The sequence below is a fragment of the Metopolophium dirhodum genome, chromosome 7, assembly GCF_019925205.1.
Source record: "Metopolophium dirhodum isolate CAU chromosome 7, ASM1992520v1, whole genome shotgun sequence".
Taxonomy (NCBI): domain Eukaryota; kingdom Metazoa; phylum Arthropoda; class Insecta; order Hemiptera; family Aphididae; genus Metopolophium; species Metopolophium dirhodum.
Window position 1 is genome coordinate 7,241,529 of NC_083566.1, and position 51,662 is coordinate 7,293,190.

Genomic DNA, 51,662 nt, shown 5'->3' on the forward strand with positions numbered 1-51,662 from the left:
TTCAGCCAATCAGAGAAAATTTTTCACACTTCTCGACACGACACTGTGTAAGTGTGAACCCCCCTTAAAATTGTACGTGGTACTATGGTAGGTACCTAGTTACCTACCCAGTTCGGTAGGTATATTGACTTAAGTACAAGTAAAACAAGTACAAGTACAAGTTATGTAGTTATGTATAACATAATAATATATACTATGGTGGCGTCGCAAATTATTGCGAAAACATTCCCATCAAGTAGTGGATTCAAAAATGAAAAAAAAGGTAGGTATACCTATTGACTTACCTATAAGTTAATAACAACAAGTTATAATATATTAAATAATTGTATAATAATTACCTTCCATAGTACATTAGTACCTATATAATAAACTCAATTTGTTTATAGCAAAATTTAATTCAATCTACCATATTAATAATTAGAAAAATAAATTACTTATAAGAATATAAATAAATAATAAAATATTTTTAGGTTAGGAATATGGGCTTGCACTGCTTGTAGACCGTTTCCGCTCAAAACCGTTTTTTTCGCATATGCAATTTTTTATGATTTAAATCCATTTCAGAAACCTGTAGGTACTCAATGAAGAGTTACACCAACAGCAGAACAGAACTTGCCAGTTTTTTTAGCTGATGTGTTAATATAATTTGTATTTACATTTGTTCTTTAAATCATTATTTAAATAAAATAATATTTTTCTTATTTTTCGAATGTACTTGTATCTATATTTTGTATTTAGATAATTGTTTTTAAAGTAAGCAACTTGTTAGTGTATCCAGGTAAGTACTAACTACTAAGTATTTGGTATTTACCTACTATAAGTAATAGTTTTATAAATTAAATTCTAGTGCTCAATTATAATTATAAATTATATGAAAAATGACATAACCCGCATTGAGTTAGCAAATGTCAAGGTAGTATAATATTGCCATATTGGCTTACCTATGTTTGCAATAAACACAATTTAAAAATATATTAAATTGTGTTATCTATACGTGTAAACATGTAATGTGTGATGTGTGATAGGTATACCCATACCTATACAATAATAATTCAATATATTATACCTATTTATATTATGAAACTTAACAAACATCATTCAGTTCAAACGGTTTTGTTATTATTATTATTATTATTATCATTATCATTAGCAAATATACCAATGATAATTATTCAATGTTCGAAAATTAGTATTGTGATAACATTATTCATTTGTATGATATCAATGAGAGTGAATAATGAAATATATTATGCACCTATTGTATTCGTGTGTGAATAGATGGACGAATTATAAAACTCAGTTGATAGGCCTATACCTATACCTAGCTACCTATTAAACAATTAGGTCAACTATAAAACAACAGCTAGCAAGCTTGATTGCAATACGCTAAGTGTACCTATTTAACAATACATGTGTGATAAAGCAATTGCCAACATAGGTCTAATAGGTGATATAAAAATCGAAAGTCCTTCGAAAAATTATAAACAGGAAACGGCCTTGAAAAACAATATTATTATGGTAGGTGCGTGTGGTCCAAATCGTAGACGGGTGAAATTGGACGAACAGCATGTGTTCGCCATTGTAAATATTTATAATCGAGTTGTTATACTCACCACATCATAATTTAAACAACACAAACTCTGCGGAAAAACATAAAATATTCCTTTAGATTTATATGTACGCGTTGAACGTAGGTACAATTATTTATCATTGTTATTGTAACTTTTATTACATTTGCTTTACGCCGCAGAGTATCATATAATATCCAAGAGGACCTAAAGCTATCTGACTAATGTAAATATACGTTTTTAACCATTTTCATTTGGCAACTATCAAGGTTCATTGACTTGGATAAGTCTTAACTTTAAAGAATAAATATTTATGTACAATTTGACGCAAATAGAAACAAAGCAAGTTACATTTTGATTACTAAGCATTGAGATAATTTATCAAAGAATTACGTAGGTTTATGACCTATATAATATGTTTGCGAATAATAAAGTAATTTAATTTTATAAATGTTTCGTGAAATTAGATAATTAAGTTGAAAAGCATAGATATTTTAAACCAAACAAATATATCTGAACCGACCAAATTATGAGGGGAAAAAACAATTACATTTTTCAATTTTATTTTCTTAAATTACGTAGGTATTAGGTAATTACGTAGAGATGTATAATTTGCTTATATATGAAATAAAAAGAATTATTCCAGTATTGATTTGAATAACTCATATTGTCATAATCACAGACTAGAAAATTCTTCTTCAAAAATGATTAAGTATTTTCACTTTTTAAAATTTCAATAATTGGATAATCAGATAATATTATTATGGTTTTTATTAAATATTTAAATGCTTACAATAAGTCAACATATATAGTGATTAATGGATACAGTTCAGATGGTGTGCATTGCATCAGGTAAACACTAGTGAATATCGCTAAATAATGTGAAGACTATTTTTCTTAGTATCTAATTAAATTTATTGTAATAATATGTATAAAATAATCCATATTTTAAATATTTATTTTTGTTTGTACAATAATAAATGGCTTAAAGCTTGTTATATTAAATATTTTTAGACATCTACAAAACATTTTGTTAAATGACAGTTAAAATTGTATAAATAGAAAATGTACACTTAATTCTAATTAAAGTGATTTAACCATCAAATTTGTTATAATATTATAATATTATCATACTCGCATATTGGTAAAAAATAAAATCATTTTTTAGATTCTGAGTAGAACGATAATTGTATTGATTTTCAATGATGTGTGTTTTTTTTTTCAGTTTGTATAGGTACATAGTCGAAATAATCCATCGATTTTGTTCGATGGGAAAGTGAATATTATTGGTGCATTGGGGGGAGGTCAAATTTAAAATGTCCAATAGTTTTCAAAAGCGCTGGGAAAAACAACATAAAAATTAAGGTAACACAGGAATTTTTACACAAAATCGATTTTGGTTTTTGGTGTAACTCTACAAAAAATTAACGTATATACATTACATTTTCACTGGTCGTTTATATTTGCATTTTCTACACACGGTAAAATTTAAGAAATATTTTGATTTGTTTTGAACTGTTTAGGAACATTTTCTGTTTCCAATTTTATTAGTCTTTTTTCTATGAATGTCAGTATTACTTATATTATGTATTTTGAACAATTATTTAAAAAACTCAAATTCTCATTGTTAAATAAATACCTACTTAGGTATGACGAATACCGGTAAAAGGGAGATATTGCAGTAAGGTAATATATTATCAAATGATGCAATACGAATATATAACAACGAATTATATTTCTGACATATCAAAATTCAGATAAAGATTTTCGGGACACCACAATACACTTTATAAGAACCATGGCGTCTAGACTGCACTCTCCTACCCTTTAGTCCAACTAAAATATACGACATTCAAAGTAAAATACTAAAATTTATAACTCCACGTATGCATCCATGGTAACTAGTAAATATATCAAATTAATGAGGAGTTGTCCATACGTCCCGGGGTTTGGTCAGGACTGGAAGTAGGTAACGGTTTTGAATATATTATAATATAGATTCACAAACGTTCAGTGGAGCCCATTATATTTTCGAAGAAATAAACAACAATACAATACAATTAATCAACAAAACATAATTTGTTTGACTTTTTATTTAATTTTTTTTTATAGTTTCCTTACTATTCTCAGTTTTTAAAAACTAGGTACTTAAAAAAGTTTTCTTAGTAGTTTCACTTACTTATTCTGAACACAATTACTTTTTTTCAGCTAAATGCCTAAATATATTAACTATTTTAAATACAGCTGTATAACTATATCCTATACCAGATACCTACTATAATATTATATAGTATAGGATTTAATGATGCCTATATGCCTAATGAAATCATTATAATATAATATAACTAAGATTAAATGAAAAAAAAAACTTAAATCAGAAGTTGTTACTGCCGTGGTTCTAATCCTGGGATTGTTCTCTTGAATTTCTGGGAGGCAACCATTGAAGATCCAAAGTTTACACTATACAAATTATTTCATTCCAATAAATATTATTTCCAAAGTTGAATTCCATAAAATCTAAATCTAATAAATAAATATAAAATAAAGTACTAACTACTAACACTGCAATAAATTAGCCATTATATATACCTCATATAGTGTTTGGTACAACTTGAAAAAAACTAACCAGGTAGGTAATAGGTGAAAAACAAACAGACAAAAATATTACCTATACTCGAATAACAGGTAAGTACCTAACTTACCAATATAATTGTCTATGGTTAAAAATATCTCTAATAACTACTGTTATTATACTTTTATACAATCTCAATGCGAGGTATTTCAAACGCTGACGAACGATGATTAACACCAAAACGTGTGCGTGTTTGTAACCACTGTTGTAGGTACTTAATATAATAATAATAGTAACCTATTACTAATATTTACATTGTTTTATAGTCGACGTGTAGCACTGTAGCTAAAACATGTTATCCGCAATCCGCGTGTGCATAGCTAAAACGTATTTAAATGTATTATTATTGAAACGCGTGCGTTGTGAAATTTGTAAAATTTAGTCGGTACATATCTATAGTCTATACTTAACACTATTCAGTATTCACACTAATCATTAGTACCTTTATAGGTATATAATGGAGATGCTAAGTAGTTCCAGATCTACCGCGTGGTCATGAGACTTCCGTGGTCACCTTGGTATGTACGGCATATTAAAATATGGTCGTGCTTTCGTCAAGTCTCAAGATGATGATACAATAACTATTAATACAATAGGTACCTGCATGGATATAGTGGGCTAAGGGGCCTATAGCCTCCCTCCTTGGAAATTTTATACAGGTATTATATATTTCTTTATATTATAATAAATAGTTTATACGTCTTAAAATAACATCAATTTAACATATAAATGAAAATTTTAATATTTTTATATCAAACTTGAAATCTTAGGAGGTATACTTAGATATACCTACCTAATATAATATATACTTAGCTATATGTAATATTGTAATGTTATCTAGTAATATCTACATAATAGAATAATCTATTATGTAAAAGTAGATTTGTATTGTTTCTGGAAAGATGTAGCTTCAAATTTCAGTTTACTAGATCCACGTCTGAGTGGTATACCTCGTATAATATAATTTATAAACTTGACTTATATAAGTACATACTCGTACGCATAACTGTATACCTATGTATAGTGTATACGAATGGCTATATAGGTTCCTATATTGCATTTATTTTAATTATTTTCATAATAATATAAGTATATTGTAGGTACATTATATTCTCACCGCGTGATTGTGGGTGATGTCTAAGGGGGAGGGGGTGGGGGAACTTGGGCGAGTGCGTTTTTAATAGACGAATCGAGACGGAAAAGTGTGCGTTTAGTTGCATAACGTCTTTTGGAAATGACGCGCTGCCGCTCGTCGTCGAAGAGTCTCCTACGGCCGTCGCAGGTACCCGAACCGGTCGCTGCCGCCGCCGTCTTGTATTCACTGCTGCTTCTTCTTGTGCACGTCCCATCAACCAGGTCCTTCAGCATTTCATGGTAAGTGGTAACTAAAATTAGTACGTCTTTTTTTATATAATACACAAAAAGTGAAAATAAATTTAAAATTATTTCAAAACGATTAAATTGTATATATAGTTAAACTTTCATATTACGAAGTCTCATGTGTGCAACAAAAAAAATTCGTATTAAAAAAAAATTCGTTAAATAGAATTAAATACATTTTGTTCTGAATTGATTGGAGAACATATTTTTAAGCAGAACATATTTTTGTTAAATGGAAGTTTTACTGTATTATAAATGTATAACCAAGTCCCCGACAGCTAGCATATAAGAAACAACAATAAATAATAAATAATATTTTTGGAAAACATTGGTGTTGAAATAGGTGGAAATTACCTAATAGATGTTCACGTGTAATACAATTTTATAAATTGTATTTACGTGTACTTAAGTCTTTGAAAGTGCATATTATTAAATGGTTACATAGATACCATCCGCGTTAAGTTATTTTTCAATTGAATAAAACAGTTTAAAAATTATAATTTATCATACAAACATTTTATAAAATTATAAATATACCTATTTAACGTACCATTTTATTTAGGGAAGTTGGAACACTATAATATAATATAATAATTCATGCAAGTAATTTATACAACAATATCAATAAAAAAAACAATTAACTTATGAATAATATATAAAAAATTTGTAGCAAATAATAATTTCTATTTGAACTATAGGTCTATACCAAGTACAATATAATGTTTATTAAATCTATTTTACAGACCTCCAAAACGATTTCATTTAAAAACTAGATTATTTATATCGAAATTCTATTGATTTTATCGTGGATATATTAGTTAACATCATTACTAATAGTTCAAGTCATAAGAAATCAAATTTGTTGTAGGTATATTTTAGTAGGTGGATAATAAAAATGTAAGATATATTATTCATAATGTTAGGTTCAATTGAAAAAAAAATAAAAAATGTAAATACTTACGATAAACATTTTAGTTATTAATTAATTACTCTTACCGGCTAAGATACTCCTAATTGTCATATTTACGATGCAACCAGATAAACCATAAACCATAAACTATACTATGGTATATTCGTATATTATATTATATTATATTAATATATATAACCTAATTTTGGAAATGGTCATTAAGATTAAAATAGTTTCTATCTATACTATTATACCTACCTATAATTTACAATACTTCGAGTAATTAAAGTAGAAGGTATGCAAATATTAAATAATAATGAAAAAGATTAAGGTTACATTTTTTTAGGGTTACATCATCCTTATCCCTTAAATATTATAGATTATAATATAAAAATAAAAGTTATAGTTCTTGTAAATTTCAACCAAAATATGTTGTTATCAAATGAACAATACTACAAACATTGTTGTACCTAATATTTTATTGTTAATTATTTAAATTTTGATGCGTTCATGATTTTCATATTTAATTTTATGTTTAATTATTTATTTTAGTAGTAGCTTGAAGATGAACAACGTTCGAAACTAGTTTTATTTTTATATGAAAATAAATATTTGATGTAAAAAATACTGTGATACTTTTTATAGTTTTTCTGCTTTTCTTCTATAACTAATTATTCTTATTTAATGTAATAAATTGATTAACTACCTATACCTATAAGTAATAAACTGATTATTACTTAAGTGTATTTATGAAAACTTTTTCAGCTACATACCATTGTTTAATTACAGTATTGATAATTTTATAAAATAAATAAAGCGCGTACATGTATGTGTATGTATATTGTATAACGTACCTATATTTTAATTATACAATTTGTAAATTTGTTAATTTCAAATATTTGGTACTTAGGTAAATATCTAATTAAACGATGTATAATTTTTTCCCCAAGATTGCTAAGAATAACTAGGTATAGAAAATTTTCGTATAGCGGACTAAGGAGTAAGGACTGGGTATTCGCCAGAACCCATAACAGTATATTAAAAATTCGGATGTTTTGGCAGAATTTGTATATTTTCATAATATTATAAATACATAGAAATGATCACGGTAATAATATACTTGTTAAATGATAAAGCCTGGCAAGTGTCAACATTACAATTTATATCGCGCGTAAGATTGATAACACGATAAAAATATTAGGCTTTATTTAAACGGAACTGGGTCAGTTTAATGGGCTGCGAACAACATTATTAACTTACTATTATAATATTATGTGTAGTAATGTCACGAAAGAACAAAATACTATTCGGACTATGCCAATGCATACTCAGGGACTAGGTAGGTATCCGCGGTAAGACGGGTGGTGTGTAACTAAATAGTAATAATAACTAATATATAACTACTAAATATTCGAAACTATAAATTACACGCAATATAAAATATAACATTCGTTGCCACCACAAATTTGTATTTGCAATTATTAACATATCATGTTTATGTACCTACGCTCCATAGTCTTTATACTTCACTTTCACCGTTTAATGTATACAAGTTGTAAAATTTTGTTTTCGTTTTATACAATAATATCACAAGGTTGTGAGATAATATGCATGTATATACGTCGTGCAGAGTACAAGTTCGGGGAAAATCACAAAATCACAAAATTATGTAAAAGAGTCACAAGAACCGCGCAAGTGCAGCCATAGCCCCTAAAAACAAATGATCGAAATACGCGCCAAGTATAAAAATATGGAATATATAATTTTATATTTGTGGTCAGTACTCTTACTCTATGACATTACGACCTGACCTCATCAAGTTCATGAACACAATAAGATGCGTGAGAGTCGGAATTCGCGATGTACAATTTCCTGCTAATTACTTAAAATCGTGTACACTTTCACTGGGAGCGCCGCCGCACCACCGTGTAGAATTCTCATGTTTCTTCTTCAATACCACGTCTACCGTCTACGATTGCATTTCTATTAATTGTCAGAATTCATTCACGAAGTTAAATAATTAAAGACGAAAACGTTATTCCGTTTTATATGAAATTAATAACTACGTTTATCGCTGACTTTACATGCATAGATACCTAAATTACGTTAAGTGGCAAAAATGTATGAGATTAAAATTGTACAATATAATATTCAAATCGTACGGTTGATTATAATGTCTATTATTAAATTTTACTCAAATAATCATATGACTCAATTAGTATATATTTTTTTGTTTCCCAATAATTGAGGACTCAATTGGTATCTATATTTTTCGATTGTATATACCCGGGCACTCAGGACTCAAATAGTATATTATTTTTTTCCTGTCCAAGTATAGGGACTCAATTAGTATGCACCAGACTAAAATACTATAGCATTCCTTTAATTAAGAGGACCTCCTACCGACCACCCACGTAAAACCTGAGTGTGTTTCAAACAATTCTGGGGGGCTTCAGTCTAATCTGACCTAACCTAACCCGGGGTACGACGTCCTCTTGATAATAAAAACAATGTCAAACTCATAATACTATTAAAGTTTTAAATCTATAATAGGTAGGATCATCATCCATCATATAATACTGGTAAAGTGGTAACACACAATACTGTTCAAAGACGCAAAGTACAGAAATGCATCGTGAGCTTACAGATTATATTTTGATACTAAATGTATAATAAAAATATTTTAAAGAAAAAATGTTAGTATGTTTTATTTAAAAATAAAAAAAAAATTAAGTAACCATAATATTATAAATTAATATAATAACATTTTATGGTGAGTGGTGGCCATATCATAGTTTGGTAAATATTGTTTAATTTAATTTACATAACCCTTACATCTCATGCGGAACAATAATTTAACGCGTCTATGGTTTATTATTTTTTTTTTCTCTTGTAGGTTTAGGTAACATTAAACGTTAGTATTGCAGTGTTTGTTTTTTTAATACGGAAATCTTATTAAATAACTTTTATAATTATTTACTATATTACAACATTATTTGTTATAAAATATTGTGTAATTAAGTAAAATATTTACATTACAAGGAAAATAGTATACAGCGTATAGTTTTAACTTTTCGTATATATAAATAATAAGACTGTAATGATCTATTATCGAATAATATTCTTCAAATGTTTAATATAAAAATAAATAATTCAAAATATTTAGAACTATTTTAAAATAAATATCGATAATATCAATGAGTTGTTTGTTAAATACACAATAGCAATATTCAACGTACATTATATTATTACATTTTGAGTAATGTTTTAAAAATGGTATAACAACCAATTGAATACATTTCAATAACTTATTAACGACATAGTTTATATTATCCTCACTTTTTGGATCTAAAAAATATTATTTCTGTTTAAATTATATTGTTCACCTTGAATACTGACACAGCACGTGTACAATATCTCTATGACATATTAATGAATACTGTATTCATATAACAGGTAATTGGTATTCCATAGTGATAAATATTATATTTTATATCATTTTATTTAAAAAAATACAATATGTTAGCTTAATTCGCTTTAATTCATAAGTTGAAAAATTGTATTTCAGTAATTCGATCCTATTTCATAAAATACATTTATTTTATATTTATAGTCATTATAAACAATGTAAAAATTATTCCATATAAAAAGAAATAAAATTAAATGGTTACAAATTTATTTTCATACAAAACATGGATCGGTTCTACCAGTATTATTTTACCTAATTATGTTAATCAATAAATTGGATGAAATAGGTTGTTAGAATAGTAGTAAAATTGAAAACTGGACGAAAAGATTATATTTGACGTTACATTTTCTTCCTTTCTAAATATGTTGTTGAAATTATTATATTACCTACTTCATTTATTTTTGAATAAATGATTACATTCTTACGTTTGACTATTTGAATAGAATAAATTAACAATTACTTTTAACATAACTTTTGATTAAATCTCAAAACCAAAAAATTGCATCATCATTGAAACTTATTATAAAAACCATAACATTTTCCCTAACATAAGTACCTAAGTATATCTATCTATAAAAAATAAAATGACACACTATTTGATAATAAGTTAATAGTAGGTACAAAAAATATTGTTATCAGCCAATAGATATTAGGTACACCTTGTTAAACCGATATTGACAATTATTGTATGATTATAATTTGCAATTGTTTATATATTTCATGACTTGATTAAATAATATCAGATGTAGGTAGGTAGTTACTATAATTTTTGTGGAAATGGAATACTTCAGGTAATATTAGCAATAATTTTACCACTTGTAGGTACTTTTTGTAGAATCAATAATCATCGTATTTATTAACATTTTAAAACAATAGTTGAAAAATTAAAATAAAGTTCACTCAAAGCCTGTCATATTCGAGAGAGTTAGTAGATACGATATTACGAGAGCTAACAAGTCATTATCATTACCCACCAAAATTCGCGCGGGTTAGTATATGGATACCAATCCATAGTCCATTATATCCATAATATATTATATAAACCGTATAACTAACCTGAAATATTAAAAACGCTGTTTATTCTTAATCCGTTCAATCAGTGCAGACGCGGTTTCTGTATTTCGTTAACTGGATTATATAGCGTAATATAAATCCACGGTTACGGTACCTGCGTGAACGAGGATTTAGAAATGCAAATAAAATTTCGAATATTTTAACATAATAACATTATGTATATCTAAATATATGTGTGTGTGTGCATACATAGGTTGTTCGACGATAGCACGTACAGGGGAATCCTGTATCCCAAGTACGACGATGACTACACATCGACGACGTACGAAGCGGACGAGTACAACGACGTGCAGTTAGATGAGTTCCGCGTGTACTGGAACGTGCCCACGTTCCAGTGTCACAAGTATGGGTACAAATTCGACGAAGTGGCCGAATGGGGCATACAGCAGAACGCCGACGACAACTTCCGAGGTGACAAGATCAGTTTGCTCTACGACCCGGGACTGTTTCCAGCCCTGATGCAAGGCGGTGGTTCCCGGGGCGAGCACGTCATCAGGAACGGCGGTGTACCTCACGAGGGCAACCTCACCAAACACCTGGAATTATTCACCAGAGACCTAGTCACCAAGCTAGTGCCGGACCCAAGTTTCTCGGGTGAGTAATCACTGAGCAAACAATAAACAATAAGTAATAACACAAGGTCATATAGTACAATATATTTATATAGGTACGTCGTAGGTACGTGTCCATTATAATATTATCTGTGCATGCAGCATGCAACTGCAGTATTATTATGAAAAACGGAAATTTCACATAATATATATACCTATGTAACCATTAAGGACCATTAAACATTTTTCAAATTTGTTCGAAATTAATTATATAATACGATTTGTGGCAATAAAAGTAATTATATTAATATAACATGCTTATAAATAACGATAACAATACACGCCTAACTATCATTATAATTACACATACGAAGATATTTAAATAATAGGTATTACAAGATAATATCCTTATTAACACATTACTACAAATTACAAAACAACGAATTAAAACAATAATAATAATAATAATAATAACAATACGTGGTTTCCTAACCAGATATAACATTAAATAAATAGTTAAGTATAAATGTATTATAATAGGTACATTTATAAAATAATAGTTTTATGATTTTTTACTGTATTAAGCAAATGATACTGATGTTTAGGGTTAGCTATTATTGATTTTGAACATTGGCGTCCTATGTATGAAGAAAATTTTGGATCATTATCACCATATAAAGATTATTCCATGGAAATTGAGAAATATAATCATCCGTATTGGCAAAAAGAAGATCTCCAAAAAGAGGTATATATTTTTGTATCCTTAATAAAAAAATTCCGATGTCTATATCTATCAATATTGTGTCTTAGTAATAATTATATTCAAAATTTATTAGATGACAACTCCATCACTGTAGAGTAAAATACATATTTTTTTCAACACTGTTGATAAAAAAAATAAAATGTTGAAACGTTTGGCAAATTTAATTAAAAGTAACGCCCTAATACAAATATTATAATTAAAAACTAAATTATCAAATTAGATTGTGAATTAAAATTTAATTGTGTGTTACAGATTTACAAATCTATTAGTATGTTGATGGAAACAATGAATTTGTAGGTTTAGTAAGGTTCAAAGTAATTTGACGTTAAAATTTAAGGTTTTGATCAATATTTCTTTCTTTAATCATTATTTTTCTAGTAATTGATTTATACAATTTGGCTGATAATGTTTGCATCACATTTTCTGCCATCTTTGTTAAAAAATTACATACTAAATATTCTACATTTTTTAAGTTGTTGAATAAAAAAGTTATTGAATTAAAAACAATTAATAATCAGATTATCTTAGATTCTTCGCTCTGGATGAATGTATTGGTTTTACAATAAAATTATGATGTGTGTGTGGTTTTTGTGTTTTTTTATTTATTTTTGTATCTTTCATTAGCTTTTGAAGCAGAAAAGATGCTTCAATCTTAAACTTTAAGTGTGGTTCTGAATCAAATTGAATTAAATTGGTTCTTTGTGGGGCATACAATAATTAGAAAATCCCTAGTGCCTTACTTTTCAAAATCGTGGTACATTCCAAATCTAATAAGCAACAGAGCGACTTCCCTGTTATATACATAAAAAAAATATCAACAAAGAACGCATTTGTTGTCTCCGTCTTATATCGTGTATCATATTATTACAGTTTAAAAAAGCTCATCACTCGCTTAAAATCAAAACATAGAAAAACACCATATCAAACCATGACAAATGTTGTTTCCATTAATTTCAATTCAGATAAATGCAATCTAATATTACAACTAACGAAGCTATAAACAATAATTAAACGTACATTTCTTATGTTACACACTTGTAAGACGGAGTAAACAACACACGCGGGTGAGACGTTTTCTTAAGGAATTTTACATTTTTTTATTATGTCTATGGACTCATCTAGTAACACTATGCGTTTTAAGAGACTTGCTCAACATTGGGTGTTTCCGTAAATAAACTAAACATAATAATATGGCACGAAAATATTAATTAATAGCTTATACCTAACTCACTTTCGGTCGTATACACTTTTAAGTTTTAATCAATCAACGTCTTTAACGTGAAAGTCTTCACTCTCCTTTTTTATAATCTGTCTAGTGCATACCCACTTATATTTCATATAAATGTATGCTACCTCAGTCCATGTGCTTAAAATATTTTTTAGGCTTCGAGAAAATTTGAAAAAGCAGCAATACAGTTCCTAAAACGAACTCTACAAGTTGCTAAGTCATTAAGGCCAAATGCATATTGGGGATACTATGGATATCCATTTTGTTTCAACTATACGCCAAAGAACGATCAAGCAAAATGTTCATCAAATGTGATGAAAAATAATGAAAAGTAATGTACCTACAACATTATACAAAGGACATAATATTAATTTAATAAAAAAATGGTACCTACGATAAATCGTATAAATCCATTAAATTATTGATAAACCTATCGTTTTGAACCATCGGTCGGATAATCTTGATAATTGATACGTAATATCATATAATATAATAAATTTCAACGCATATCCAATTATAACAGAAAACTTTCCTACCTATACCAATTTTAAATTCAATTTTTAGAGATAAATGTGTATCATTTCTGGAGTTTTTTACAGCAACAGAAACCTAAAGGCAATACTTAATGAAATTCGCATAGTTAGTTGTGAATACGATATTGGTCATAATTCAATCTAAAATCTATAAATATATTTTTATAAGTATGTAGAGAAGAAACAAGTTTTTAAAAATAGATAAAACTTTTAAACAAATAATATTTTTTAGTACCTATATACATGTATAGTACTTATAATAGGTACTAAGATATTATATATTTATAAAGCCATCTTAGTGTATAACCATTTTATTCACAATTAATAAACTCAGTATATTCAGGCCAGATTCCAGGGTTTATTTGTTTAAATAATTGAGACATTTAAATCATTTGAAAGTTAACGTAAACGAAATGAAACGTGCACAATGAAATCGAACTGACGCAAGCAGCGATATTAATTTGCAACGTGAAATAAAAAATAGGCTCTATAATCAAAGCCATACTGTATAGAGATGTGGCGGAGTGCATCTACGTATAAAATATAATATCTACTCCGTGCTCGTAAGACGCGAATCGTTATTTAGTGATTAGTAAACAATAACGGAGTTTGTAAGGAACATAATATATAGAAACATACATAGGTATAGTGAATGGACCGGGAAATATTGAGGATAAGGAAGAAAGACGATCTGTGGCAGATACACTATAAGTATACCGAATCCTATAAAATTCATGATTAATAAAATAGGTTATGATTAAATGGTTAAAACATGTAGGCCGGATGTCCAGGACAGCCATAGTACAATATATTGAATTGAAAAACAGTTAGTATAAAACCGTGGTAGTTATGGTATGACACAGTGGTTAGAGAAATTTGACATGAGTATAAATGTACCGTAGTGCATCAGGCACCACCATTGATAGGAAACAGCGAAGGAGATTAGTTGTAGACATTTAAAACTATTACTAGGCTTTAACCTAAAAAGGAAAATTAGAGAATTTTACTAAATTGTACAAACGGCTTACAGTAATTTTTCTCCGTCACCCGGCATAAAAAATAAACCTGAAATATTTTATTTTATTTTCGTGCAGTTGATTTTATAATAATTAATAAATACATTAATTGTTACAATAAAATTACAAAAATAATTAAATTAACCGATGACTAAAGTGAAACAGTTCAATGCACACATTATAACCACCATAATTGTTATCAATAATAACAAGACTTATTGCTATAATTATTATTATAGGTGCGTTGGTAGTATAAATAATTATAATAATTAAAAATGTGTATTATAAAAACAGTTTATTTTTTCTAACTAAAAGTATTATGTTACAACTGAGTTTTTCAGTAAATTAAAGACATTCTTTTTCTTTTACAATAGGTATAATTTCTTATTAATTATAAAAATTATACACGATTAGTTTGGTTCATAAAACTGTTTTCATATTTTCATATACTTTAATAAGTGCATGAAGTCATGGATAAATATTGAACTACTAGTTATTGTTATTAAATATCTAAATATACTTTACTATATAAAATAATATTTATTCATCGAGTCTTAAATAATAGTAGGTAGTAGGTAAGTTAATATAATTTTAATAGCCAATTATTGTAGCTGATAATTATTAAAAACAAATAATTATTTTAAATAATTTCTCTCCAAGCTAGAATACTTAATTGATAGTTATATAAGTTGTCAATGATACAGGTTAACACAATATTAAACACACATTCAGTAAGCAACCGGCATCTTGTGGTTCCACAAAATACGATATAGTTACATTTATAAATTATAAATATTAAATATTTAAAAACATGTCTTTGATAATAAAACATATAAGTAGAAACAAACAACTTTATTTTATTATTTTATTTAATGCATTATTTGTATATTAACTTACCATATTTTTTTTAAATTATTGCACCCGTGATCAGTTTATTTTTTAAACACAGGATGATTCTTTTAAAAGTATACATCGATTTATATTTATTCTATAGAAATTCTTAAAAATAATATTATTCTGATTACTTGTAAAATACAAATTAAATCTGATTAAAAAAAGATAAAATTTTTAGAAAATGAAAACGATAATAAAGTACTAAAAATATTTTAATTAAGAATTTGAATTATATTGACTTCAAATTATATAAAATAAAGTATTTTAAAAAATGCTAATAACAATTTTCGAGATAATAAATGTTTACTGGTTAAAATAATTTATTTGTGCTCCAACATTTATGTAATTAAAATTTTTATTATTTTTACTACTAATTGAATTTAAATAGTTGGTACTAAGTAGGTAGGTACCTACCTAAATGAAATTAAATTTATGTTTGTCCTTTCAATAATATGTTACATCTTAAATGTCATGCAATATTATAAGTAGGGACAAATGTAAATTAATGAAAAATGTTGTGTTAATAAAGTTATTGTTTATTTTTGTAGATCAAAATGGTTATTCGAAGAAAGTACAGCTATTTTTCCGTCCTTATATTTTAAATACGAAAATATGAGCTCAGAAAAGAGATCTAGATTTATGCAAGGTAGAATGGCGGAAGCAATACGTGTGGGAAACATGGGTAATACGAAAAAAATTGTTTATCCATACACTTGGATTAAATACTATGACACAAAACAATTTGTAGAGAAGGTAATTATAATTTCAGGATACAATATTTACAATATTCACAATACGCACCAAGAAAAATGAATTTTAACATAATAACATCTTAAATCGAGATTAAACTTGAATAACATATTATTTAAATAAAAATAAAAATAACTATGTCGAGAATAAATTATATTAAATTATAATGTAAAATATGCATACCTACATATAATGACATTAAACGCACTATCGTTATAAATTCTGACATTCAACCGACGAGTCCATATTAGGTCGTAATTATATTATTTCACAACTTCACGTTTCGCAAAGCTGTAAGGATAATATTTTAACACGTTTAAAATATATTATTTCCTATAAATAAAAAGGTCGAACATACTTGGCACGTGGCGGATATGTCCATGTCATGTGAGTAGGCCACTTGAGTAGGTTTATTATTATTTCAAAATATTTTAATAATTCACGCAATCTAAAATATCAATTGTAAACAATACTCTTATTCCAGTTTTTTTAAATTTCATGAAAATATTTGAGAATCTTGTAAAATGTTGTTTTTTTTATAATTATTTCATCCAAATTAATCAAGTGTGAAATATTGAAATAAAAAATGTTTTCCCAAAAACAAGCATTGAAAAAGTAGCCATATTTTTCTTCTAAAAATGACTAAAACTGATACTATATTATTAGGAAAAAATTGTTTGAATTATAATTTATTAAATAATTGTTTATGAAATACGATAACGTTAGAAAAAATTATGAATATCACGCAACATGGATTTTCCAACAAGATTAAAATAAATAATAACAAACTCATGTTGTTAATTTTTATTTTCATAATAGTTGTTGAATTCACACTAAATGTGACAAGAAAAAAATATTAATACTTGAATTTTATAAAAGTCATCATACACACATTTTTAAGGTGTTTTATATAGGCAATTTAATGTCGAAACTATAACAAATTAAAAATAATATAACAGTTTACAAATACATTTTCAACATAATAAATTTTACAATATTGGTCCCATAATTGGTCCCAAATTTGGTAATGTTTTTATTAATAGTCACTACATTAAATATAATAACTATATATAAGACGCTGATAAATTGATTATATTGATTTAGTAATCGTAGTAACTTAATAGTTCAGTACCATTTAGCACTAATCATACGTATTTTATAAAGAACTATTTAAACGTTGTAGTTTTAATGAATGTTTTTAAGCCACCTTCAAGCATTAAATCACAAGAAAAATGTGTGGTACAGGTGTAGTGACATTTGCGCAGGATTTCGCTTCCGTTTGCTCTCCTCGCCAAATAAAATATCAAATTATAGATCCGTCACTTCAGAGTATCCGAATGCTTGCGGAGACGACATCATAATAACAAACTTTTATTTTTCACTTTTATCGCTTCTTCGTCTGATTTTATCCCAACGACGGTATTTTTTCAGGCTGATCTGATGAATTCGTTTTCAATTCCGAAGAAAAACGACGCGTCTGGCGTGATCATTTGGGGAGCGTCGAACGACGTAAACAGCGAAAGGAAATGCAAAGCGATGCACAACTATTTGACCGGAGTTCTCGGGCCCACGCTTAAAGCGTTTTACAAGAGCAACAGGAAAGCGACGAAGAGAAAAAGAAGAGCGAAAGTTGACAGCATATTCGATTACTTCATCTAACGTCGAAATCGAATTAATTTACGAGGGCATTAGAGCCGTTTATACCTAAATACTTAACGTTATAATATTATATGCAATTATTTACATTGAGTACATACTATACCACAGAGTTACCTAGATTTGTAAACGAACTTTGAATACTGCAGTATCGCGCTGTAACGTCGTTAGATCTTAATGTTGTCGTGTGTACATATTATACTAAATAGTTATTAGTGATTTGTGTTATATTAACTTATTTTAAAATATTTATTAATTATTTATTGTGTTGAAATTTGTCAAGCGTATTTATTATTTTCCTTAAAGCATATATAGGTTCATGATTTGGGACTATTTAAACTAACTATACTAGAAATAGATGTATTACCTAGTCTAATATTATTACACGCATTGGCCATTGGAAAGTAATTGAAATCATAAAAAAATGTATATATTATGAACTAATTACAATATTATCAGTTCTCATAAATCTGTTATTTCTAAATATAGTACGTAATTATTATGATGATCATGAATTGTACATTATATTGACGATATATGGATAGGTTTGTTACCTATGCGTATCGTATTATTGCATATAAATATTATACATTTATTAATAATTATTACTAATTGATGTGTTATGTTAATAAGTGTACTTGCCACTCGTTAATACCGTGGTATATGGATATTATGTTGTTGGTGTATATAATGTTTATGCATGCGCATCACACGATGGAAATTTGCAATAATAAGGTGACTACCTCCTACCTACAACAACTATAATACGGAAACGGCTGAGTACGAGAATATGAGAGAAAAGCAGTTGGTTCCAATAGAACCTTGTCGGTTACAATAATACCATAAGCATAATACCAGTATGCTATACATGTAGGTAGATACTATAATATTTTAGTGAATAAATCAATATAATATTTTGTAATTTGTGTCGTTTGCGTTTAACAATACCCATTCTAAACGCGATGCAAAGCCCCATCATCGTAATACAACGCTGTTAGGAAGGCGTTAAGTGGCATGTCTAGGATTTTTTTAAGGGGGGCATCGCTGAAATATAATATAGTTGAGGTTATAAAAAACAAAAAATTATCAAATAAAAACAATCTCGACCAATCAAGACTTTCATAATATTATATTATACGCGTACGGAAAAAATAACATTAATATTTTTATACTTAATTAAAAATAATTTATATACAACACGTGCTAAAGGGAGGCGATTCGTGGTGGTCCATTGGTTGACCCCTGCAAACACCTGACTTGTATAATTTGCCATATATTGGGGACGGCGGCTGTATTATTGGTACGCGCGATCATGGCACTTAAATATACAATCACGAATCAATATCATCGCGAATATTCGAGAGTGGAACATAATATTATTACCTATAGGCTATATGGTTTGCTAAATGTTTTACAGTTATTATGGAATCACACGTATTGCGCGAATGCGAATGACGATTGAAATATACGTCTGCGGAGGTCCACCTCCGACCAACGCGGTGAAACGCAAAGTACGTTATAATACACTCGAGGCATTGAAAATCACTCACTTATACAGAGTGATCCGCTAATAATTAATACCTAACAGGAACCAAGGTTTTCGAGATTCTAATTTTTGAAATTTTGAAATACATGGTATATTATGCCTACCTAAAAGACCATTATTTTCAAATACTTGGATTGTTTTAACAATATTTTTGAACAGTGAAAAGTTATACAAATTTTTTTTATTTTTTTTTCATTTATGAAATCATTTTAACTGTTCCTACGTTTTACATATTGTTCTATATATTGTTAACCAGATGATTTTTTTTGAAATTGTTGATGCTTCTCAATGGAAATACAAACGAGTTATTTCTGAGTTATTTAATTAGATATGCCTATACTAGTTACGACGGATAATATAAACGTATTATACAATTATCCATCCATAGATAATAGGTTTAAACTATATGAGAATAATGATGATTTCACATAAAATACATTTTATAGTTTATAAACATTTTCCCGAGTATTATAATAAGCAGATACTAGACTACAAATATTTCATCTATTTTATAGTTGCTTATGTAAAACCCTTATTTTGATTTATAGACACGTCTGCAACGTTTTTAAAATAACCACGTGGTATACAATTCAGGGTAAAAAAAGAGAGCGGCGAAGATTAATTAATCAAAAAGATGCTTGTTGCGCCGTAACTATACTCTTTAAAAGGTATACAAGTATCAGTTGGGAAATTGGGTCTTGAAGTATATTATGAATATACCTACATATAATTAAATATAGTATGCATATAATTCAATTCTCGCGACCATTCTAGACGAGTCACTCTGTGTGCACCGTATGTGTTCGTGTGCGCCCACCAAATCTTCAAAAACATACTAAGCTAATTGAATTTTTGATGGCAATCAGCAATTATCCACTATAAAAAATATTAAATTTTTAACACAGCATTTTAAGAAACACGAGAAGATTTTAAATTTCCGATTTCGGCCTTAGTAAGCCATATAGTACTACCGCATGATATACTACGGACTAGGATATACATACCGTAGTATACTAACCGTGTGGCTCTCCACTCTCTATAGTAATATTACAACAGAGGTAATAAGTATTTCAAAAATATTAATTATAAAAAGTTATTGACGCGCTGACATAAACATAATGGTGAGACACTATAACGTGTATAATATATTTTAAGTACGACAGCGTGTCAACTGTCTATTCGCCGTAATATAAAAATATGGCACACATGTGCTGTGTGTTTAAATAGTGGGTGGGTAGAGTGGGATATAGTTGTAGTAGTATAATATTATACGGTGTGTATATAGTGACTTCATCCAGATGACTTTTGCACGTGTATTTCTACAAACCGCATAGGTATAGCATATTATTTATATATATACATATTTTTATATATACCTAAAACCTACTATATAGTATATTATCGGAACATGATAGGCACTTAGGGCCATTACCTACATGACAATTATACATAGTAGGTACCTATATTATGATGCACATATGTGACATCCAGTGACAGATAATATCCTGAAGAGTTCAAAAAAAAAAATAATTATACATAGGGTGATTTATTGAGCACACCTTATTTTTATGTTTATATCGTGCATGACATATTCAAATCCTGATTTTTAGAATTTTGAAGTGTATGCAGTTAAAAGCGATATTTTCGAATAGGTACTTGGCTTTTTCACAACATTTAAAAGGAGTATACTTTGACCAACTTTGGTTTTTCAAATGAGAACCTAACTACATATTGTAACGAAAATCGTAAATCAGAAGATTTTTCTAAAAAATATTGACTTATTTTCAATCGGAATTTGAACGAAATGTTTTAGAGTTGTTCCACTTTAAAATATAATTATTACTAAATACTTGGGATAATAGTCTAGTAAAAAGATATTATTTGTACTTTTGTTTTAACAAATAATTGGGTGCAATATTAATCTATAATATAATGGGATAATATATTTTGTAATATTGATAAATTACCTGGGTATACCTGGGACTTAGTAGTAATTATTAACAAATATTTTATATCGCATAATTAATTATAATTATCAAGCTCGTATCCGTTTACAAACTATTTAATGGACAATTATTGCCCTTAGTACCTAAAGCAGAATAACTCTGTACATTTTCGTTCAAATTTCGATTACAATAATTCAGCATTTTCAAAAAATTCATCTGATTCACAATTTACACTAAGACATGTAAGTTCTTGTTTGAATAACGAAACTAATAATTGTAGGTATTAAGTACTTAGTTTTTTTGATTTTTAAGCTTTCTAAATTATTTAGATGAGAGTGTTAGATTGCGTACCTATATGTACAATATTATATTACGGTAAAATAGAAATCGTTATCTTATTCGACTTAAATATTTTTACATAACTATTTAATAATATAAATTGATTACTCACAATAATAACTTTTATACTAAAAATCAAAAGATAATATTTTTTGATAAATTTTAAGCTTTTGCGTGAGACGTTTAATTTATTTTAATTTAATGTGTAATTCAAACTAAAAAAAATGTTTAAAATCACAAACAAATTGGTATCGAAAAATATGTGTCATTCATCCACGGGTAACGAAAATCATTGATTGTTGATTATCGATTACAGTTTTACGTTGATAAATAAACGATTACCATATTATAGCGTGAATGCATAGATAATACTATTATTCACTTCGCAACAATGTTTCATAATAATTATTTATGATTATTTTGTCTGCGTCATTTGTCCGTTTATCGTTGTCGTCAGACCTAGTCATAATACACAATAATATATACAACTCTAATGTCTAGACGTGTTTTTAGAAATCGACGAAAATAATCTAATAAATAATTATATACCTACGCAAATATACTATCGCCTCCCAAATTATAATATCCTGACATTCGCGATTTACTGTTTGCAGGTTGGCAGAAATATTAAGAAAAAAAAAAAAAAAACGAAGAAAGAAACACCCGTCTACCATCTGTATATTGTGAACCAATGTCAATGTCATGACAAAAACTGCTGACTCCAACGTTACATCCGGTAGGTTATGAATAATGATACCCGATTTTGCGCTTAGTATTTTAGCAAATTTTGCTTCCAGCAGGATATCAATTATAATGCATTATACTTCACCGAAAGTACTACCTTCGCAGGACGTAATAAACTTTAATTTTTTTTTTTTTTTTTTATTAAGTTGAGCATTGCAACATAATATTATTAGACGACGAAAATATAATAATATAATATATATTATAATTCACGAGAGATAAATAAATAAATCTGCGCATGATCGCGTTTTTAAACACTATAACCTATTATTACATGCCTATAATATATACGTATTGTGCATTTTGCATTTATGTGTACAGTTTGAATACGCAGTAAAAATATTTGGTATAATATTTTCAACCGATTATTATTATCAATACATTTCGATCGTCATAAAGTATTTAACATTTATCAGACAGTCTTGAATATTATGTGTTCACGGATTCTGTACATAATTTCTTTTCCAATTCGTTAATGTATTCCGTATATATTCATCAGAATTTAATGTGAACAACTAGGTGTATGGGCACATTTTTATTGGTTATTAATTCAAAAAACCAGAATTTAAATTCAACTAAATGTCCTATATAGTCGATAAATGTTGATAAACTACAGAGACGTTTAAGTATTCTGTACGGCTTACCTAACTTATTGTACCCACTGAAGTGTGGTCCGTCCGTAAATCGTGATTTTCGTTGCCTTAGTAAACCATATATTTTGAACTCGAAAAAGCCATCTACTGGGCGTAATGGTTATCTAATTGTTTAATGTATCTATTTATTTCGTTCATGTTAGTAAATTAAATTAAGATTATAATATTATATACATTTTATCAAATGTGACTGAAATTTATTTTTGTGATTTCCACGTCATGTCGTTACTCAACAATGTGTATTTTACTACCTATTTCACTATTCACAATATTGAATTAGATTTAACGATAAATCATTGATTAGGTATGTATTGAGAATATATTTTCATTTCAGAATCGTTTATATAATTTATGCGTTATTAACTACCACCTATAAGATGCCCATTTTTCCTTATACGTTTGTTTGTTACAAAATGAAATTAAAAGAGAAAATATTTAAGTACACCGCCCACTCGATAAAATAATACATATTATAATTAAACTAACAAGAATTTATGACAAATAATTTGATAGGTATGTAATACATTTTATTATGAATATTTATATTATTTATAATGATTAAAATATTTAAATAAATAAAAATACACAGATACTATAATTTATTGTTCATTCACTTTCCATTCAGAAAAAAAATTGTTCGTTGGTAATAATTACTAATCTAGGCATTGACGACAAGTTTACCAAAAAAACGAAATATACACAGTATAGTGCAAATAACTAATTATTAATATTATTATTATTATTATTTTAATTATTACCTAAACGATTTCCGTCAAAAAATCAATCCAGCGATAAAAGATAAAGGCAACAATAATCATAGTATTTCCGTAGACGTCCTTTATAATTAAAGCCATAGTTATTAATTATTATACTTATCGGGTATCAGCGACGATATACATGTTTTCAAAAATGAATATCTTAAAATGTTTCCAATATCGTACCGTTACACGTTCATGGGACAGAGAACAAACATTTTGATTCACCAAACGAGCGATCCAATGCAGCCACTTTTGATAAAACTGGATTCGATAAATGTAATAAAAAATGTATTCTTAAACGATATATTGGTTATCGATATCGAATATTATTATACTATATTAATTTTCATGATATTATCATCACGAAAAGTTATTAATTAATAGTTTATTATGACGGACTAATGGGGAATAAAGATATGTCCATCAATAATGATGGCGGGGGGCGGGTCGTGAAATTTTCACCCTAACGTAAAATTCGACTCTGGTGTATTTACAAAGTTGTACATTTTTCACGGAAAAATTTGAAAAATTTGAAAATAAGTTGCAAAAAGTGGCAAATTAGTTAGTAAGTCGTTGGTACAACTTTGATGCAGTGATTGTGGCATGGTGGGTTTAATAGTGTCCGACAAAAAGGGTTCACGAGTGTGTATATTTTAGTGTGGTCAAACGGAATTGACTGAAATAAACGTTGATAATAATTATTTTAAAACGACGTGGGAAAGGATAGAACATTTTGTTAAATATCCATGAAATATACGGTGAAAAAAACACAGTATTAATCGGGCCACTCAGATAAAAACTGTAATATTATTGTTGCTATACGTGTACCTATATAATATACAATGTAAAATTAATGACTAATAAATTATAATAGTAATGGCATAAAAACGCACACGAAAAAATAATATTCTGGCATAATGGACTTAAAAAAAACAAATGTGTTGTAATAATATACCTACAGTAAATTCAAGCTTAAGACAGGGTACATAACGATGTCTTTCCCCCATCACTATAAAATTTCAGTGCGAGGGGTGGCACAACCCCCAACTCCTTATCTCCTTTCCAACTCCGATTACGCCTATGAGTACGTCAACAGTGTTTTACGTACCAATATTTCTCCCCCAAATCAACAACACGTCGTATTAAAAAAACATTAACACGAAAATCTTACAACCATAAACAGACATCAAAGTATCAAAAGTTTATTTTGTTATAATATAATAGTATCATATTTAATTAGGTTATGTATTTTTTTATAATTTTACATAGAAAATAATTTGCAGGATATCTTCTAATTTAATACATTCTATAATGTGAAATTACTAATTACAAAGCCATAGAGATTAATTTAACTTATTATTAAAAATAAACACTAATAAGCAAATAAACTAAATATAATATATTATAATATTATAATACTGTTATTATGCTAATGACCAAGTTGTCGAAGCAGAAATTGTATAAATTTCAAGACCAATAAAAAAAAATACTGTCATTATTATTTTTTAATATTTCCACAATTTGAAGTGTTTACAATTATGACTATTTTTTAATAAATAGGAATTTGATAAATTAATAGGATTACATTGTATATTATATTATACGAAATAATATATAATTTAATTAAGTATAACTGTATAATTTACTCAAGTTTATTTTTCCTTTTTTTCCTTAGGTTTCACTTGCAGTCACAATATCGGTTTCTGAAGCTAAATGGTTTTTATATTATAACTCAACTATTGAAAAATAACTTATATTGTTTACCTTGCGAATTAAGAGTAAATTAATTTGAACTCACATCCCTGCGTAAAATAGTTATTTTAAATTTGCCATATTATTTTCCCATTTAAAATGTCTACTTTTTTCAGTGAACATAATGACGGATTCAAAGTTCTAGTTTAAAATGGTGTTGTTAAATGTATTAATCGTAAAGAATAATAAGTAAATAACAGAGTAGGTATGTAATATTATATAATATATATTATACCTAATGCTAAATAATTGTTAAAAATTGAAATTTTAAGATAACAAATTTACATTTAAGTATAATAAATTGCATAGTGAATTATGCCAGGCGTCAATAATTGGTAGTAAAATGTAGATAATAAATCAGAGGTAGCTGTATTTCCTTACACTCAATTATATAGTCTAAACTCTAAAATTACTAAATTATCTTATTTGAATATATATAGAACAATTTTGTTTAATACTTATACAATTGAAAATATTTGTTGATAACATTTCAAGTATAATAAATATCTTCAATATTTTATTAAACTTTGTGTTTAAAATATCAACATTATTTTTTTGCTTGCTATTTTTGAAAAATATTTTATACACATTTTAACGACATAAAATAATAGCATATTTTGACTTTTCTGCAAGTATATTTTCAAGAATGTATGGTCATACAAGCTCTACTTGACTACTTGTCAAATGTAAATATAATAATATTCTATGAAAGAAATGTAGTTAATTACGTTCAATAATAATAATTATTAGGTATTGTAATATTTGGTTTTATAAAACAATAATTTTCAATAATAATATACTAACTAATTTGTATTTCAATAATATTTTATACTAACAAAAAGGTATGAATAACAATCATAATTTAGTAGAAATTATTTATTAGATAATATTGTATATATTTTAACAGAAAAAAAAATTAAACTGCCAAACATAATGTACCTACTTAATATTATAGAATAATGAACAAGTTATAAATAATTTGAGATGTATAAAGTTTAATATATTGTTAACAAAAGAATAAAGGTACAATGCATATGAGATTTATTCTATATTATAAACTGCTTCATTGAAAGGTGAGTCCGTCGATGTTATTATAACCAACCCTTGAAAAACAGGAAAAAAATCTGGAACTCATTAAATTAACCGAAGGTTATTCTACCCCCCCACCTTCGCTTCAGGTTCACTAACCCTTAATATAATGTGTGTAGTATGCTCCCTACATAGCAACAGTACCCCAAATTTAATGGACTCGAATTCTTTAAGCATATATTTTCTGACATTATTACCCTATCAGCACGGTACCTAATAATAATATGCTCTAAGGTGCCTATTGTTAATGTTTTTTTTTCCAACTCATCAACGCTTTATTGATATATGTATATATATATATAACCTCCCTTAAACTACTCAATTTATTTTTATTTCGGTATTTTTTAAACGAATTGTACCTGTTTAATCACTTTTCTGTATGTATACCAACTAGCTGTCGAGGTTCTGAATACGCCAGATGTTTTCTTAATGGGGCGTTCCACATTCCTCTTAGCTTTAGATTATTATTTTTTTTTTTAACGCCACAGTACCACAATACCACAATACCGAGTAAATCCTTGGGAGTTGATTTTATTTTCAATAAATATAGATAATAAAAATTAATAGTAACAATAATAAAATCTACAATATAGTTGCGATATAAAGTATTTAAACGTATAATAATACTATGAAGGATTACAATTTACAGGATGAAGAAGATGACGAAACGAATGCGACCGATCGGCGACATTTTTGTCAATGATGATGGATGGATGGCTTTTGTTGGTTTCCAGCAAAAGTGATACAAATAGTCTTTTAGTTAAGCCCGCACGAGTTTGTGTCCAACTTTAGAAAATCGTACGATAGCGTTCTTCCTCTTGGTTTAGTAACTGTCACTTGAATGGTGTAGGTTGTTAACGGTTTAAGTTTGAGTATCTTTTCTACTAAAACTATCCTGCTCTCGAAAAAAAAAAATTAATATTAAACGATCTTTATATTAAAGTATATAATGAAATCGGCGTACCCCTTTTCACCAATGTAACATCGAGTCTTCGTTCGATAATTATTATAAACATCGCTTCTCCTGATTTTGCCGTACCCAACTTTACACTGATCTGGCTTGACTGAAAAATCTACACTTTCCAAGTTGTTAGTATTCTCCTGTACGTACACGCAATATTTTAAATCAGTCAACGAGTTCGCGGACAACCAACCGATCTTCACCGAATTACAATCATCTGGTCCGACATATTGTTGGACACTTAGATTGCGTGGCATATCTGGCATTGGAATCATCGTTGGTCGTACGGTGGCCATTACCTATTTCAAAAATTACATCATTTTCATAAAATGTATTAATAACATAAAACTAATTAATAATAATTATTATAAAATAGCCAATAGGTATTGCCTATTTAATTCTTATAATTTTTTTAAGAATCTTATTTTACACACCAACCTCAATTGATCTGATGCGTTGAGTCTCATCTACAGATACGGATTCCACTTTTAACACGTATCTTTCTCCACGCTTAGTGTTGTTTATGATGAATTTCTCGTATCCAAAAACTCTTTGGCTAATTAATAATGTTTTTCTACAACGGATTTCAACGTTTACTACTCCATCGCATGGCATGACGTACCAATATAATGTGTTAGAAGGGCCATCTTTTTCCAACTGCATTTTATTTCCCACCTAAAATAATAACCGTAATAATTTGCACAAATAAACAAATCATGTTTCCCACAACAAGTAAACAGCCCACCAACCTTGTACCTGAAGGATGCTTTTCCATTTTGAGCCCTCAGATTGATAATTCTGGGCCTTGCATCTTTTAGTCCAATGGGTTTGGACTTCTGAAATTTATAAGTAGCGTTGGCATGGTGTGTGGCTATATGAAGTTCATGGAACACAAATACAGTAAAATAGTACGTTTCATCATAAATTAAATCAGTCATCGTATAGCTTGTGTTATGTCCCAGATGATGTATCTAAATTATAACAAAGTATTCATGATATAAGTATAGGTATGTTAAAAGATTGGTGTATAATTAATTCGTGTACTATGGATATTGGAGAGTAGTTAAAAAAGTGAGTGGGTGAAAAAAAATGTTTTAGAGTAACTTAAGTACTACCTAAGTCAACGTTTTTTTTATTTCAATATTAAAATGTAGATCAATATTAACAGTCGTAAACAAGGTACATAATAATTAATACAATAACATTTTTACCTAATACTGATAGTACAATTCATTATAGATAGGTACATAGGTTATCCATGGACCATATAGTACGAAATTACTCAAGTTATACATGATAATAACTATATGACTATATTGTTGAACGTGTTAATTATTTTTCAAATTAACTGTAAAAAGTTTTTACCATACCTAGTTATTATTATTAATTAAACTAGTTATCAAACAAAAAAAAAAATGTATTTAGCTAATCCATTTTTTTCGGAGTGTCATCAAAACTAATATCAACTATTATGTAGGTATACCTACAAATATTTAATTTGCAACTGTATTATAAGTCTATTAAATCGTTTATTATTCTAAATAATAAAATAACTTTAAAATAGATTTCCATTAATATCGTATGTGTATTGAATATAAAATTACATTATAGTGAAATAATAATTTAATAATTAATAATTTTAGTTTCATAGACTTTTGACAGTATATAATATTTGTTATAACTTTTATATATGTCATTAATATTGGTAAGCGTTTTATTTCCTAAGATAATTAAGACGTGTTAATGTAGGTACCTCTAATCTGTCTTCAGGTTGTAAATCATCCTCAGTATACGTAGGATTTGTTTTTAGTTTTTCTTCCAAACGCATTTCAGCTTCACAGATCGTTGAGTATATTTTTGACGAGCTGACCACAAGACTGTACTTCATTAAATGATGATCTATATGGCTTAATGTTTATAATATAATATATTAATGTTAGACAGTTTTATAATATGTGTAAGACGTAAAATCATTACTTAAAACTACCTTAGATTCCATCTTAAATAAATTTTTTGACCGCCTTTTTTGATTTTTATTCCATTTGGACGGAATCCAAATTGATTTTTTCGTAAATTTTGATTGAGCCCAACATAAAACATAGCCTTTGAATCTTCACCTGTTGCCGTCTGGGCTGATATCACGTAAAGACCTCTTTTCGCTTTGCCATGTTGATACGTGGCGGGTATGGACACACCCGTGTATTCTATGAGTAACCTTCCTATATCACTCGACTTATTATTGTTCCCTATTATAATGTACGAAAATAACACGTTTAGGCAATAATATAAAATATAGATAATAATAGCCATGGCCCATATGAATTCACTTGATTAATAATTAAGTACAGAATAGTTCCACTCGATTGAAACTTACATGATATGACGACTGTTTGGTTATATTTTGTTAAAGGTATAAACTTCAAGTCCCAGTTGAGCATGGAGTTGCACGATGGCGTGACAGTCACGGACAGATCCCGGTCAGAGTCTTGGTGTATCAAAATGAGGAACCTATTAAAAATACACACACCTTTATTTAAAATTCTACTTAACAACTGTATTATAGCGAAAGACCACCCGTAACATCAAAGGGTTGTCGGCTATTATAATACGATCGTAATTGATGATCGTCGTTGGCGGCGACCTGGAATTTCGGTAGGGGATCGCTTGTGAATAAACGCGTATTGTTCTCTAGTAAGACTAAGCAGTAAGCAGACATGACATACGGTATAATTGCATTTAAATAGGCCACAACATGCGTGTCTTATTATGATCGATAAATCTTGACAAAAATAAAAATGCAATTTTAAATTGACCAGCTACCTAGTATGTATGAATACTGTTGTGACTGATTTAAATTTTTTTATTTAATTATTATTTTAATTTACAATAATTTTTAAAAACATATTATATTCTTTATAGTTTATTTATATACTCGACATGTACAGCGTGTTCCCCCAATAATGGCAAGATTTCTGAATCATTTGAAATTTTGAAAGTTTGTCGGAAATGGTGAATGTACATAAATATTATTTAGATTTAGATTTTTAAAAATTAAAGTTTTGTTTATCAACAAATCATCACACGTGTCACGTATGCACGTGGTTCTATTAATATTATTGATTACTGTGATATTATACAGATTTGTGCGTAGATTAACTAAATTAACACAAACAACTGTTTGATGAAAAGATGATTTACATAAAAAAAATACAGAAATAACATTCGTACCTTTATAAAAATGTACGAAAACAATAGAATTATTATATCCGTTAATTTTACTCTAATATAATATACTTATTACTTATGGTACGTGGAGGAGTGCAGGTATAACGTCGTGTCGAACAACTGACGAAACATTCTATACAAACATGGACAGCTATGGAGACATAGGGTTTGTCGTTTGCAGGGCCAATACCACGGGCATAGTAAGGGAAAAGAAAGGGACAAGGTACACATTTTGTAGTACGCGCCGTATATAGTAAGTGCATGATGTGTACCTGTGTAAAAAAAAACCGTAAAAGAGAAAAATGAGCTGGAGTAGGTGAAAGCGTGAGAGTGCAGCGGAGAGGTTGCGAAAAATTGTCCTGACAAATATCTTTCTAATTATAATGTCCGCTCGTCGAGTGCGTGCAGTACAATATACATATTATATGCAACGTAGGTAACATTATTATGCGCAAACGCATTATAAGCATTTAGATTCCACTCGGATACGGAATTCTGAGTGTCTAGACTATGGTTTTTTTTTAAATTTTTTTTTTTATCTGGGCCAAGGCTAATTTTGGCTAACCTACTACCTCCTCCTCATTCACGCGTATAAAATAACGCGGACATTGTAGTACGAAATCACAAGGAAGTATACAGTAATAATAATAATAATTGCATTGTTGTTATCGAAAACGTCGATGTTAAAGGTCACACACCGCTGCACAGTGCTACAGCAGGTATATTATATTTATATATAGTCATGCCGTTTGTCGTTGCGACTTGCGAGCACCACAACGGCTCCGGATTGTTATATAGCATAGCAGTTCTATTATTTTGTTTTTTTCGTTATTTTTTCTTTCCTTCTTTCTTTTTTTTAAACAAAAAAAAATAATATTCAAACGACGTCATATTATTGTTATTACGCGTGTGGTATCCGGTTCGTGTTATCAATGCACCAAATGTATGACATTTCTGATCAATGCAAATTGTGCGCAACCGGTTGAGGTATTGGTAGTATATACCTACGAATAATTCGGTGCACCATCAATTCGGGCCCATCATCGTAGACCACAGATATTATATTATTCGGTAATAACTCTAAATAAAAATAAAGAAGAATTACCGTTGTTAGCATGCAGTATTATTAGGTATAATATTTGTTTCTATTATACGTAAGTAAAGACTTTTGACTCTCACGTGTTCGTGTTTCGTATTGAAAAAAAAAACAGAAACTCTTCAAAATATATTATATTATTAAGATTTCTTAAAAGAAACCATTGTTGAGGACATTGACGTCCGGGTTCCATCGGTAATTGTATTTTCAGCTAAATTCTTCAAACCGTTTTTGATATATTTTATCGATAAACGTTTAAAGCAGTCTTTAATAACGGTGATTATATTATGTTTTTTTTTCCTAAATAATTATACGTAAGAATTATAGTCTATACCTACATTTCAAAATATAAAATATTTTATAGCGTTTTAACTTTTAACCATGCACATAATTGAAATATAGAACCTAAAATGTATTTATTTAAGAAGAGAAAGATACACGTAAATACAGATTGCCGTTTAACTATGTATTTCAAAATAGGATAATATTATGGTACATCTTACGGTTAATTTCACTATGTTGACAATAACTTACTATATTAATGTCAAAAAATTCGGCTTATAGCCGATTATAATACAATAATAGGTACTGCAGATGCAAAGTATCTAGGTGCGTTATATGATTTTTAAACTTAAATCCAATTATTGTAAACAGATCAAATTTATTTATCTTAATAAGTTAGAAGTTGACGTTATTACGTTTAGAATTTTTTAAATATTTTAATTGTTGAATAATTATTATTGTTTAGAAATCAACATCTGGTCGTTTCGACTGCAAAAATCCCTGCAGGGAACAGCATACCCATAAACTGATCGACTTGGCTATATTATCGTCTATACTGTTATTAACTGTAACATGTGAACAATTTTGGTCGCAAATACTATATTATTTATTGCAATAATAAAATTATAGTATGTCTAAGGGGCGATTTTTTTTAAATAGTAAAAAAATGCACTTGACAAGAAATTAAATTATTTATGGCGGCCAGCTACCTATATAGTTGTAGACCATGATTATCAAGGTTATAGTTTTTTTTATGCATTTTACACATAAAAATACTTTCATTGTGATTCATATACAATATTAAACTTTTTAGAAATATACAATTACCATTAAAACAAATGTACATTGATATAAAAGTAAAAAGATATTTACATCGTAATAATTGTATTAGGTACGTATTTATTTAATATAAACTTCAACGATATAATATTAATTAACGTTAACTTAAAAATGTTATTGAAATCAAATTATTATTTTATTCCTGATAGATACGAGTGATGTTTGAGATTTTAATAAGCTAAAAGCAATTGTCTGTAGATTCTTACATTTTAAATAAATAGTTTGCCTGCAATCAGATAGATACCTACATAATATTATTGAAGTAAATACTATACATCCCCATATAGTTATTTTAACAACTATAAATCATATCAAGCAGATTTAGTTTCATTTTGCCTAGTTTTGAGAAAAATGGTTATAAATAGTCGTTGATCACCTATAGGTATAATTTAAAATAGTCAAAGCGTTCGACTACGTCTAGCACAATAATAATATGTGGTTATAAAAATAATTTATAACTGTACCAATATACTTGTATGTGAAATTTATTATGTATATTTTAAATATTTTCTAATCGGAAGTATGGTTAAAATTGTATACGAAATTATACGATCTAGACACTCGTAATGATTAGGTGATAATACATTTTGGTTAAATGATCTATATAAAACCATCTTACATAATATTCTTGATTTAATAAATTGCGTGTATTTAACTATTAACTGTACACTAGGTGGCGGTAGTAAACTAACAAATATGTAATATGTAAAAATATCCGTTTTTGTTTGAACATAATTAATTTACGAGATAAAAGCTGGATAGTCCAGTTAGGTATTATAGGTACCTACGTGGATGTTGCACAATTTTAAATAAAACGATAAACCGATCTCGTTGGCGTAACCACACGTGTTATTATATCCTCGTTTCTGAATAGCCTCACCCTCAACATCAACAATAATTTATAGATGAAAACAATTCACTGAACTACCTATTTATGCATATTACGGTGTACCCGTAGTTCAACCTATTATACATTTTTAATATACCTATATATTTATTATTTATATATTCTATGTTTATGAGGTCTTTTCGTGATTCTGTTGTAACGTTTTTACATTTTTTTTTCACATCGATAATTGATTAATACTTATTATTAAATAGCTTTACGTGTGTCCACTGCAGTTATTAAAGTTAATTTAACATTTAGTACACGCATTTCGGAGAAAAAAAAACAACTGGATTTATTTAGGACTTGGAATAAGAAATCAAAAATATAAACATAAAAGAAGACAATTATAGACGGAAAAAAATATTTTCTAATGCTATATAATTATAAAAACAAATTTTCTCGTGTATAACACACACATATATAATATATATAAATTATACTTGTATATCAGAATCTACTTGTATTCTGACTATATTGCTTTCATACATACTTTTAATGTGCGAATTGTTATTTTGTTATTTCAGTTATATGCATGGAAATATTCGAAAAACAATAAAAGTTAAATAAAATAACTGATAGTTTGGGCATAAATTTAGATTTGATTTTAAGTTACAAATATAACATTATTTTGAAGGACTTATCTCAGAAGAAGAAATAAAAAAGTTTAAAACACAATCGTATGTACTATGTCGATATGCGTGTATAGAATATTGGACATAATTGAAGCGAAACGTGGAATATGAGAAGATATAAAAAGTAACTATTATATTAAAGTGTGATTAGAAAATAACAAAAAAAAATGAAAATGGATTTTACATCATACCGCAAATTATATTAAAATTTAAAATATTGTTTTTTTTAAATAAAATTCTCTCTTAGTGTACCTATGCAAAAAAAAATATTATATTGTACGCAATTATATTGAAATATTAATCTGGAAGCCAAAGATTTCTATAATAATAATTATTTTTCAAATTCATATTATATCAAACATATAAATGAGAAAATAAATGCAGTTACGGAAAGTTGATACAAACGTGGTAAGGGTGGAAGACCCTGTTATACAAATTGAATTTTTTTCGTGTTTCGTTCTTTGATATTTTAATCTTTATGATTTGATCATTGATCTTAACTATTAATTAAGCCTTTTAAAGTATAAAATGTTCTCAATTTAATTATTTAAGCTTTTTATTATAAATTATATAAGATTTATTATTTCATTCATATAAATATTGATACATTTTTAGACTGGTGATAAATCAATAAAAGTAAAATTGTAGAAACTATTGAATTAACTCATGTCATACAAATGTATAATAATAAACTAGATATTAAACATTATAATATAATATAATCATTAAACTTACTATTTATCAATTACCTATAATAATAATAATAATATTCGCTCATGAAATCGGAATTATTTGTGAACATATTTTATACTAATTATTATTCTATGGTGATAATTTAATCACATTACAATATGTAATAAACTATTATTATACACATATTATACCTATTACAGTTTTACGATTAAATTGAAGCGAATCAAATATGAATATATTAAAATACTATTTACCTGTTATTATATATGGTTGTAAATGTCGGTATTTTATGCAAATAGTACATGAAAACAAATTTGGTGAAAAAAAAAATAATAAATAAACGAAAACACTTACTTTGTTCGAGATTTGGTTACTGGGACAATGTAATCAGAATCGGGAGGTATAACATTCATTTGTTTCAATGAGTGTCCATCGCGTGTTAAATTAGCCTCTAGTGGTTTGAAGGCGACCACAGTCAACAACACGGTCATTAATACCGCCAACCATAACCGCACTAGCATCGCCTAAATATCACAAAAAAGCAAGCATTAAAAAAAAAAGAATCAAAATACACGTGTATATTAAAATGTTACATTAACGACGAACAGCTTTTCATATTAACATAGATATTTTTTTTTTACCTCTTGTTCAGTAGTTAGTCATCCCCCTTAGCGGATTATGTGTAGTGGGAGTGCAGAGGAGGTTTCTTTTTACGAAAGAAGAACAATGCACCTCTCGTGGGGTATCGTGTACTTTTCCATAGGCGAGGAGCAAAACGAGCGGTGGACGGGAGATCTAGATATTACGGGTTCGAATTTCAACTGGTCGCTAATTTTACACGAAGAGAACACGTAAAATGAAAGAAAAAACAGACAAAGACGACACGAACAAGTTTATTTACATAAAAAACATAAAAAAAAAAAAATAATAATAAAGAAAAAACAGTATTGGAAAAAACAGAACATGGAAGTTAGAAAGGGAAGCCACTGTTTCGAAAAAAAAGTGTACTAGTCAATAATGGCATACACACTCACACACACACAAATAAATACACACATACAAACAAATACACACACACGTGTTAGCCTACACCAGGAGATTTAGTTCCCGTTTATTTTTTTTTAGGTAGATTTTTTCGTGATGTAATATTCAGCAGTTCTGACAAAATCAGTAAACACACGATAAAATCGCAGCATGAAACCCTTCTCATGAGTGAATATTGCCGAATTCGCATCATTTTGATTATAACGTTTGCGTACATTATGTAGATAATATATGAATTTTTTTATGTCCCAAGGATAGTGATATTTTTTTATTCTATTGTGAAATAAATTAATGGGTACCAAGCGACAAAAACACAAAATTCTTATTCTGAACGTTACGAGAACAACGTTAATTTCTCACTTTTTAATGTTAGATTTATGTACTGGGGCAAGTCAATTTTTTACTAACATTAAAAAGAGCAATAATAATAACGCCTATAGGTGTAAGTCTCCGGTTTTTTTTTAATCTATACAGGTACTCATCATAATTATGCTATTGGCTACAAATTATTATTTTAATATCGTTTATAATAATATGTAACATAATATAATATTATTATTCAACCAATTTGTTTGTGTCACTTGAACCAGAGTTAGTTGATTGTAATAAATGTACCTTCAACGTTATTATAAAAACGTTTAGGTATAGTTGTAAACAATGTATCAATAGATATATCATATATGCCTGATAGGTACAACCATAGTATAAGGCAGGAATTCAGGTTAGTAAACAACCTATAAGTATTATAATACTGATCGAATGAAATATCTAAAAGAATTATAAGATGGGGGTTTAAACTGCAGACGAATTGAAAAAAAAAGATTTTACTACAGAGTCCACAACAATGGTCGAAAGAGGGTTGTTTTGATTCACCTTTTTAGAAGGATATATTATAGGTATATATATTTTATTTTGTTATATTATGTTAGTTGAATACAATACGCACTGCAATACAACATTTTTGAGCTATCGCACCAAAACCATATTATATTATACAGTATATTTTCTTATTTACGGGAGTTGGAAATGACTATAGCCACATAGGTACTGAAATGTGCGTTATCATTACGGCGAAACTCGATAAATCACGCTTTGGTCATGGTATGCACAAAAGCCCTTTTCGGTGGACGACAACTTACACAAATTAAATGCGTGTCCCCCGTGTACATCACCGTCGTCCAACTTCATATTATACCTTATACCTATTATTATAATATGACCATTTGTAAATCATGGGGACGCGGAGCCAATTACAACTACTCATGTAACCGGACAGCAGCTCATATCTATTTTTAGGTGTACGGTATTGGAAAAAAATAAAACGAAAACGAAAAAAAAAAAATACGAAAAACAATGCGTCGAATAGGGCACGCGTGATGCAATGATGGGACTGGAGGACTGCAAGATAAGAAAGCACACGTGCATTTTAGTCTAAATTCGTCTTCGCATCCCCTCGCGGAATTCGTCGCCGAATATTTTGGAACTTTGCCTGAACCGCACGGGCAACGATGCCTCGATGGGGTGACGTAAACTCGGGTCGAGGTTAATGTGTAACGAGTGTTAGCTAAGTGTGTGAGAAAAAAAAATCTGTGGACGACGAGAGTAGATAATACTAATATTATGTCGTATGTCATATGAGATATTATTATAATATTAGGAAGGTATATTATAACTATACGTAAAAAAAATAATATAGCTACAACAATTATTTAATTGCGGTGTACTTACTCGGTTTAGTTAAATTCGATTCCGTAGGAAACAGTCACCATTAATGTTATCGATTCGAAACGGTTCTCTAACTATATTATTATTATGTTCGGTTAGATGATTTCGTAGAATGCACAGTTTTTATTAAAAAATATGATCTATTTAAATATTATAATAAACATGGACGACACGATTGCAGAGATGAAATACGAATAATTAATAATAATTAATAATATAGTTGGACGATGGAAAAATAACAACACGTTTACAACGGCGTTCAAGCAGCAGCTACCGGCGGTGTTGCGACGGAACCGAGCCCTTATAAAATCCAAACTGGAGTCTGGACTGTCGCATATGCTCTCCTCTACTCCTGTTTAGAGACAATCCACCATATGCCCACCCCCCAAACCGCCTATCACGCATGCGCCATGTTGCTTTATTTTTTTCTCATACCTTTATTATTATTATTATTATTACTATTACTATTATTATTCCTTCTCATTTCTTTTTCCTATTATTTTTTCATCGTTGCCATTTTTTTCCATTGCTATTACTATTACTATTATTATTATTATTATTATTACTGTATTATCGTGAAAGGAAAAACAGCGCGCTATTCTTTAGTGTCAGGGTAAATATTCCTTGACCCCTGGAGGCTACAAATGCAGTGCGTATATGATAATTCAATTTGTCTCTTCGACTTGTGCACGCGGAATGCAGACCGAGTGCTTTACCGGCCTTTTGTTGTTAGACATGCACATGCACACGCACACACACACGTTCACAAATCACACGCACGCACGCACAATAATAATAATAATAATAATAATGTATATACGATTTTTTTTTCTTTAGAACTCACGATATTGGTGCAGAATCCGCAATGAGTAACGTGTGTGGCGCCTGAGCTGCATGGGAATTCATCTCTCTTCGCCACTCTCTGTCTCTGTCTCTGTCTCTGTCTCTTTCTCTGTCTCTGTCTCTGTCTCTGTCTCTGTCTCTGTCTCTGTCTCTGTCTCTGTCTCTGTCTCTGTCTCTGTCTCTGTCTCTGTCTCTGTCTCTGTCTCTGTCTCTGTCTCCTTCTCTGGCTCTCTATGCAGTGTTTAATTCTCGTATTATACCCCTTCCGCCCTCGTCATCGCGATAGGCATTGCCGCCGTCATCAACGCGACCGTCACACCATAGGTATATATCCACAACAAACGCGCCCGCGAGTCTAACAGCTTAAGATTTTTAAGTAACGCACCCACTAAAACTTTGCCCTAAACATAGGTACCTAGGTGTACGGTGACCGAGAAACCACGAAATCAATTCGTATAATCACGATCATATACCGCGGCACTGTAGCAGTTGACGCGTATTTGCACCGTGCGAATATTGTTGTTGTTCCATCGGGCTGTATAGGTACCTAGGTAGATGACAAACGCGGTATAACGTGGATTTTTTACATTGCATTTTATATTTGTATTGCCTATACTAGCTTATAATAATATTAACAGACCGCGACCTTTGATCCGGAACTATTTCGCACGAAAATATCATAAAATATGTCATACACTTACATAAGATGATATTATAAGTATCGCGGTTAACGTTGACACAGTTTTTTCACCGGGCACGGACCCTCCACAACCATAAAATATTGTTTCGCCGTATTCGTATATAATACATATATATAGGTACTGTTACTCACTATTCTCGTTGCGGCAACTCAGCCATAATCCGCACGGTAGTGATCGTCGTCCGATACTAAATCCGTATAATCGTTTTCGATGATGCATTTCGACAGGAGAAAATACTCGTGTTAGTGTAGGACCTATACATAGACAATATGTATTGGCAATAACGGCCGGCCGGTCACACCACCACTACCGCCGTACCAAATCCGGTCCACAAAATTTGCACAAACTGGTTCGCTATAATATAATATAATAATATATAGTATGGCCCATATTGATTTCTGCAAATATTGACAAAATAATAATGGCGCATATAGTTTTGTAAATATAATAATATGCTCCTGTAAGTGTAATTGAAAAAGTCGACATAACCTAATCAACGACGCATTTCGTATCGATAATATTTTAACAACTCAGCGTATATCCGTATAATGTCCATAGTTTACATAGTTGCAGTATGTGCTAAGTGTTTAATGCTCATTGTACACAAAACACAATATATACATATCGGTACAGCATCTACCTAATATCCTTTGGCGATATCATTAATCTCACAACAAATAAATATTATGAACTACAGCCGTATAACATTTTCTGTACGCAATAAAATATACTTGAAATAAAAAATGTTAAAAACACAACGATCATAGTACAGCGTGTTATACCTACTGAACAATCAAATGAACTAAAATGGTAATACTTCTACAAAATAGTTATCTTTAAACACAGTATAGAATAAAATAGGCATATTTATATATAGCATATACAATTTATCTGTCTTACATATACACAGGCGCGTACATAACCCCTTGCCCTGTACAAGCACCTGCCTATGTATATTTTAATAATAGGAAAATTAATTATTTTATTTTTATAGTAACCTATTCATTAATGACAATGACAGCAATAAAATCACATATTATGGAAAAAATCCTTAAAACGAGCAGTCTATTTTTAAAACCATTTGATTTAGATTTGAATTTTTTTTTTAAATGAATAAATTAAGAGACTGCAGTCCACTAAATTTAATAAGTTAAAACAATTCAATTTGAAATTTAATTTAATAAACACAGTTTAATTTGAAACGACCGGCATATAGAATAATAATTTTAACCGCTTTACATGATGATCTCTTGTTTTTAAAATCAAAAAGTCAAATGTACAAAAAAAATTTTAATTTGATGTTTTTTATGGTTTTTGTTAGGTTTCTAATGTATATCTCAAGTTACACAAAGAAATTCAACATTTTGGTTTTAGTTGATTAAGAAGATGATCCCTTCTTTCGAGAAAAAACATTTTTCCAAACTGTCAACAAATTGCTTTGGAAAGTTGTAGCGATAAAAGTTACAGTTTATAAGTTGTAAGTAAAATTATGATCATTACAATAAAATTGTGCTAATAATCTAGTAGTTGATACCTTAACCCTAATAAAAAAAAAAAAAATACAATTTTATTTTATTTTTAAGTACATTTTTAACATTTGTGTTTTTATGAACTATATATTAAGTTGAAGAGTTGAATTGTTATTAGAAATACAATGAGACAACTAAGTTATACATATTCATACTAACTCTGTAAATAAGTAATATTAAAGGGTCAGTGCATATTAGAACAGTGGTGGTTATAGTATGGTCCATGTGTTGCTGTAGCTACATAACATATAACATTTTTTCAGTGTTATTAATTATTGGGTGATTAATAAATATATAATATTATAATTTATATAATATATTGGGTGATTAATAAATATTTATTGAACAATGGATCATTATAATGCAACAAAGTTAAAATAAAATGAATAATTATTATTATTACCTGACATAAACTTAAAAATGTTTATAAAATAATTTTTGCAGACGTTATAATTTTATAAAAAAATTTAATTTTAATCCCACATAAAAAAATCTATGTGAGTTAAGTGTTTAAAACTACACTTTAATAATTTATTTTAATTCCAGTAAATAATTTGTGAGAAATTTTTTATTACATTTTAAAGCTTAAAGTTTTTTTATTTATAAAAAAAAATTTATCATATATAAATAAAATAAAAATGTGGGTAAGTGGATGTTGCTCTGCTGTATAGTAGGTTACAAGGGGATCACTTTCCCAGACAGCATTTTGTAATGATAATATTATAATAGTATTATAATAACGTTATACTAATATTATTCGTTATTACAATGTTATAATAATATTATTAATCAAAAAATTGCTGTCTGGGTTAATGGATGGTGTTAAATTTGAATTCAATGATATAATATCATTGAAATAAATTAAAAATAAAATTTTAAATAAAATATAAATAATATTATATTGTTTTTTCAGTACCTATAACTTATAAGGCTATACCTATTACCTATATATTGTTATTACTTCTTTGAGATTTTACATTTTATGATAATGTTAGATTCCACATATTTACGTATTTTACTTATTTTTTTTAGTAGTATCAAATTATATACAATTAAAAAAAGTAGGTTAGTGGATGTCGCCCTGCTGTACAGTAGGTTACAAGTGGGTCACTGTAATGGATGGTGTTAAATTTGAATTCAATGATATATTATTATCATTGTATAAGAAAAACGATTCTAAGTAAAAACTGTCAGGTTCTCAAACTCAACTCAAAATAATTTGCTAATTTTCGTGATTTTTCCATATTTTTTTCAAGATTTGAACTTTAAATGCTTATAAATAAAAACTGCGACTAAGGATTTTTAATATTTTTCAAAAGTCATTTTAAAAATATAGTAGGAGCCTTGTATTAAAATTTCAAGCTTTTTTTATCCAACAAATAAAGTTTTATTGACATTCATAGAAAAAAAGACTAATCAAATTGGAAACAGAAAATATTCCTTAACAGTTCAAAACAAATCAAAATATTTTTAAAATTTTATCGTGTATAGAAAATGGAAATATAAATGACCAGTGAAAATTTCTTGCATATATGTTCATTTGTTTTAGAGTTACACTAAAAACCAAAATCGATTTTGTGTAAAACCGATTTTGCGTAAAAATTCCCGTTTTATTTTATTTTTTGTGTTGTTTTTCCCGTCGCTTTTGAAAACTATTGGGAATTTTAAATTATTTCGACTACTTATATGTACAAAATAAATAAAAAAAAAACACATCATTGTACAATCAATACATTCATCGTTCCACTCAGAATCTAAAAGAAGGAATGTAGGTAGTTGCTTTGCCGTACAAACCGTACAATATATGCTGCGTAAGTCTTGAGCGTAGGTACATCGTCATTGTGTAAATCACTGCAATGGGTATTAATGTATTATTGTGTTTAATTTGAATTCAATATGATAACTCATTGCAAATATAGAGAAGAATAGATGTCAACCTATATTACTAAATATATTTCATGGTAGGAATATTTATATTGCTATTATAGTAATTTATTTTACTATTACCTAGTTCAATTATAATTTTTTCTGAAAACATTATTAATATTTAATTATTATAATAGTACTTGTATTATAGTATTAAAACTTTTGAGTAAATTCTGATTTAACGTACGACAGTGTGAATAGGTTCCTAATATAAAATAGGCAATAGCTTAAAACCAATCTACATATTTTTTCGTTGTGTATATATATAAAATATAATTATATAGGTACGTAAACGTTTCAAGTCCCCCCGAATAATATATTTAAATTATACAATACGATAACTACTATACCATCATCGTTATTTTTTATTTAAATTTGAACTTCAAACATTCATTAAAGAAAATCCGTGCCAATATATTTTTAAATATCTATGAAAACAACTTATGTGTGATCTTGACTATATTTTCTAGCTTTTTGACAGAGCCTTTAACAGTTTTAAAAAAAATAATTACATATTAAATTTAGAAATGTATTAGTCTTATATATTAAACGCTTTCAACGATTGTACGTCAGTCGAGAGTAGTACCTACCACATGTTTAACTATTTTGAGGTTTACTGGCCAATAGATAATACATAATAACATTAAAATAACACAAACAAAATTTGATCCTATTTACCTATAGTCTATACGACAAACATACCTAACTTCATCTATTTTTACTACGATTTTTAATCAAGATCATAAATTTACGCTGTATGTAAAATAGTTTGCTTCACAAATTGCATTCTTCTTCTTATTTTTTACATCTGACAAGAGAAAATATGTGCCGAGTTCGAATTACTCTATATACCTAGAGACAATTTATTGTTTTACGTTATTTAACTAATGAGTACCTATTAATTAACTAAATTGCATTGATCACGTATAGCACTAATCCATATATTTGTTTCAGATATTACTTGAATAATATTAATATATAAGATTAACGATAAAATAATTCGTAAGAATTCATAAAAAGAGGTATATTATTAAATAATATTAAACTACGTAAAAAATATTAATTTAAGCGAAAATCGATCGGTAATATATTTGCCAAACTGGCAAAAATTATGATGATATAATAGAATATTATCAAGAATATAATGGCAAATTTCAACAGATCGATAGTCATGTGAAGCATTTATGTGCATTACGAAATATGATGATGAACTGTCTTGCACATATTATTATCGTCCCAATAATATTATAATACATCAATAATGCATTTTTAAGCCGAAGCATATTTATTGGAGAAAAAATGTTATTCTATGTTGGTATTATGCGATTAATAAATACATTTACTCGACCTCAATATAAATAGTAAAGATACTAAAAAATAAGTCATATTTAATATAATATTATATCTATAATGAGAATTATCGAAGTCTTTTTCTGATCGCTGCTTCTCCCAAACCCAAACCCCGAGCAGCTTTAATTTAAATATAATATTGTATTCACTTTTATTGTAATGATTAATAAAATAGTAATCGATAATGAATTATAAATATAAAATAAAATTGTGTTGGATACAATTCACGTAACGCAACGCATTTAATTGTATATATTTTATTTATTAATGAATCGTTTTATTACGTATATAATATTAAGATCTATCTTAAGTTTAATTCACGATTAATATTATATCATTACACAACTATTATAGAAACCTAAAATGCTTTTTGATTTATAATCACATAATAACGACAACACTTCAACGTCCTCTGAAACTGGATAGTATAATTTTATTAAATTATAATCAAGAAATCCATTGATTGCATAAAAACGAAATAATAAATTGTTAAGCACACAGAATAAACCATTTCCGCGAGAAATTTAAGAAAACTACAACGTTGTACCATTCCATTACATCGATTAAAATATTTTTTTATACACAGATTGATTATTATGTTATATCAGCTACAGAAACCGATTTTACGTAGGCAGATAACAAGAAACAACTATTATTATAGTGAATACTAAACACACTGCAGCGGGTGAGACGGGAGAACACATTTTCTGCGTTTAAGCAAAATTGTTAGGAAAATAAGACTGTAATAGGTATAGACTTTCTACTCCAATTAGTCACCGAAACCATTTCTTTTAGAAGCTTAGGAAATATAAACAAATTCGGTCAGTTATATTATCTTATATACCTACATATTATAAAAAAAAAAAAATCACAATAACGAAAATCGTACATTGGTCTACATATAAACATGTGGATCTAGTAGGCCAAATGCGATGAACCGGTTTACCATAATGTCTGGGGTGCATGTATTCCAATAGGTATACTATCTACATTTTGGGAGACCAGTCACTAGCAAAAGAAGAAGAAAAAAAACATAAATAAATGAGTAAAAGAAACGAATAGATACGGAAAACCCGCAGAAACTCGCGTGTACTTTATATTTCGAATAAAAAACGAGTTATATTGTGAACCCGATAGCTTCAGGAAGTTGGTGCACTCAATATGTTTTTATAATAGTGTGATTATCATAGAACCGGCTGTCCATCCAATCACCCTTACTCCGTCTCTCTCACGCTCGATTCGGTACCTATCCTCCTTTTCAGTTAACTATCTCTCCACGCGGAGTGCCGCGCAATCTAATAAAAGTTAATGCGAATTCTATACACTAATTATACGTCCATTTAACCCGTCTTCAGATCGGTATAGCCCTAAGGTTACATAAGACCAAGACCTTGGTGCTCGAGTAATATGGAAGAGCGCGCGAGAGAGAGAATGTTAAAAAAAAAAACGAACACAATAATAATAAATTGGGTGTTATTCAAATTCACTATACACTCGCAATATAGGTGTTTTATTCATTGATCATTATAAGTAGCGGCAAATCGGGTCTAATTATATTGCTCACGGTCGTTATAATATAGTGCCCTCTAGTCCTCCAGAGTTGAAGAACATGGCAGTAATGTGTTACCTACTGGCATTATGAAAAAGTGATATGAAAAACTTCACGATAGGTAGCATTGCAGAGGTATTACGGTTCTTCGGCATCAATCAATTTAAATAATATTCGTATTAATAACGCCTATTTAATTGTTTTGCAAAATATTTTTACTGATTATTACATTTTCATTGATCTTTAGGTATATGGACTTTATCGAAAGTTGCATAGCTACACGTTATATTAATAAGTAGGTAGATACGAAATTATTAATATATTAATATTATATGAAATGCCATTTGTAGTTCAAAACTTCTATTAAATAGATAAAGTCATAAATAATTAAAACGATATGTTAATATAATATTTTTATCTGTATTGAAAAATATGTTCATAAATAATAAACTACATAATATAAGGTACACAGAACAAGTGACAAATATTATATTAACCAATTAACACGTTTTTATATAATATATTATTTTTTTTGTAACTTGTGATAACAATAAAATTATTTAAGTTAGTATTCACATAGTTGATTTTTAAAGATATTATTTTATGCTTTCAAATTATTTAAATTACTGGAGTTTTATTAGAATTATTTTAACCTATGACGTATATATAAAATATAAAATAAATGATAAACCATTGTAATAAAAAAATGATTCTAAGTAGCGTTATCTGTTAATCCAAAAAACAAGTGTGTTACATTCCTTCACCGATTTAATATCGGGTTTCTTGAAAAATGCTACTGACTTGAAGTATGAAAACATAACAGTAAGATAGCCGACATGTTTACAAAGTACAGTACCTACTGTCGAGTTTTGGTGATTCTCTTGTTTAGTCCACCTCGGAATAGGATAATGGCATAGTGTGAAATTAAATTTTAAAGCACTCTAGCAGTCTAGCGATAATAAAATGATTGCATTCGAAAAATACTTTTGAGCTTGCAGGTTAAAGTCACCAACTGATATTTTAAAAAATTTAAAAAAAACTTTAACCAGCGACTGTGAATTATTTCGAATGTTGACGGAAATTTTCATTAATATGCTTCTTGGAAAATTCATTTAAGGCATTTCACCTAATGTAGTGTTTTTATATATAATGTAGTGTTATTTACCTATAGTGGCTAGTGTACTTTAGCGTATACGCTATCCTAACCTATTAGGTAAGAATTTTAAAATGTCGAACACATTTATCATTATTTTAACAATTATTAGTAAGTTATATACTTTATTTAATATACCTGCCTAGACGTCTGGTAATAGCCACACTATTATTATAATTAAATTTAACAATTTCAGTCAATTATTCTAATAGTTTATTTTTATAATATATAGTTGTACGTTGTAACTCATTACTCGCACTTTCAGCACAAGCTATTACTGTACAGGAGGTTAATTAATATATGTGCGGGGTTTAATTTACATATCTGCTATATAATATTCATTAATATGATTAGATTTTTGAAAAAATTAACAAAGATGTATATTATAAAATACATTAGAATACACCCAGATTAATGACTCTCATTTTAATATAATTAATCATTTTAGTACAATATTAAATTATATGATAAATATAGTTTAATAATTTTCAAAAAAATTAACTATTTGAAACATTGAAAGCCAATTTTAATTTTTAACTGTGTTATTTACTGAAACTTACATATTTGTAATATACTTAATAATATAGTTAATACGAAATCAGTTAAATATGATAAAAAAATAACTTATAGTATGATAGTTGATAATTGTTAGCTAAAAATATGAATTTGCTATTGTGCACAGTACCTATTCTATACTTTTAGTCACAGATTGTCAGCTTGATTTCGCTTAAAATAAGTTTGAGAATGATGGGCATCTACCATTCAGGTACAAATTAATGCCTAATCAAAATTGTATTGCTATATAATTTTAAACAATAGAATTATGTGTAAGTACTCCTAACATATGTTAGGTACCTATGTCCTATATATAAGTATATCGTACCTATATATTATGATAATAAAAACATAATACGCATATTACAAATTAAAATTAGAATTTAAAACTATTTAGGTATAATAATGGAAGCACTAGGCCACTATGCACATAATTTATTTCTTATAGTAAGACAAATTAAATTTACCATTGCAAGGACAAGTCATAATAACCTTGATAGCCAAATTGTATAGTATATACGTTAAACATATATAATAAAAGATTTATAATAAAAATTCGCATTTTGTAATGGTTTCCTACAAAAATACTAAATGATAATACAAAACAATATAATTCTGATTTTAATGTAAATACATAAACAGGTGGTTGTGACTAAATATAACATAATACACCTACATTTCAATATTATCATTATTATATTAAGATATTAAAATATTATCAATAGCCTTTATTTTTTGTATCTCAACATACAAATATCACAGTTTTTGATACCCAAAGTCTTAACACAAATTCCGTATACTTGGGGTGGTTTATGATGACGTGGATTATATTATTATATAAATCCTTTACCTACCTACTTAAAATAAAAAAAAATGTTAGCGAAGTTGAGATCGAATGAGGGGCCAATATGCACAACAATGTACGTCTTTGGAGATCTGTGCGATAGCAAATCCAGTATTCGTGACCGGCATAGTTGGACTTCATTATACATAAATTCAATACTCTCCTTATGGTATCATATAGAGGTCTATAAAAAAAATCTGCATTCAATGACAATAAAAAGCTCTTTTGTCCCCAAACTTGTTGGAGCTATGATGATAATATAGTAATTTGCTCAAATCAACAACATTAGTGTCTTATGTGAACGGTGTAAATACGAAGTTTTTTTATTCTTATTTATTACTTATAGTGGATACGTAAACATTTTTTAATTATTTATTATTAATACTCCGTTTTTATCTTCGCTTTTTGGTAACTATATAAGTACAATTTCTAGTATATTAACTATTATAATATAGTGACATCAATGTGTTTTCAAAAATAATAATGTTATTTATATTTATATATTTTTATTATATATCTATAATAACATATTCTTGAAGACAAATACGTGGAAATGAATAAGAAAAATCGGGAAAATATATTATTATGACTCACAATACAATCGTGTTGTGGGAAAAAGAGTTGAGAAGAATATTTAAAATATTATGAAGAAAAAGTAGATATTGAGAACCAGTTTCGTTTTATTTGTATTCTTAATTCTTTTATCTCGAGAAAATATTTCAAGACAAAATGGTAAAGTAATAGTTAATTGTGTGCTGTGAATATTAATAATAAATTATAAATTATTTATGATATAAATGGTTTAGATAAGGACGAAAAGTATTGTATAGCTGACAGAAAATAAAATAAAAATTCAATTAAATAATGAAGATGAATTTGTGCATATTAACCCAAAAGCCAAAACTTAAGCTGGTTGAATATTTTTTTTTAATACACTTACAATAAATTATTATTTTAAAACATTACACTGAAAGTAATAGCCAATAAGTAATAATTAAAAGTTAAAATATGTTGTTTAGATAGTAAAAAGGCACATACGACGTAATTAAGGTTATTTAATTATATTAAATCAAATATAAATAATTTTTTTATTAATATTATTAAGCTACTATAGTAAATCTTAACTTTAAATGTTAGGTGTATTCGAAAATTAATACATATTAAAAATAATAACAAAAAATAAAATATTGTAAACCTATAATATTTAATATGGGTTAACCCTAGGTTTTTGTAAAATACATTTTCCATACAAAAAAAAATCCTTATTTTTGTATACAGCACGAATATAAACTATAAACAATAAATATTATATAAATTCGAATAAACAAGGAAGGTTCATAAATAAAATACTTATTTTTACTTCTACGAACTATAATAATTTTATTAAATTATTTATTGCAAGTACCTGCCTATACATTTTACAAAGTAGTTATATAATAGTATATTACAATGATTCTAAGTTCGATAAATGAATAGTAATAATATGAAAATTTAAACTTGTTAGAATAGTTGATTTTTTTTTATAAATTTTTATATTGCCCATAATTATAATATTAAAGTACTGTTATCTGGTTATTAAAACTATTTCAAACAGGTGATTTAAAATAATTGTTTAGTATAATGTACAATAACCTATTTCATTTAGTTGCTTTGACTGCACCAAATAGCTAATAGGTAACATATATGTTTATTTATGGTGTTATAAAGTGTTAAGACTGTAGTTAAACATTTTACAATTTTAATGAATTTCTTAATATAAGTTCTGAAATGTTTGAAATGTTAATGTGATATATAAATTACTAAACTTAATATTCAATGCCCAATAATCGGTTACATAGATTCAAACTACATGATACTATAATAATATAATATAAATAAATCTATATAGTTACCTAGTACCTGAACAGGCTCAACATGAAAACTGTAGGTATAAATATCTTGATTTCAAAATACAGGTACTTACCACTTTAGTACATTAATTTATTGAAACAATGAATAATATATTCTGAATAATTTAAAAATCTATAGGATGAGTAGTTCTAGTATAATATTAGTTCACTTTAATATAGTAAAAATAAAAAAGTACTTACCATTAAGGCAATAGTTTAAAGCCGTGCATTCAATAAAATAATTGTATGAGTAGATAAAACTAACGAATTAAATCGTATTTTTACCAGTTAAAAATTATTTGAATGTAGAAATAAAATAACACTGGGTGATGGCACTCGCAAAACGGTTTTGAGCCGACAAGTTCAGTAAAAACACGCTGACAATAACTCATCAATAAGATTTATAGTTGCAGTTGTAGTTGTCGATGATTATTATTTACGATTAGAAAAACTACTGACCAATATCATCAGCTAGATAAGGCCAACGACCTCTAAATTCGGTATAAACATTTTGTAAAGTATCAAACGTGATAACATATATTATTTGTGGGTACAGGAATCGAAGGTTGTTTTAACAATGTCCTGTCACTGCTATTTAAAATGGTCTATATTTCTAGTACGCAAATAAAAAATAGTATAATAATCGGCAGTTGAGTACCTACTTTTCTATTATTTTCCGACGATA

The 51,662-nt window shown here is 28.1% G+C and overlaps 2 protein-coding genes across 5 annotated transcripts; one reads left to right on the forward strand and one right to left on the reverse strand.

The window, feature by feature from the left end:
* The first annotated feature begins 4,446 nt into the window (after nucleotides 1–4,446).
* LOC132949222 (hyaluronidase-like) lies at nucleotides 4,447–18,893 on the forward strand. 2 transcript variants are annotated; one of them, XM_061019999.1, is made up of 8 exons: nucleotides 4,447–4,585; nucleotides 4,651–4,859; nucleotides 5,415–5,574; nucleotides 11,227–11,627; nucleotides 12,190–12,329; nucleotides 13,731–13,906; nucleotides 16,567–16,771; nucleotides 18,200–18,893. In XM_061019999.1, exons 3-8 carry the CDS (start codon nucleotides 5,435–5,437, stop codon nucleotides 18,425–18,427), a joined length of 1,290 nt encoding a protein of 429 aa, XP_060875982.1. In that variant the 5' UTR covers nucleotides 4,447–4,585; nucleotides 4,651–4,859; nucleotides 5,415–5,434; the 3' UTR covers nucleotides 18,428–18,893. The 2 variants fall into 2 exon arrangements, with proteins under 2 accessions (XP_060875982.1, XP_060875981.1); XM_061019998.1 differs by lacking the exons at nucleotides 4,447–4,585; nucleotides 4,651–4,859 and having other exon boundaries at nucleotides 5,347–5,574.
* A 6,789-nt stretch (nucleotides 18,894–25,682) lies between these two features.
* On the reverse strand, nucleotides 25,683–51,310 carry LOC132949253 (protein NDNF). Of its 3 annotated transcripts, XM_061020040.1 has the most exons (10): nucleotides 51,179–51,310; nucleotides 40,314–40,536; nucleotides 36,224–36,393; nucleotides 30,587–30,720; nucleotides 30,200–30,458; nucleotides 29,966–30,119; nucleotides 28,962–29,183; nucleotides 28,651–28,887; nucleotides 28,216–28,511; nucleotides 25,683–28,146 (listed from the first exon to the last, which is right to left on the reverse strand). In XM_061020040.1, exons 3-10 carry the CDS (start codon nucleotides 36,388–36,390, stop codon nucleotides 28,008–28,010), a joined length of 1,608 nt encoding a protein of 535 aa, XP_060876023.1. In that variant the 5' UTR covers nucleotides 36,391–36,393; nucleotides 40,314–40,536; nucleotides 51,179–51,310; the 3' UTR covers nucleotides 25,683–28,007. The 3 variants fall into 3 exon arrangements, with proteins under 3 accessions (XP_060876023.1, XP_060876024.1, XP_060876022.1); XM_061020041.1 differs by lacking the exons at nucleotides 40,314–40,536; nucleotides 51,179–51,310 and adding an exon at nucleotides 40,183–40,301; XM_061020039.1 differs by lacking the exons at nucleotides 40,314–40,536; nucleotides 51,179–51,310 and adding an exon at nucleotides 38,642–40,103.
* Between the last annotated feature and the right edge of the window lie 352 nt (nucleotides 51,311–51,662).

Coding starts and splice junctions, on each gene's coding strand:
- LOC132949222 (XM_061019999.1), top strand. CDS start 5,435: ATGACGCGCTGCCGCTCGTCGTCGAAGAGTCTCCTACGGCCGTCGCAG. Junction 11,628..12,189: donor GCCGGACCCAAGTTTCTCGG/GTGAGTAATCAC, acceptor ACTGATGTTTAG/GGTTAGCTATTATTGATTTT. Junction 16,772..18,199: donor CAAAACAATTTGTAGAGAAG/GTAATTATAATT, acceptor GTATTTTTTCAG/GCTGATCTGATGAATTCGTT.
- LOC132949253 (XM_061020040.1), bottom strand. CDS start 36,390: ATGCTAGTGCGGTTATGGTTGGCGGTATTAATGACCGTGTTGTTGACT. Junction 30,459..30,586: donor CCAAACAGTCGTCATATCAT/GTAAGTTTCAAT, acceptor ACATTATAATAG/GGAACAATAATAAGTCGAGT. Junction 29,184..29,965: donor AACCTGAAGACAGATTAGAG/GTACCTACATTA, acceptor GTTATAATTTAG/ATACATCATCTGGGACATAA.